The following is a 72089-nucleotide window of genomic DNA, read 5'->3' on the forward strand; positions in this document are numbered from 1 at the left end:
AACATGTGTGAAATTACATCAAAAAATGAACAAAAACAAAACAAAAATTTAAATTTGAGGAGCAGCTTATTTCATCAAGTAGCAATTAAAGACCCTGGTGAACTGTTTAGAGCGGGGGTCGGCAACCCTGGGCACAGTGCAACAGCTGGCACATGAAGAGTTAACTGATGGCATGACCATAGCTGGACTGGCCATCGGGCATACAGGGCATGTACCCAATGGCCGATGGTGATTTTTCGTTTTTATGGGCTGATGATTTTTTCTTTTCTTTTTAGTAACAGTATAAACAATGAAAGCTGGTGGATTGGCCAGGTGCTGGCAGATGTGTAAAAATAACTCTGGCGGTGGCTATGGCGGAGTTTCCACAGAGTGGATGAGGGAAAGGGGAGGCAGGAGGAGGAGAGACCTGAGGCGGCCGTGGGTCCGAGTATCAAGTGAACTGAACTTCAGGTGAGAAGTTATGACCTGCAGTCTATCTGGGTCAGATATAAACCAAGTTTAGGTGGAGTTTATTTTCGTTGTGCTGACTTTTTACAGTCAGTTACAATAACTCATACCGCCTACTAGCTAGCATGACAAAGTTTCTGCTGGGTGGGTGATATGATGTTACTGATAGTGAACTTTATTTTATTCATAAGGTTAGTTAGTAGAGAACCTTAGTTCTCTTAGTGAGGAGAACCTTAGTTAGTCATAAGCTCTCCTCAAGGGTGCGTCCTATCGCCCTTATTATTCACTCTCTATACAAATATGTGTCAGGGCAGACATGAAAACAGGGTCATTATTAAATATGCAGATGACTCTGTTATTGTCAGCTTACTGAAAGAGGGTGAAATTAACCACGGTCCAGTCATTGATGACTTTGTTCAGTGGTGTGAGGAGTCTTATCTCCAGCTGAACATATCTAAAACAAAAGATATGGTTGTTGATTTTAGGAAACAACAAAATGGGCACGGAGTCACTTTAATTAAAGGTCAGAAAATAGAGCAAGTACAATCATATAAATATCTTGGGACCATAATAAATGAAAAACTGAACTTTGATCAAAATTGCAAATCAGTTTGTAAAAAGGGTCACCAGCACCTTTATTGCCTTAGGAAACTTGTTCATTTCCACATTGACCAAAAATTTTTAACTTTGTTTTATCGTTCTTTTATTGAGTCTGTTTTATCCTTTTGTTTGGTGGCATGGTTTGGTCAGACCTCTGTCACAGATAAAAACTCTCTAAATCAGATAGTGAGATGGTCCAGTCGTCTGATAGGTGAGCCACAGTCTTGTTTAGCCTCCCTGTACTCTAAGCAGGTACAGAGGATGGCTTTATCAATCCTTAAAAATGGTTCCCATCCTCTAAGGGGTAAATTTCAGCTTCTTCCCTCAGGACGGAGGTTTCTATTTCCGAGATGCAGGACAAAGCGTTATAAAAATAGCTTTGTCCCCGTTGCTGTCACTGAATTAAATAAGAACTGTTTTTGATTCGAAATATTAAAATCACTATATATGTGCCACAGTGAGCTTTATATATTTACTAGGTATGTGTGTTTTTAAAGGGATGGCAAATGCTGTCATTTTTCTGTAAAGCAAATTTACCTTGCCCTTGGGTATAAATAAAGTTACCTTGACCTTGACCTTGAGAGTTGCCGACCGTCCCGTAAAAAACAGAATCATCAGAGAAAATATTACACATTTTGTATTGAGCTGAAAAGGAACAGTTTGTCCCGTACTTCAGCTACAATGAAAAAGACACAAAGCTGGAGTTATTCTGCATCTTTAACCTGCAGCTGCTTCTTCTTCTCTCATTCTCTCCCTCTCCTGTTTTTACTTCAATTATGAAACTGATCAATGATAAGCTAATCAACTTTTCTGTCGCAAGTCCCATCTCTCTTGTTTATCTCCCACAAGAAGAAACCAGCGGATGTCGTGCTAAACAACAGCAGCACGTTTAAGCTTGATCAGCTGTTGTTAGAATTTATTTAATATTAATTTCTAGTATCAGCTGATGTTTGCTGGAGCCACAGCTGTAGAAGCTGCTGGTCATGATATTGGTTTGGTTATCTGGTGAGAGGGAAACATGAAGATGAAACCAGGAGATGTCCTTACTGAATCATCAGAGCTGAACAGGTGATGGAGAAACAGGTTTACTTTTTAGGTGACATGAATGAGTTGAAGGGAAGTTATGAACTATTTCTGAGAGACAAATAACACCAGGATCCTTTCCTAAGTAGCTGACAGTTGGTAACTGTCAGATCTTCAATTCAATTCAATTCAATTCAATTCAATTCAATTTTATTTATATAGCGCCAAATCACAACAAAAGTCGCCTCAAGGTGCTTCATAGATACAGAGAAAAACCCAACAATCATATGACCCCCTATGAGCAAGCACTTTGGCGACAGTGGGAAGGAAAAACTCCCTTTTAACAAGAAGAAACCTCCGGCAGAAGCAGGCTCAGGGAGGGGCGGCCATCTGCTGCGACCGGTTGGGGTGAGAGAAGGAAGACAGGATGAAAGACATGCTGTGGAAGAGAGACAGAGGTTAATAACAGATATGATTCAATGCACAGAGGTCTGTTAATACATAGTGAGTGAGAAAGGTGACTGGAAAGGAAAAACTCAATGCATCATGGGAATCCCCCGGCAGCCTATGTCTATTGCAGCATAACTAAGGGAGGATTCAGGGTCACCTGGTCCAGCCCTAACTATATGCTTTAGCAAAAAGGAAAGTTTTAAGCCTAATCTTAAAAGTAGAGATAGTGTCTGTCTCCAAACTGGAAGCTGGTTCCACAGAAGAGGGGCCTGAAAACTGAAGGCTCTCCCTCCCATACTACTTTTAAATACTCTAGGAACAACAAGTAGGCCTGCAGAGCGAGAGCGAAGTGCTCTAATAGGGTGATATGGTACTACAAGGTCATTAAGATAAGATGGGACCTGATTATTTAAGACCTTGTATGTGAGGAGCATGATTTTGAATTCAATTCTGGATTTAACAGGAAGACAATGAAGGGAAGCCAAAACAGGAGAAATATGCTCTCTCTTTCTAGTCCCTGTCAGTACTCTTGCTGCAGCATTTTGGATTAGCTGAAGGCTTTTCAGTGAGTTTTTTGGACATCCTGATAATAATGAATTACAGTAGTCCAGCCTGGAAGTAATAAATGCATGAACTAGTTTTTCAGCGTCACTCTGAGACAGGATATTTCTAATTTTAGAGATGTTGCGCAAATGGAAGAACGCAGTCTTACATATTTGTTTAATATGTGCGTTGAAGGACATATCCTGGTCAAAAATTACTCCAAGGTTCCTCACAGCGTTACTGGAGGCCAAGGTAATGCCATCCAGAGTAAGAATCTGGTTAGATACCATATTTCTAAGATTTTCAGGGCCGAGTACAATAACCTCAGTTTTATCTGAATTAAGAAGCAGAAAGTTAGCGGCCATCCAGGTCTTTATGTCTTTAAGACATCCCTGCAGTTTAACTAATTGGTGTGTGTTATCTGGCTTCATGGACAGATAGAGCTGGGTGTCATCTGCATAGCAGTGAAAATGTATGCTATGTCTTCTAATGATGCTGCCTAAGGGAAGCATGTATAATGTAAGCAGAATTGGTCCTAGCACTGAACCCTGTGGAACACCATAATTGACCTTAGTGTGTGAAGAGGACTCTCCATTTACATGCACAAATTGGAGTCTATTAGATAGATATGATACAAACCACTGCAGCACAGTACCTGTAATACCTACAGCATGTTCTAATCGCTCTAATAGGATATTATGGTCGACAGTATCAAACACTGCACTGAGGTCTAGCAGGACAAGCACAGAGATGAGTCCACTGTCAGAGGCCATAAGAAGATCATTTGTAACCTTCACTAAAGCTGTTTCTGTGCTGTGATGAACTCTGCAACCTGACTGAAACTCTTCAAATAAACCATTCCTCTGCAGATGATCAGTTAGCTGTTTGACAACTACTCTTTCAAGGATTTTTGATATGAAAGGAAGGTTGGAGATTGGCCTATAATTAGCTAAGACTGCTGGGTCTAGAGATGGCTTTTTGAGTAAAGGTTTAACTACAGCCAGCTTGAAGGCCTGTGGTACATAGCCGATTATTAGAGATAGGTTGATCATATTTAAGATCGAAGAATTAATTAATGGCAGGACTTCTTTGAGCAGTTTTGTAGGAATGGGGTCTAAAAGACACGTTGATGGTTTTGGAGGAAGTAATTATTGAAGTTAACTCAGAAATTTCAATTGGAGAAAAAGAGTCTAACTTAACATCACAATGAACAATGAAAGACGCCTTAACGCCCACTCACATCCTGGGCCAGCTGACCTCAGGAATTCGCATGATAAGGTGGGGCCAGGTTTCACAATGAACACACCCGAAACTCTGGCTGATTGGGACCCACGCCCAGTTTCACACCTTGGCTCAGGCGATTAGAGGATCATCAGGGGGTCCTTTTGTCCCTCTGTGGGGGGTCACTCCCACTAGGTTTATATCTGGGACTCTCCACCATTTGACCTTAGAACTGAAGAAGCTTCTCGGATGAGAGGTGAAACGTCTTCAAGCAACTTAAAGAAGTCCAGACGCTTTTCTTTGCAAGCTCCTTTGACTTTTCTTTCTTATTCTCATTTAAAATGTCTAGCTTTTAATAGATAATTATCTGAATCTTACAGCCAAAGTTTTTATCTGATGTAAAATGTATAGAAATTATACATATACCAACAAGACATGCATTTTCTGTTGTACAGTTCATTTGCTGTTATGGAGTTCTTGTTATGGAAAAAAAGTGTCTTTTTTTGTTTCAAAATAGCTGATAACTGTTCGCTGATAGCTGCCAACATCTGCGAACAAATATAATTCTATAAAGTTGTTCTATATAGTGTGTAACTGTTGATATAGAGGGTTATTATATTTATTGCTAATGCAATTATATGGCACATTGACTTCTGAGGAAATTTTAGATGGCACTCATCATCAAAAAGGTTGCCTACCACTGGTTTAGAGTCTACTGCTGAAAATTTAATAATGATTAAATGATGAACACAACATGCTCAGATCCCATGACTGTCATCTTTTGATATTTGTTCTTTTCTGCAAAGGCATTTTGCTACTTCTCCTCCTCCTTTTGACTAATAAAGTAGTAGCAGAAAATACAGATGGAAAAAAGTAGACATTTGGTTGATAGTAAGAAGTTCCATTAGTCTAGTCATTCTGTTTCTTGGTTCAAGCAACTCTCTTCCCCTAAGTGTCCTAGAAGAGTCATTGCATGTCTGACAGCTGCCACATCATCCTACCACTGATACTTGCTCTCCTTTGTGGTCCCAGAAATAGGTGATCCATTTACCCCCAAGAAAATAAAATCAGTATGATTTGCAAAAATCTGACATTTATGAGTTCAGTGGTACATAAATAAAAGTGAATTCAAGACAATAGCGCTCCCCGATTCCCAGTTCAAAATATTCATTTTTCAATAGTAGGCTTTAGTACTTCACTAGGCTTTAGATCATCACTTCATTTACTGTCTAACTCATGTGTTTTTAGCTCCTATCCCACCCTGAGGAGTTTACAGCCCTTTCTACCTGCACAGTCATTCCTTTGTGCCTGGGGATATTAGGCATAACCCTGGTCTATGAAATTATATAGAGTCAGGGCTGACGTTTTTTTTTTTCACATACACTGGAATCAGGCAGGAGATGGGCTAGTCCATATTAAAAAAAAAAAGAAAGAAAAAAAGGTGGTGAAAAAAACCTCTTGTGTTTTATTTTGAAAGTCGTGAACGGAACTTGAGTTGGCTGAACGCGCTTGTTAAAGCTGGGCTGCTTCCCTGACTTAAAGCTGCTGCTCGGCAGTGGAGCTTCAGAGCGCCTTTGCAGCTCAGGAAAGTGGAAGCAGCTTCACGGGAATTTTTCTGTTTACAGCCCCAGCAGCCGAGCGGTTTCTTTTCTAACACTGAAATTGAAACGTGGGACCGTGGGAAATACACTGACTTCGGAATGACTGATGACTGATGATCAAAGAGTGAGTAAAAAGCCAACCCTTTAACACCGTTTTTCTGTTAAACGCACGTGCTTCATGTAAAGCATGTTTTCTGAAAAGGATTTTTTTTACTTTACTAATTTTTATTTTTCTATCATTCGTTTTAGTCACAGGGAATTCCCAGGATGAAATAAATAAATAAAAATAAAAAAATCTAATATTAATAACAAATGCATAAAGCTTTAAAGTCTCAGTTAAAAATGTTTTAGAACTTAAAAAAAGCATTTTACAAATCATTTTAAATGAATATTCCTGTAATTACAGCAATTCTTTTTCTCATTCATTTAAAAAAAAGTTTTATTTATTTCTCTTTTTTTATTTTTTTATTTTAGGCCTCCACAAATAAGTAGGTAAGTACATATCTGCAATCAGCTGGGTCTATTTTACTATTTTTTTTCTTGCCTTAGTTTTTACCTTTTAAAACAAGACACCACTAGACACCTTTCTGAATAATTTTGTTACATTTATTTTTTAAATGAACAACAGCTCTTTTGTTAATTGCTTTTGTTTCTTTCTCTTTATTTGCTCATCATTGAGTCTGGGACCACAGGTTCCACCCCCTTAAAGACACAGGTTTTTCTTGTCACTTGGCATGACCACTACATACAGTGGTGGAGCGGGGAGGGGGGCTTACTGGGCTTAAGCCCGGGGTCTTTTGGAGTGTAATTTTTTCATAGTTAGATGCCTGGCTGACAACTGTATAAAGAAAAAAACTACACACAATATTCGAAGCACATAGTGCACACTGTGGGAATTTACGACTGTGCGTAAATCCCCCCTAATATTGGTATGATCCGAGCTCAGGCACTAAGCGGGGCGGGGCAGCTGCTGCCTGCGAGTCCGCTGTTGGAGAAACGGAGCTAGGCAGACAGAGGAGAACTGAAGTTTGACCAGGTACCAAAGCAAAGCATTCGTACTGTACAAATAATGTAAATATGACGGTGTATCACGAAAGATTGATATCAAACTGATCACTTGACCCATATTATGTTACTCGCTCTTCAAGTGAATCAACAAATGGCGAAATGAAAAGCCGAACAACAACAATGCTGTTTCTTTAGAGAGTCTCAGCTTACATGTGTGTTTATTTCATATTTTCAGTTGTTACCCTCCACGGCTAAATAAATCAGTTTCAGTAATGTACTGATATACAAGAATGGACATAAGGAGCGTCTTTCAAAGAAAAAACTCTGGTAGTATTTTATATATTATGCTTTGAATGTTGTTCAGTATATTTCTATGCAAAACATGAGGAACTTCATTACACAGCAGTATATTCACAGTTTAAACCAGATACTTACCTACACTTTATGGAAAACACAAGAACATTTTTTTACTGTACAACATTAATTTAGAGTAAACTTGTTTTGTTTTGGATAAATAAATATTGAAATATCTTTTGAATTAGTTAAATGTCAGAATAAAGAGAGACAGAGCTGTCTATTTTTATCACTTTCATCAAATTTAGCAGTACATGTACACTAAGTTTGTTAATTAATAAGAAAACTCCAGACGATTCCATTCTGAGCTGAAGAAGCTTCTGATAAGTTAGTAGAGTCCATGTGAGTAAATTGGTGGCACACCTGTGGATGCATATAAGGCAAAACACAGAGCCTGTTTCTTTGAAATGGGAAAATCAAGAGATGTCAACCAAACACCAGAAACAGAACTGTGGAGCTCCATAAGTGTGGCTCAATTTTGAATACAATTTGGTGCCATTTACAATTAAGAAATACAGATAGTTTCTCTCTTTACTCTTAAAGTTAACAAATATGTTTTTTATATTTATCAATCTAAAAAAATAAACATTTAGTCCAATTTGATGTTAAAATTAAAATTTGATCTGAAGAGTGTGTAAATATCTGGTTTCAACTGTATATTTGATTATTGTAAGCACAAAGAGGAACAGAGAGGGAGAGAGAGGGGAGATGGAGAATGAGGACAGAACAGAGATGGAACAAGAGCAGGTGAGACACACATGTTAGTCAAATGGTTGTTTACCAAAAGTATCACCGTATCATAGGTCCTCATGTATCTCGTACCTAGTGTTTCTTTTTAGGTTTGCAATTTTTCAAATTCTACATTTATTAAGTTATGCAGGCTTGTTTGCACAACAAGGCTAAATAATTATATAAACTTTTCTCAATCTAAATAGTGTACTTTGGTAGAATTAAAAAGTGCAGGTCTACGATGATTTTCAGTGCTACTATCATCTAGTTCTAGTTCTGATTCTGTCTTGGTTAAATCCCAAGTAGTCCTGATTTTGAACTGTTGTAGTCCTGTTTTAATTCCGGATCAGTTCAGGGTCTGGTTGAATTGGGGTTTAGTCCTCGTGTCTTGATACAGCCCCGACTTTGTTCTGCCTTGCTGCTTAATTAAAAAACTAGTTTAAGGTGTCCTGCATATGTGATATATTTTTTTCCCTATATGAAGTCATCTTTGAACAAAACTCAAAACTACCCTTTAGGGCTAAGCCCCAGGTGTTTCAAATGTCTGGCTCCGCCTCTGACTACAGACATAGTAAAATGTTCAAAATAAAGTCATCCACAGGCAAAATTAATATAATAATTCCTTAGTGATGTTGGTCAGCTACTGTAGACCCCAGAGAGGTCTGTCTCCTTGTTAAACATAAACAGATGGTCATGCAACTCTAGTAATATTCTCATCTGGGATTTGGTGGAAGTGGTGCATCACAGTCACTGAGCAGATGAAAATCCGTTCACTATAGCTGTGTGTTACAGCTGGGATCATTACATTGCAAAATTAAGTTCTTTCCCCCATAACTTAATTTTTTTAGAATAATAAAATATTAAGTGATTGTATTAAAATGAGCAGAAGTGTGGTATAGCCTAGGTGTCTGTGAAGGTTCTCAGTCATCCAGGTCATCGTAGTCAAAGGAGCTTGCAAAGAATATAGCCTAGGGTTTAAGGTGGGATTTGGCAGGTGTAGGAGATGTGCAGTGGAGCATGGGAAAAGGAATCTCTTACAAATGACAGATGTAAAAATGTATGTTTTTAGTTCCAGTAGATTTTTCTTTGTGCGCAGGCTGTGATCAGCTGATCTGTGTCACAAAGAGCCATTATTTCCTTTGATAATAATGTCTTATCTTCCTCTCCCGTCCTCTCATTCTTACATTTTTTTTTTTCATTTTTGGGTGTCACACTTTAATGTTTTTTTTCCTTTCCCTGATATGTACAGCATTTTTACACAGCAAAATTTCGCTTTTAAGACATCATGTGTGGCATATTGCACAGAACTAGAGATACACTGATTTAATTTCTCTGAAAGTGTGACCCACTGATACGTATTTTTGCTAATTTTCTATCTAACAATTATAACTGACAACCTATAGAAGCACAAATAAACTTGTTTTCATAATAACATAAATGATTAAACTACAATACAAAACAAAAACCAGTATGTTACTTGAAAGAAATATAGAAAATTTACTGAAAATTAGTTGCTTGGGCGATATGACCCGAAATTCATATGTCGATATTTTTTAGCTGGATGGCGATATACGATATATATCTCGACATTTTGTTTTTAAGCCATAAGTTAAGAACAAAAAGAGTTCTTAGTCAAAACTGTGTCCCAGATGTCACACAGGCACTTTTATTAACATACAGCTCGGGGCGGTCTGCCTCTCCCCACCGCAGGGAAAAGGGTAACACCACCTGGGTCTGGGTGCAGTTCCCCCCTCCAGGGGCAAGGGTACCTAGACCCGGTTCGTAGAGTATGCTTGGGGAGTGTGATCGTGTGTACAGCGTCTCTTTATGTCTGTCTCCATGTTGGTTGAGTGTGGAGTAAGTGCATATGAGAGCATAAGGGTGGGGATGGATGTTTGTGTCTGTGTGTGCCTGTATGTCTGTGTCTATATGTCAGGTTGGGTATCAGACGTCACCTCTCTGGGGACATCTCAGGCCCTCCAAGGTTTGGAGGCCTATCTCCACCCACCACTTCCCCTGCCGGTGGCGGACTCCCTCAGACATCGGTGCGTTGGTGGTTCTTTGTGTCTGGGGGTGGGCGTCCGGGTACACACCGGCTCACTCCTTGGCGGCCGCTTATCGGGGCCTGGAGCCTGGGGCTCGCTCGGGCCACTTCGGAGGTGGGGTGCCCCCGGCCTCTCGGCCTGGGGCTCGGTCAGTCGGGCACAGCTGGCTGCCGGCGGAGCTCACGGGCGCGTCACTGCAACTCCCCCTGGCTTCTGCTCCGCGGCTGCTGAGTGAGCCCTCATCTGGGACTCTCCTCAGCTCTTACTGGGACAGTGGCGCGGCTGCCCCTCTGTTGGTCTTCCTTGGTCTCTTGTGTTCTGGGGGCCTCTGGATGTCTGGAGTTTTGATCTCCTCCATACCTGCTTCATACCCTGGAGGACGGGGCTGTGGCCCCCCACACTCCCTAGCAGATCGTTACATGGAGAAACCTTTGGAATGCAAGCATGCTGATCCACACAGGTATGCACACAGGTGTACACACGGGTATTCACAGACGCGGACTACAGCTTTCTTGGCTGCTGCCTCAAAGCACATTGTACGCTGTCTATCTTGCGTGCTGCACAATATCGTTTATTATTTAGTATCTACTGATATCTACTGCTAGCTAGTTTGTGATGGTGCCCTTTTTTTTATTATGTTGCTCTTTGTTGTTTGCTTTCTCTTCTGTTTTTTTTCTCCATACAGGTGACCCAGGTGTTTTTTTTGTTTGTTTTTCTTTCTTTCTTCTCCCCCTTCTCACCGTCTCTTCTCCCCTTTGGTTTTCTTTCTCTCCCTCTCTTTCTTTCATTCTCTCTCCCTGTCCTATCCCCCAGTCATGTCTGTCCCGTTTGTAGCAACTGAATAATAAAATAAATTCATAATTATAATAAAGGTCAATCAAATGGACCAATATGGCAAGGCCATGATGATCCACTTGGTAAAATAAATCCGCTTGGCATCTTTCTTGGCCTTAAGACAACAATTCTGATGGCTAAAGATCCAAACGGGACACAAAAAACAAAAAAAACCCAAAAAAAACATACAGCGTAGATGTACATGAAGAAATTACTCAAAAATAAATTATCAGCATTTATTAAATAATAATGCTCCATAAATAAAAGAAAACAATGTTGTCTTTGTGCATAAAAAAAAAAAAGCTCACAATTGTGCAGTCAAAATGTAAACTAAAAGACGCTGAGCATAATAACAAAGACAGATTTCACAGCTGCTCTATTCCCAAGTTCTACTGCGTGACTGACAGGCTGGAGTTTGAAATCTGCTTCATAACCGTGTCTCTTAACAGGTGCCATTTATGGTCCTTATACACACAATACGGTAATATTACGTTGAAGCACAGTACGTATTACTCCGCGAGGCTCCTGACTATGGTAGCCATAATGCTTCAACAATGCATTAAGCAGTGCGACTTCGTAGCTTACCAAAGTCGAACTAAAGCATTTATTGACAGATTGCTGAGCGCTGTGTACCACATAAAATCGGTTCGCGGTCAGTAAGCACAACCAGAATTCATACATAAGGCACACTGTCGATTTTTGAGAAAATGAAAGGATTTTAGGCCATGCATGTCGTTAGCGCGGTTAGCTCGCTAACACGTCGACGCTGAACAGCCGCACGCACGGGGCGGTCCGCGGTAAGTCGTTAATGGAGATTTGCTGTGTCCATCTTGTCGTTGCCTGCAGGTGAAGCAATAGGGGAGGGGGAGTTGTGTTCAGTGAAGGAGAGGCGAGGCCCAGTAACGTTGCATAGTGACAAAAGTGGATGAAAGAGAGGCAAACTTGCGGCTCCACAAGTATAATTATAACGTAACATATACTATATCGATATAAACGATATTGTCACATCTTATATCTCGTATGAAAATATATCGATATTTTTAAAAAACTCGATATATCGCCCAGTCCTACTTTACCCCCATATGACATATTTTACCTCGCTAAACTTAAGCAGGTGCAGGAGATTTCTATAACAAAACAAGTATCAGTTACATCATTTTTCAGTAGGTTTATAACTTCACCAGATAAGAGGATTTGTCTCTATGTCTCCATAATTGTTCTCATAACTGCTTTGAACATTTGCTTATACCAAGGCTGTTGGCTTGTAGGTTGTTTGCTGATTTTGGATAGCTTTACCTTTAGCTACTTTCCTTTTTTTTTTAGCTTCTTTAAAGTGTCAATGTTCATGTGGGTGAGGTCAATTTAAAAGTCTGGTTAGATTTGTTGTAGGGCTGCTCAATTAATCGAATTTTAATCACGATTACGATCTGGGCTTTCAACGATCATTAAAAATGACTGAGCCGATTATTAGCCCCTCCCTCGTTTATCCGCGACACCTTAAAGGCCGGTCCAAACCGGTCGTGGCGCAAAAAAGGTTGGAGACCGCTGATTAAGAGGACCCGAGGGAAGCTCGGAAAGCTAAGCAGGAGTTATTTGGAGAGGAGAGTGACTGCTGTAACAGCCACTATGGTGTGGTGTCCCTTTAAGACACCCAAGTCGAGGGTTGGTGTCATCAGTGTGTGCCACTGGTCTCTCTGCTCTCTCTCTCTGTGATGGTGTGGACATGTGCTTGCACGCTAGTACATGAGGAGGGACGGATTTTATGTTTTACCTCTCCAGACACCTTTGTTTGCAACGTTATGGGTTGTACGAACACTGTGCGCTATGTTTGTTAAGCTGCAGCCGTTCAACCGGGCTTATATGGTTGATGAAGAGAAGGTATATTAAAGAACACACTGTGGAATCCCCAACGCCAGCGTGAGTGTGTATTCTTTTGGCTACCCTGCTAGGTGTTTTGCCGCCTCCTCTCAACCACTAAACGCAACCCGACGTTACAAAATGGCGCCCGAACATCTTCTCTTGGACCTCAGTATGCAGTATCTTCGAGCAGTTGATGATTGGTACATAAAAAGGTACGACGCGGCAAAGTGGCTGTCCGCCATGTTTCGCGGGAACGGACCAGGCTGGCCTGGACGAGGACGTCGGGAGGATCAAAGGGTCGCGGCGGTGCATTTCCATGGCAGCGGCTGGAGCTGCCCCAGCGTGGTTTGTGGACTGTGGCGCCGTTCTCTGTTTGGCCTCTTCGTCGTGGCTCCATTGGATGCGCGTGGACCTGCGTTTCCTGGGCGTGGGTTCGATGCAGCTTTGCCATAGTTCCTGAATTTGAATTTTTTTTCTTATGTATTTCGTATTGGTTACTGTTGTAACATGACTGTTGTTTGGGTTTTCTACAGTACTTTCTGGTACTGTTTTCACATATTATGCTGTCTGTTGCAAGTTTGTGAAGTAGAAGAAACGCAATGAAAGAAAAAGGGAATTTCATTCTGCAATTGTCCTGGCTATCCTAAGTTTATTTTCTTTCTTTAACATTTGTTTAAATGGACATTCACCATGTGGGACACTGTCATGTATGCCAGTTTGTCAATATTGCACTGTACATTTCCCTGTTTTGGTTTTAACTTCTTATCCTGCTGACCATGTATGGAGGCTGGTTAAGTCTGGACTGTACCAATGCTGTACAGGTGTGTAACAATTCCTCCACGACCTGCTTACTACCTAAAGTAGCTATGTGTGGTGAAAGGGGGTAGCGGGAGGAGGGTCACCTGGGTCCGGCTGAGGGCAGCCTTTGTTTAACCCGGGGGGAATATGTAACAGCCACTATGGTGTGGTGTCCCTTTAAGACACCCAAGTCGAGGGTTGGTGTCATCAGTGTGTGCCACTGGTCTCTCTGCTCTCTCTCTCTGTGATGGTGTGGACATGTGCTTGCACGCTAGTACATGAGGAGGGACGGATTTTATGTTTTACCTCTCCAGACACCTTTGTTTGCAACGTTATGGGTTGTACGAACACTGTGCGCTATGTTTGTTAAGCTGCAGCCGTTCAACCGGGCTTATATGGTTGATGAAGAGAAGGTATATTAAAGAACACACTGTGGAATCCCCAACGCCAGCGTGAGTGTGTATTCTTTTGGCTACCCTGCTAGGTGTTTTGCCGCCTCCTCTCAACCACTAAACGCAACCCGACGTTACACTGCGTTGGTTGAAAAGAGAGGTAAAAAAAAAAAAACTTCAGTGGTGTTGCACACTATTTTATATTATTTTTTAAAGTCATTGTTAACCCTTTAAAGCCGGTCAGAGCAGCACGCTCCGTTTTGTGTAACTATTTTTAAATCCCTGTAGAACCGGAACCGCGTAAGCTAGCGCAATAATTTGTTTTGCATATGAAACCGGAGGAGTTGTACTTACATCTGATGCCATCAGCTTGTCCTCGGTCATGGTTTCCTTCCACATATAGCTTTGCAAAAATTGCATAAAAAGCGCTTGCAGGAACAAAAGCATAATATTCCAGAAACACGCTTCGCCGATCAGCTGTTCTTAACACTTCCCACCGTGAAACAGACGTCAGCGCGAACTATCACATGTCCGCCATTTCCTGGCCGAAACCGGAAGTGACGTCATTTTCGCGGAAATGTAGTTTTTTACTTGTAGGCCTTAAAAGCCTATACTGGTCATGTTTGACTTTTCTGAATAGTTGCTGGGATGCTTAGAACTCGAATTGCACTGCTGGAAATAGTTTATTTTGATGCACATGCTGTTTTCTTTGCAAATTTGCATCATAGGATTGTTTTTTGTTTTTCCTGCAGTATATAAAAATTGGTGTATCTCCAAAATAAAACTATGAACACACTCAAAATAAATTTCCTGTTGTAAACTATTTTTTGCAACTTTTTTGTATTTAAAGTTTTGAGGGATAAACCTCTTAAATTTCTCCAAGTAATATATGTAAAAAAACAAACAAAAACGATTAAAAATTTTTTTTTGTAGTTTATTGCACTTTTTTGCAATTAATGTAGTTACTATGGACTTAATGCATACATATTATTAAAATATGGGCTATAACAGTTGTATAGCAACTTGAAATGCTCCCATAAATGGCACTACAACATGTAAAAAAATAATATAAGCTCTGGCGGACTTGGTTCTATAGTAGGTCTTAAAGGGTTAAATAAATATCGTCAAATAATCGAGATCTCAATTTCAGTGAAAATAATCATGATTATCATTTTTGCCATAATCGAGCAGCCCTAATTTGTTGTTATGAATACTTTTGTGGCATTCCCCATATGGTTTAATTAGGAAAAGTTTGTATTTTCTCACAGTAATGGTGTGTGCACACCGAACGCGATTGACGCGAACAAAAACGTGCCAGACGCCCCTAATTTGACGCGTGCACATTCGCACCTTAACGCGTGTCCAACACAAATCAATCGCGCGTCAAAATTGCATATTTTGACGCGCGTGAACCGGAAATGTCGGAGGAATGTGGGAGGAAGTTGTGCCATCGAGTAAAACGTTATCAGTGCTTGCTGTACATACAGTGGGGCAAAAAAGTATTTAGTCAGCCACCGATTGTGCAAGTTCCCCCACTTAAAATGATGACAGAGGTCAGTAATTTGCACCAGAGGTACACTTCAACTGTGAGAGACAGAATGTGAAAAAAAAATCCATGAATTCACATGGTAGGATTTGTAAAGAATTTATTCGTAAATTAGGGTGGAAAATAAGTATTTGGTCACCTCAAACAAGGAAAATCTCTGGCTCTCACAGACCTGTAACGTCTTCTGTAAGAAGCTTTTCTGTCCCCCACTCGTTACCTGTATGAATGGCACCTGTTTGAACTCATCATCTGTATAAAAGACACCTGTCCACAGCCGCAAACAGACTCCAAACTCCGCCATGGCCAAGACCAAAGAGCTTTCGAAGGACACCAGGAAAAGTATTGTAGACCTGCACCAGACTGGGAAGAGTGAATCTACAATAGGCAAACAGCTTGGTGTGAAAAAATCAACTGTGGGAGCAATCATCAGAAAATGGAAGACATACAAGACCACTGATAATCTCCCTCGATCTGGGGCTCCACGCAAGATCTCATCCCGTGGGGTCAAAATGATCATGAGAACGGTGAGCAAAGATCCCAGAACCAGGTGAATGACCTGCAGAGAGCTGGGACCAAAGTAACAAAGGTCACCATCAGTAACACACTACAACGGCAGGGAATCAAATCCCGCAGTGCCAGACGTGTTCCGCTGCTGAAGCCAGTGCATGTCCAGGCCCGTCTGAAGTTTGCCAGAGAGCACATGGATGATACAGCAGAGGATTGGGAGAATGTCATGTGGTCAGATGAAACCAAAGTAGAACTTTTTGGTATAAACTCAACTCGTCGTGTTTGGAGGAAGAAGAATACTGAGTTGCATCCCAAGAACACCATACCTACTGTGAAGCATGGGGGTGGAAACATCATGCTATGGGGCTGTTTTTCTGCCAAGGGGACAGGACGACTGATCCGTGTTAAGGACAGAATGAATGGGGCCATGTATCGTGAGATTTTGAGCCAAAACCTCCTTCCATCAGTGAGAACTTTGAAGATGAAACGAGGCTGGGTCTTCCAACATGACAATGATCCAAAACACACCGCCCGGGCAACAAAGGAGTGGCTCCGTAAGAAGCATTTGAAAGTCCTGGAGTGGCCTAGCCAGTCTCCAGACCTCAACCCCATAGAAAATCTGTGGCGGGAGTTGAAAGTCCGTGTTGCTCGGCGACAGCCCCGAAACATCACTGCTCTCGAGAAGATCTGCATGGAGGAATGGGCCAAAATACCAGCTACTGTGTGTGCAAACCTGGTAAAGACCTATAGTAAACGTTTGACCTCTGTTATTGCCAACAAAGGTTATGTTACAAAGTATTGAGTTGTATTTTTGTTATTGACCAAATACTTATTTTCCACCCTGATTTACGAATAAATTCTTTACAAATCCTACCATGGGGATTCATGGATTTTTTTTTTTTTCACATTCTGTCTCTCACAGTTGAAGTGTACCTCTGGTGCAAATTACTGACCTCTGTCATCATTTTAGGTGGGGGAACTTGCACAATCGGTGGCTGACTAAATACTTTTTTGCCCCACTGTACCTGTGGGTGCAGCAGCAGGAGCTCAGGGAGCCAGGAGAAGCAATTGGGGATGGCTCTGCTGCAGAATAAGTTGGTTCTATCAAGAAAATATTAAATGTTAACAGGTTGAATACAATAATCATAGAGAAAGTATATACAGTGGTCCCTCATTTATTGCAGCAGGGGTTCTCAGAATAACTAGCCCCTCGCCACACACTTTATACACTGTTTTCCCCACACACGAACATTAGTCACAGTTCTCACAAGTTGTTTGTCAAAGTACAAACCTTTGTAGATTGCAAAATGTTAAAGTATTATTATGTCACGTTTTGCGACGAAATGATCACCAAATTCATTGCGACTTGCTCACAAAATTCATAATAATGTTGTTTATTTATAATAACAATTCTGTTATAAGTTAATATTGTAATTAGAGTTGATATCAGCTATTTGCTAATAGGTCAGTATTGGACTGTATAACAGCCGAAATATGAAAATTTAAAACAGTAGTGTTCTGAGTTTTGAGCTTTTCCACTAGAGAGCAGTGTGCAACTTTCCAGTTGACAACACTTATTCGGAATTACCAAAAACAGAACAGCTAGCTAATCTGATTCGAATCGTGCAGAGTGTAAGCAAGTAATCTATGAACTGTTCTGATAATCAAACAAGATTATTTTTAAATTGAATTGTGTTAGTAAAGACTCATAAATAACTACATGTAACAAATGTTGGGCAAATCTGTTTATGGTTCGTGTGTCTAAAAGAAAAAAAAATTGCCTGACATATTGGATTTTTGATATCACCAAGTATCAGTGTTGGGATTGGTTTTAAATCTCATACATCAGTCATGTTCTAATTGGTATTAAGTCCAGTCCATTCCCAGTGATCACGAGAGGAAACACGAGACTGAGAATATTTGGGAAATTAATTTATCTAATTTGTCAGAAAATAAATTATCTATCTATCTAAATGTCTATATTACAAGTTACACTGAAATGCTTTTTGAAATAGAAGAACTAAGGGCAAGGAAAATGTAATTATTTTTACATTTTTAAATTTTTTGCTTTAGAAAGACTTATCTGTAGACAGTGCTGCACCAGAAGGAAGAAGAATTGAACTTTGTTTTAGAAAGTACTTGAAAAGAGGGAGCATGCAATGGACACGTGATGAACTATTTTTTATCTCATAAGAAGCCTGTTTGTGTGCTCTGCAGTTGATTTTATTTTAGGCAAAGATTTTGCAAACAAATGTCAGTTAAATGTAATAACTGGGTAGTGTAAGTTGCACAAACCCCTAGTACTCAGTTACAGTAAATGTAGTTCGCAGCTGTGTTTAAATACATAAGTACTTGTGTAAATATATTGTAGTTAGTTACAAGTAGTTGTTTACCTTTTCAAACGTATGTATGGAAACTTAAATTGTTGTTGCTAGCCTCCTGAACTCATCTAAAGTGTACGGGTCTAAAATTAAGTGTGAGGCATGAGTTCTTTGGTACTTTTTTTCACCGGAAATGACCCTAAATATCAGTTTTCTGAGAAAAGGAGTCTTTCAAAGAATTTCAGAGAAGATTTGATGTCACACAGTGCTACTGAAGTTACTGTCGCCGATGAAAATTATGACGCCATTATGATCAGTTGGGCATTCACAAAGATTCCTTGTATGAAGAATTGCTCCTAGAGCTGAAATTCTTAGAAATTCTTGGAGTTATAAGATTTTCTAAGAATTTGACCTTAAAGCTGAGACTGTTTCTTGTAGCAGAAATTATTTGCAAACCATCTTAGCCCTTGGGAGAAACCGTTTGGTGAGAAAATGATGACTTGTTGGAGGCTTAGGATTTTGTTTTAAACATTTTAGAGGACTATTTTTTTATTTTTATTTTTTTGCTTGTTTGTTAAGCCACTTAACACTGACCTATGAATTATTCAGGTGTAAAAGCTATCAAACTCAAGGGATCAACTAGTTTTGTGTCTACACAAAACAAAACGTAGTAGAGATTTTTATTTTAAATTGTATTTTTAGACACGTTGTTACTAGTCTTGAGAGCATTTCTTTAGTTAAATCTACAAAAAATGCCCTCAAAGTAACACCGTTTGACAGGCATAAAAAATTATTATTTTTGTACCAGCAAGGTGATTCCCAAAGAGCTGTTAGCCAAAAACATGGCATATGTCAGCATGGTGTGCAGTGCAAAATGGAAAAATTGAAAAATCCTAACAAATGACATGGGACCTGGGAGATGTATCTTGCCCTTCAGTTGAGGCTGTAGTTTTAGAAATGGTCTCAATGGGAGGTTTGCTGCCAAGAAGCCAATCTGAGGTAATCTGAGACCAAATTACTCACCAACTGGACTTGAAATCAATGGTAACAGCTTTTATGGGGTTATGAATCCAAATTTGGAATTTTTCGTTCAAGTCGTCATTATGTATGGAAGATGTCAGGAGAGAGGTACAACAGTGAGTATCTACGCCCATCTGTAAAGCATGGGTGTAGCAGCTAGAACCCTATATCACACAAGAATGACACAATGTTCCTCTCCCAAAAGTCAAACTTTTTCTCAGTTTAAACATTTGATATGTTTTCTATGTTCTATTTTGAATGAAAAATGGCTTTATGAGATTTGCAAATCATGGCATTCGGTTTTGTTTTTACATGTTACACAGCGTCTCAACGTTTTCCAAATTGGGTTTGTAGATAGCTAATGACGTTAACATTAAGTTGTTTAACAGTTGTGACTTGTGTCTAAAAAAACATCCTAAAAATACATCATGTGCAGATGTTTTGACCCAGCGGGGGTCATTTTAGGTCAGGAATAATTTAATAATAATAATTCAACTCTGCTCCAGGGAGAGGGATTTATACTATGAGCTGTATTAGGAAATACTTGAGATTTTAGTAAGGAGACACTGACTAAATAGATTGTGCAGAAGCCTTAAGGAAAAACAGTAGTCTTAATCATGCCATCAGGTACCTGCACTGTGTGAAGCTTTTTTTTTTTTTTTAAACTTATATGCCCCACTGTGAATAGTAGTTGATATGCTCCCTTCCAAATGTCTGCTCTCTTTGCTGCAATTCAGTCTATTTCTAGGCTTTTGTTTTTTCAGATTTGCTAATTTCTTCTAATCTAATGCATCTAACAAATCTAATCTACCACATCATGTTTTGTCATTATACTCCTATAGATATATGGAGGGTCGATTAATCTTTGTTCCCAGTTCAGGTAGAAGATCAAATACCCAAACTGGCAGTGGAAAATTAAAAATGAGTTAAACCTTATTAAATTTGGGCTTAATTATCTGGAAAGCTATTTCAGCAGTATTTCCGTATTTCAGCAGCTAGCATGCACCAAACAAAGGATGTGGGTTTTAAGAAAGTATTATTTTCTAAGTGACAGAAAAATGCTAACGTTCTAACAGCTCAAAGAACACATAAGCTGTTATTGTGTAGTTTCCCTTGGAGAGAAAACTTCTTCACTAAGAGATGGAAAAAAGACATAATGTAAAGTAACAAAAGGACTGACCAACTGTAAATTTAATGCTTAGATGTAAGGTCCTTGTTCATTTTAACATCTTGCAGTACAAGTTGAAGTATAAGAATATTTTGTTGTTCACATGTTCACTGAAAGAAATTTGGTGAAATTTGCAATGAAGCCCTGTGTTTGACTGGAGCAGAGCAGCTGTGATGTTCATGATCAATATTAGGGTATAAATGTAAGGTAATGAAGCTGTATAGAAAGTAGACCTACTTTTTAGATTCCCTTTGGTTTTTCTGGTTTTTGTAACAGATATTTAAGCATTATTATGGCATAATATGAGGTTCATTTAGCTTGACAAAAAAAATTACCTGGTATAAATGTCCTCCAAAGACCTACTTTTATCTTTTACTTCAGCATTTACCAGAAAATGTTTTAACATTAGTATCTATACTTAGGCTTAAGTGACTAATGTGTATACTTATGCTTACTTTTCTTTGGTTATAATGTGAAACAGTGAAACAAAGAACAGTTCTGACTGCTCTGCTTGTGTTTTGCCAGTTTGATTTTTGTCAGAAAAAAATAACCCTAGGATTTTTTCAGCATTATTATATAAAACATTCTTAACATAGAAGCCATATCCCAACATTTGAGACTGGAAAAAACAAAGCAGATGCACCATAAAAGACAAATATTCGCATCACACTAAAAGACCCTTTATAGCAGGCACGTGCGGGGGGGGGGCTTGAGCACCCGCCCCTTTCCTGATGGGTGCCCAAAGTGCCCTTTTGTTGAGGCAACTTATAAAATTTTTTTTTTTTTTTATGTGTGTGTGCGTGCGTGCGGAGTCCTGTCTGTGCCCCTCAGCAATAATATTTAACTATTAATCACAGTTTTGCTAAATAAAAGGATCTGGCTTGCATCAGCCACATGATCACATTTAACCAATGATCGCCCTTGACGGCAGAACGCGCTGGTTACGAGCCGGGAACGAGCTCACAAAAAGCACGCGCATTTTTAGCGGTCCGGAGCTGTAGGAGAAGCTAACACAGCAGAGTGAAGCTGACCCCCCACCCACTTGAAACGTAAAGGCAAATAGGCGGAGCGGTTAGTGCTACGTTTGTGCAGATTTGTGCAGGTAAAATTAGCGTTTGTGCTGCTACGGTTTCCGAGATATTAAACTTTATTTTATAGGTCATTCAAAGGTCACCATCCCCCCAGACTGCTCCAAAACAAACCAAAATGGTCTACTTTTTTAGTGCTACGTTTGTGCTGATTTGTGCAGGTAAAATTAGCGTTTGTGCTGCTACGGTTTCCGAGATATTAAACTTTATTTTATAGGTCATTCAAAGGTCACCATCCCCCCAGACTGCTCCAAAACGGGCCAAAATGGTCTACTTTTTTAGTGCTACGTTTGTGCTGATTTGTGCAGGTAAAATTAGCGTTTGTGCTGCTTCTGTTTTAAAGATATTAATGAAAATGTAAAGGTCAACCAGCCCCCCCACATTACCCAAATCCAACAAAAGTGGTATCAAACGTTTGTGCTACGTTTGTGCTGGTTTGTGCTGCAAAGATTTTCGTTTGTGCTGCTATCATTTTAAAGATATTAATAACAATTTCTAGAGGTCATCAGAGGTCAACCAGCCCCCCCACATTAATTAAATCAAACAAAATGGGTGTCAATCAACTGTGCTACGTTTGTGCTGGTTTGTGCTGCTAAAATTTTCGTTTGTGCTGCTTCTGTTTTAAAGATATTAATGAAAATGTAAAGGTCAAAAGGTCAACCAGCCCCCCCACATTACCCAAATCCAACAAAAGTGGTATCAAACGTTTGTGCTACGTTTGTGCTGGTTTGTGCTGCAGAAATTTTTGTTTGTGCCGTTATTATTTTAAAGATATTAACAAAAATTTTTAGAGGTCAACCAGCCCCCCCCATATTAATGGAATCAAACAAAATGGATGTCAAACGTTTGTGCTGGTTTGTGCTGCAAAAATGTTTGTTTGTGCTGCTAACATTTTAAAATGTTTAATAAAATAACGTCTTGATGCGTGCTTAATCATCCAGGTAAGTAAATCCCAAAAGGTTGATTCTGTTCATCTGGACATTTTCAGTTGGAGAAACGTTTCGTCACTCATCCAAGTGACTTCTTCAGTCTCAGCTGACTGCAGGTTTCCCCAACCTTATAAACAGTACATTTGCATAGTGAAGGAAACTAGCGCCACTGAATGAACAATGTGCCGGGGGGTTAATTCCATGATTGTTAGTATGCAAATTCTTAGGACCATTGATCAATGACAACTAATCAAAGCCTATTGATCAATGGCAGTGAGTACCATTCACAGAAAGTGGGGAATGGCTACAATCACAGCATTGTAGGATGGCGAAAGATGTACCCTTGGGCCCCCCTTCTCGATCCAGAGATGGTCAGCATCCTGACAGCCCGATGTACGAAGCTGTCTCTCAGTCTGCTGGTTCTGCCCCGGAGGCTCTTCAGTATCCTTCCTGATGGCAGCAAACTGAAGACGCTGTTGAAGGGATGAGTGGAGTCACCTGTAATGGAGACGACCTTCCAGATGAGGCAGGTGCAGTAGATCTCCTGGGGAGGGAGGCAAGAGAGGTCCCCACAATGCTCTCGGCTGCTCTCACTACCCGTTGTCATTTTTTCCTGCAGAACCCAATGCAGGAGTCATACCACACAGTGATGCAGCTGGTGAGGATACTCTCAACTGTGCCTCTGTAAAAGGTGCTCATAATGGGGGTTGAATCTCTTGTGCTTCTCAGTTTGCAGAGGAAGTAGAGTCACTGTTGGTCTTCTCCACATTCAGGGACAGGTTGTTGTTGCTGTACCACTCTGGCAGATGGTTAACTTCACCCCTGTAGTAGATCTCGTCGTGGGTCAACAGAGTGAAGAGAAGGGAGCTCAACACACATCCTTGGGGAGCCCCCGTATTCCGTGTTCTTGGGCTGGAGGTGTTGCTGTTGACCCATACTGTCTGCTGTCTTCCTGTCAAGAAATCTAGCAGCCCGTTATACAGCAAGGTGCTGATCCCCAGCAGATCCAGTTTGTGAATGAGTTGCTGGGGAATGATGGTGTTGAATGCTGAACTGAAGTCTATGAACAGCACTCTGACATATGAGTCTCTAGTGTTCAGATGTGTGAGGGCTGAGTGAGGGGCAGTTGAAATTCCATCATCGGTTGAGCGTTTTGACCGGTATGCGAACTGAAATGGATCCAGGTTGGGGGGAAAGCAATAATTTGATTTGATGCATGACTAACCGTTCAAAGCACTTAACTTAATAATGATGGAGGTGAGTTTGACAGGACGGTAGTCCTTAAAGCAGGAGATAGATGACTTCTTGGGTTCAGTAATGATGGTGGAGAGATCTCCACACACTGTCTGGGGATTGTGTCACCACGGTCTGTAGAGTGGGCTTGTAGTCTGTGATGGTTTGTATTCCTTGCCACTGCCTCCAAGTATCTCTGCTGTCGCTGAAGCTTTGCTGTAGCTGATGCCACGTGACAGGTTTGCCCTTGCTGTTCTTAGACTCACCTAATTCCCGGCTCTGAAGGCTTGCATTTTTCAACTTTAGGAGCATTTAAACCTGACCTGTGAGCCATGGTTTCTGATTGGCCCAGACAGTGATAGTCCTGGTCTCTGTGACATCATCGATGCATTTTGGGATGTAGGCAGTGACAGTTTCTGTATATTCCTGAAAGTCTGTGGTGTTGTCGTGTGTGGCGGCCTGTGGTGGAAAAGCAGTGCCTCTGAGGACCCTTCTGGCCACACCTGTACCTGCTTACGAACTGGTTTGGTGACTTTGACCAGGGGCCTGTGGGAACCCATGGCACACCTAGATTTCTGCCTGTACTGACCCTTATGCAAAATAGGTGGAATTAAGACAGTTCCAAAAGCAAACACAACTGATCAGTGCTGAGAGTGGTCCTGTTGCTGAGGTTGGGATGATCCTGTAATCTCTTATGAACGACCTCCAACGCTTCTATGACTGGGATGCAAGTGAAGACAGATGTAACATCTCTCTCTCACTGTACATGTACTGTTTATAAAATTAGGGAAACATAACCTGCACAAACAAAATAATTTGCAGGACAAATGTTTGACATCAATTTTGTTCGATTTGAAGAAGGTAGGGGGGGCAACTTCACTCACGGGTGTTTATAAGGTTGGGGAAACCTGCAGTCAGCTGAGACTGAAGAAGTCACTTGGATGAGTGACGAAACGTTTCTCCAACTGAAAATGTCCAGATGAACAGAATCAACCTTTTGGGATTTACTTACCTGGATGATTAAGCACGCATCAAGACGTTATTTTATTAAACATTTTAAAATGTTAGCAGCACAAACAAACATTTTTGCAGCACAAACCAGCACAAACGTTTGACATCCATTTTGTTTGATTCCATTAATATGGGGGGGCTGGTTGACCTCTAAAAATTTTTGTTAATATCTTTAAAATAATAACGGCACAAGCAAAAATTTCTGCAGCACAAACCAGCACAAACGTAGCACAAACGTTTGATACCACTTTTGTTGGATTTGGGTAATGTGGGGGGGCTGGTTGACCTTTTGACCTTTACATTTTCATTAATATCTTTAAAACAGAAGCAGCACAAACGAAAATTTTAGCAGCACAAACCAGCACAAACGTAGCACAGTTGATTGACACCCATTTTGTTTGATTTAATTAATGTGGGGGGGCTGGTTGACCTCTGATGACCTCTAGAAATTGTTATTAATATCTTTAAAATGATAGCAGCACAAACGAAAATCTTTGCAGCACAAACCAGCACAAACGTAGCACAAACGTTTGATACCACTTTTGTTGGATTTGGGTAATGTGGGGGGGCTGGTTGACCTTTACATTTTCATTAATATCTTTAAAACAGAAGCAGCACAAACGCTAATTTTACCTGCACAAACCAGCACAAACGTAGCACTAAAAAAGTAGACCATTTTGGCCCGTTTTGGAGCAGTCTGGGGGGATGGTGACCTTTGAATGACCTATAAAATAAAGTTTAATATCTCGGAAACCGTAGCAGCACAAACGCTAATTTTACCTGCACAAATCAGCACAAACGTAGCACTAAAAAAGTAGACCATTTTGGTTTGTTTTGGAGCAGTCTGGGGGGATGGTGATGTCATCAGCAAAAAATATAACTTTTAATATCTCAGATACTGTAGCAGCACAAACGCTAATTTTACCTGCACAAATCAGCACAAACGTAGCACTAAAAAAGTAGACCATTTTGGCCTGTTTTGGAGCAGTCTGGGGGGATGGTGACCTTTGAATGACCTATAAAATAAAGTTTAATATCTCGGAAACCGTAGCAGCACAAACGCTAATTTTACCTGCACAAATCTGCACAAACGTAGCACTAACCGCTCCGCCTATTTGCCTTTACGTTTCAAGTGGGTGGGGGGTCAGCTTCACTCTGCTATAAAAGCATTAGGGTTAGGGTTACCCACTGTGGTTTATGCCACAGGTGGCCTGAATTAACAGCATTATACCAAAATCATTTTTATATGTCTGTAATGGGTTAATTTATTAGTATATTTAAGCTCTTTAAGCAAAATAATATTTAACTGCTTAAATGTAATTGTTGTCATAAAAATAGAAGAAAATAGCAGAGCACATTATTATTTTTTTGATGAAGATGAACCATTATTTACTTGCATTCCAGAACAGAAACATTTAGAGGTTGAATGTTATGCTTGAGTCGTTTCTGATTCACAGAGAAGACCCATGTATCTGCTGAAATTTAGGTATAAAAACATTAATTAATTATGTTATTTGCCTAATAAATAACAATACATTTTTTGTTTTAAACAAGTTTTATATTTCTATTATTATATTTCTATTTTTTCCTCTATGTTCTTATGGTAGGTGCTGTAAAAAAATTGTTAAGCACTGTACAGTACTTGTATGTAACACATAAAACTTAACATTTTTCATTTCATTTAGCTTACAAATCGATACACTTATGCATTTTTCTGATGACTGTCCTCCTATAGATGATTGAACAGTATCTAAAGCTCATAGAGGCCCCCAAAACGCACTTAATTAATTTCAGTCATGCTTCATACAGCAACAGGTTACACTAAAAAGCGTAACACTTTTAGCTTCAGCTTTTGAATTAATACTGCACATAACAGTTTGAGTCAGAGCTTGGTCACCTGGAGACGGTCAGAAACAGCCAAAGTCAGGCTGTATAGATAATGAAACTGGACTGAGTAAAAACATAACCAAGAGATTAAAAGAAGCTTGCAATTTTAGCATAGTAGTATTTGTTCACAGTGTTTTTTTTTAAACACTATGTTTTAAGGCAAATGCATTTTATAATAGTGTTGTTTGAATGAAATAAAATTGGGTCTTGATTCAGATCAGTTCAAATTAATTTTGGGCTATATAACAAAACTTGAACTGTATTATAGCCCTAATATGCGTATCTATGAAGCTTTGTGCTTATAACAACATGACTTTCAGGTTTGTATATTTTTTTTTAAGGCAACAAAAACTATGACCTCCAGTCAAGACTTTTCCATCAGTGGCATTGTCTAAAATGCTTCCTTTTATTACATCTCTCATGGTATTGTCATTGTACTTGAATGGCCGTTAAGACTTTTGACTGACAAACATGCTCATATCTTTGGCTACGTTCACACTGCATCAAATCCGATTTTTTTTGACCCTATGCGATTCATATCCGATCATGGTATGACAGTGTGAATGGCACAAATCCAATATTTTCAAATCCGATCTGGGTCACTTTCGTATGTGGTACTGAATCTGATACATATCTGATGTTTTAGAAAGCGACTGCTGTTTGAACGGTCATGTCGCATTAAATCCGTCTTTTACGTCACTGACACAAGACAGACACCAATTATCAGCTCCGGAGAAGCGCCCGAGAAGACATCGCGAACGCTTCTTGGCCATCCAGCGTAGATGTCAGTGAAACTGTTGGGAAGACAACGTTGGAGAAACGTGAACATTGTATTTATACTGTATAATCTGCAGATTCTGGCAGAAATCTGCAACTATCCTTTGAAGCACCGCTCCTCTAAAACAGCAATAAGGATAATTATTAGGTTATCTACATTATTATGTAAATAACAAAATAACTTAAAGCAAAAATTGGGAAACGTAAAGTCGAAGTCTTTATATTAAGGTCCATCAGTCAAACAATATTGTTTGCTCTGGGTCTAAACAGAGCGCGTTGTGTGTGACATCTTCTTTTGCGAATGCGGGCCGCTTTAAGCGTTCACACTAGAGAGCGTTTGCATATCGCATTTTATTTGTAGTGTGAACAAGCAGACAAGAAAATCGGATTTGATCAAAAAATCGGAATTGAGCATTAACACCTGCAGTGTGAACGTAGCCTAAGTAGATGTTCATGAGACATGAACCTCAGCATTCCCATGTCATGGTCCGTGGGGGTACCTGGAGGGTGTCTCCTTCTGTGGCTGATGTACCATCCCTTTGGGGCGGGGACTTCGGTGCTTCAACTGAGCCTAGTAAATGACGTTTCCCTTTGTGGTTTTCCTTGTGTGACTTAGCTCTCGGAGTAATTTCTGTCTTCCCTTCGTACAGCGGAGTTCCTATCCTGGTTTTCACCTTACGGGGACAGTCCCCGCCTCCCAGCCAACCCCCACGCTTCTGCTTGGGACCCTCCAGACGCTTTCCACGGACCTCTCCCCTCCCCTCAGTGATTCCAACCCGGACTGGCACAGTAAGGCGAACAATTCTCCAGTTCCTAGTTATCTATGCTCCAGTTTTCCCTTCAGATTATAACTACCTCCTCCTCTGTTACAGAATATTTCCGCGGCTTACTGACCTCCTCCCCGTCCCTACAACTAGCCTGATTGGCCCCCCCCTTGTCGCGTTAGGTCGCTTTTACGATTAAAATTCATTGTAAGCATTCCTCGCCCGTGTTTGTCTGCATTTTTGGGTCCACTTTCCTGATCGAACCTGATGGTTCATGACATCCCACTTAATCTCAGAGGCTTATTGGCAACCCACACATACTGAACATTATTGGCTGATTTAAGAAAGAGTTTTTTTTTAACCATCGGTTGTACCAAGGTCGATGTTGTTATTTGCTAAGACAGCATAACATTTTTCATTTTTACATTATAGCTGTAATGAATATTTGACAGTAAGGTATTAAATTTTACAAATTCAAGTTTTCAAGTAGTGCCTACACAACCTATTCTACCTCCAAAAGTGCAAGTGTATAATCTAATGTAACTTTTGGAATTAAGTGAGCTATTTTGCATGTCTTTTTGCCATTTGGTTTATTGGTTTCCCAACTGCTATAGTAATTTTGGCTTACTTGGCTGCTTCCCATTGCCATTGGTTAACAACATTAAGGGAGTTCTTCTCTGTAACTGCTATATTTCATTTTTGGATTGCTGATATCATGTCTTACTTCGGGATAAATAGAATGGGCTTCCATGAAGGTTGTGCCAGCCATAAGCATATGACGGGAAAGCCTAATTAATTAAAATTTTTTGTCAGCTGATTATATTTTTCAATTTTTTATTATTATTTTTTTTAACAAAAGAAGCTTTTGCTATCAAGCTTCCCCGCAGAATGGCTTTCATTGAATCCTTTCTTTAATGAATGTATCTATTTCTTGTTTAATATGTTCATTTGTAATAGATTCATTCAGATTTGGTTTATATTGTTTTTCATGCAGCCACACGATGAGGTTCCGTGCAGGTCATGTTCGTGTCTGTTTTCGTCACGCCATTTGGTTCACAGTTTCCATGCATCTGCACAGCACTCTGTTCATAGTTATTCCTTTCAGTCAGGTTAGTGTTTTTCCAGTTTAGGTTTTTTGTTAGTTGCAGTCTCTGTCCCTGTTATGTTTTGTCTACTCCCTTTTGCATCAGCCCAAATAAAGGCTCACTTTCAGTTTAAGTTCACTCCCGTCTCTTCGCCTGTGTTCGCGCCTGGGTCCACCACACACACTCTCCACACGCTGGCCGTGACAGAAGCCCTACATTAAGGCGCCAAACAGTTTTCCTTGGAAGTGAGTCCAACTGAATTGTCAGAAAAATCGTGTTATGATCTGAGACATCCGCTACCCCAATTCTACAGTCTAACACTCTATGACATTCTTCCTTTTGCATTCTTGTTTAATTTTTGCTAATACTCTGGCTCTTTTGATTGGATTTCCCAGGCCGTTAAGCAACATCAATTCCAGACACTGTGACATAGTATACTGTTGTGGAAATAAAATGATCCTCCACCACTGACCTCAAAAACAAACAAAACCTAAACCAAAACATGGTAGAACAAATAGATGAACAATTAAAGAGAACTGTAGAATTCAAAACTCGAACAACATTGCAATATGACTCCCAATATGAGGTAAATGACACACCCCCACACAATGATGAGAGGGAGAGCCTCACTGGAAGTGAGGGCCCTCTCTTAGAATCCGTGAGAACCCCGATCTGAGTCACACTCATCCTATCTTAAGTTGTTGGCTACCTCAAGGTATAGCAATTATACACAACTTGAACTATGAAGAACATATTAATTATTCAAGAGAGCCAGATACATATTTGGAGTGATTACGTTATCTGCCCCTACACTGAAATAGTTTCTATAAAGTCAAACCCTTCTCTGTTTCCTTGTAGTTTGTCGCGCACTCTCTGAATGGCTCCGTTGTTGCTTCTCCGGGTCGCGGGTTGCCATGGTGACGCTTGCTCCAGTAGAGACATAGGGTCAAATCCTCCTCTTTCGTGTGGCTCCTCCACCGTAAATCCTCTCCGCTGCATCTCTCGTACCGCCTCCGCCGGACTGTGGTACACCTGAGGGCCTGTGTCCCAGTGGTTCCAGAGTTTTGTAAATGGAGATTGCCCTTTTGTTTAAGTGTGCTTTTCACTTCTCTATGTGCACGGCGCTGTTGTACTACCGTAGCAGTAAAGTCATGGTCGAAACCAATGGGTTTGTCTTTGACAAGGATCTTCTTCTGCCATGCGTTTCTGAGGACAGTTTCCTTTGTTTTGAACTGAAGAAAACAGACGACAATGGAACGGGGAGCAGCATCAGCACCTGGCTTAGGACCAAGGGATCGGTGAGCCTGTTGTATTTGTAGGTCAGTGCCATCAGCCATTAGCCTCTTTCTTCTGATCACATTTTCAACAAAGCTTATTACCGAGCTGCCCTCTTCTCCTTTGGGGACTCTGTAGATTCGCAGGTTATTTCTTCTCGATCTAGACTAAAGGTTTTCTAGCCTTTCGGTTAGTTTCCTCTGCCCCATTAGCGATTGTCTCAGCGCGTTGTAGGCCACCGCTGACCAGCTTTCAAGCCCCGCCACTCGTGTTTCAGCTTCCTCAAGCTTCTCGTCGTATTCTTGGACTGCTAGCTTATCAGCCGTTAGCTGTTAGTTCATATCTTCTTTGAATTTCTTCAGGTTGTCTTTCAACTCACGCCTGAAGACTTCTTTGAATGCGTTGAAGTCAGCTTTCATCTCCGTCCGGAGGTCAAAGATTTGTTGGCTAATATTTTATATGACCTCTTGCAAAGAATTGAGATTGGTCCCCTCGCCATTTTCTTCATCGGAGTTTGCCATATCAGCGTGCGTGTCCTCTCGTTCTTCTGGAAAATACTGTTCAGTTGGTTCATGTATCTTCTTGTTCTTTTTCTTTGCCTCCCCCCCGGCATTGTTTTAAACATAGAAGTAGTCAGAAAACTTGAAATTAAGGGAGAATTCGCTCGACCCTGAGGAGCTCAGAAATTACGCCGCCATTCTGCTCGCTGCCAGCCGGAAGTCCGCTATTTTTATTACTTTGAATTATCCAAATTAATCAGGGAGTGGACTGTGGACAACTTTCATGTTGGCAACCACAGCAAACACCAGAGCACTCAAAAACGAAAAACTCTGAATTTTCAGCATGTTGTCACAATGCTTTATCAAGGTTCTTGCCCTGTTTGTAACCCATGCGAGCACACTACAACTGTTATCGATTTTTCCCCTATTTTTTTTTTAAATTTGATTTCTTTTGGTAGGCACTAGAACTGATTTAATGGAAGTTGATGTTTTCTTCTTCTTTGTGGGAGAGTTTTAATTTTGTTCTTTCTCTGGAAGTCAGGAAAAATGTGCAGTGAGTTTTCCTTGACTGCTACATTAATGTCGAACAGAAATGTTGACACTTGTGACATTGTGCAGCTGACTTAGGCGCATATGGAGCATTCAGGTTTGCATAATGCAGTACGGAAATGTAGATTATGTGTCCTTACCTGATGTCTACATGTTTGCTTGTGAACAATTTTCAACTTAAGGAAACAGCTCCATTGTTTTAGCCTTTTCCTGTATTTCACAGGACATTCTCTGCTGATGGCAGTGATGGAGAACGCAACGTGGCCACATCCCTCATACCTCCCACATTATCTCCTCCGTGGTGACCCTTTCGCCTCAAGACTCTCCAGGGAGGCGGACGTTGTTGCAGCCCTTTACGTCTGTATCATAGGTGAGTCTTTTGTTAAGAAGAATCATCATGTTTGCATAAATGTCTGATTTTCTACCATTTAGCTCTATGTCCTACTTCTATTGGACGAGAAAACAGACTCAAGTTTGCTTTAACTAACTTTAACAAACGTAAAAAGATGCAACATACAGTTTGATTTTCTTGTCCTGTACAACAAAATGTGGTCCAAAAGGTTAGGGTTTACTTTAACTGACTCATATGGAGGTGTACAATGGTCCCGTAGGGAAAATGGGAAATTCCATAACACTTGGACATGGTGTCAGTGTGACGTATATGATGAAAAATATTATGCTCTGCTGAACATAGTGTTGTAACTGAGATTACACAATGAAAACAATAAATAAAAACTCTGAGGTCTGAGGCATGATCGTGATGACCTAAATCCTAACCCTAACTCAAACCCTCTACCTAAAAATCAGAAGTTTTTGGTTTTATGAAATTGGTCACATTTATACACATACAGGGAGTACAAAAGCCTTTGAGTGTCTCTACTTAAACCTACGGATGCTCCTTTTTGAGTTTGTTAGATTGCATGAGTCATTATTGTAATGAAATGGTTGCCTCTGTGTCTATAAATTTGTGTCATGTGAGTGGACCATTGGCACTCTTATATGTGCTTGATTGCAGTATAACGATGAGTCGTCCCAGCTAGTAAATCTGCACTGTGTATTTTCTCCAGGTACACATACCGTATGAGAAACGAGTAGCACAGCAATTGGAAAGTATGCAGACTGTAAATTGTATCATTTCCGTGTAATGTTAAAGGCTGGTCTCCTGGTCTTTTTTTCCCCAAAGAATGTTTTCTTAATGTGAAGATGAGTGACTGCAATTTCTTAAGCCCAACAGAATATCAGATTCCTGACTTTTTTCTGAGAAAATCAAAGACCTTCTGGAGACGCTTCAAGCAGGCAGAAGTACAAAAAGTCATTGTTAAGATCACACTTGGTCACGGTAAAAGTTGTGAACTGACATACTGTTTGTCCCTTCGTTTTTTTTAATTATGTAACCATGTTTTCGCAGAAGTACAAATTCAGGTTTGTAATGGAGGCCATTTGTGCTAAATAGGGTTCATTGTAAGCAGCAAACTAAAAGAATACATTTCAGACTTTGAGGTAAATGACGCAAGCAAATGAATTTTCTGAGAAAGCTGCTGCCCTTTGATTACCTTCAACATGTGATCCATTACCATGGAATCCTAACTTTTGAATTATCTTCTCTTTTCTTTCCTATTTCCATCCTTATGGACTGGTGTAGACAGTATGAAAAACAAAAACGTAACATTTTACGGGGCGATCGTGGGTCAAGAGTTGGGAGTTCGCCTTGTAATCGGAAGGTTGCCGGTTCGAGCCCCGGCTCGGACAGTCTCGGTCGTTGTGTCCTTGGGCAAGACACTTCACCTACCGCCTACTGGTGTTGGCCAGACGGGCCGATGGCGCGATATGCCAGCCTCGCTTCTGTCAGTCTGCCCCAGGGCAGCTGTGGCTACAACTGTAGCTCGCTTCAACCAGTGTGTGAATGTGTGTGTGAATGGGTGGATGACTGGATGTGTAAAGCGCTTTGGGGTCCCTAGGGAGGACTTTTTCAAATCTCTGCTATAATTTTTGCTGCAGTATTCCCTAAATAAGAATTGGTATGTTTCAATTAGTTTTCTAGAAACTACAATACATAACATAAGTCAGACGTTCCCAGTTACAAGGATAGTGTAAGGTAGGAAGACTTTAGGACTAACGTGTGGCCCTGATGCTTAGTACTTTGCATTTGTTAAATGACCCATGTGTAGCTATTATGTTATTACCTTTTTACTGCTTTTTAAAAAAAACAAACTTGCTCAGCTTCTATTAGAGGCCTGAGAGTTTGAGAGTTCTGTGCAGTATCCTAGCTGTTCGAAGCACTGTTTTGGAGAACTTTGCGTTGCAGGGGGGCTTGCTGGTCACACAAAATGAGTTTAGTTGAAAATAACAAGAACACTACAACACTATTGTTTGTAGTGAAAACCATTTCACTAAAATTCACATTTTGAGTGAAATGAATGTTGTTGTAATGTCAAATTTTGCAATGGGAGTAAATTGGATATGATCTAATTAACAGGCCACCAAATTAAAATGTCAGCAGAAGACTAGTTTAGTTGCTGATACACATTTTACACAATCTTACATATCACACACACTGACTCATTTAATGACATGTCATTAAGTCACATGTCTGACAAAAAAAAAATGTAGTCAGCTTATTAGTGTGTGTTAAAATGGGTTGTCTGTAAACCTGAATATCACTGACAGACAGGGTCTGCTCTCTGTGAAAAATGTATACGGCAGGCATCCATGAAAGGGTCTCCTGCATGAAGGATTGGGCAGCACCAGGCCCCGACACGGCTACTGGTTGAAGACGCTCACTGCATCCCATGAGCGTCTGGCAGCACAAACGAACCTACCAGCCAATAACCTGGCTCAGTACCGCATGGAAGCTTAGAGCAGCTAAGATGAACAGGCACATGGCTCAATACATGAATCAGAATCAGAATCAGAATACTTTATTGATCCCTGGGGGAAATTATTTTTTGTTACAGTGCTCCATTTTAAACCAACATTAAGACAAGACAGACAATACGCTAACTAAGAATAGTACAATATATACATATATATACATACATACATACATAAGTCACTTATAAATAAATATTTGGAAAAGAAACATGTGTAGTTGTAGCAGCAAACAGTGTGTTAAGTGGGGGCACAGAAAGAAATAGCCCATAGCACAAGTCACCATCAAGTGTGGGATCTACCAAGGAGATGCGCGGTCCCCACTGATGTTTTGCATAATTATTGACAAGACTTACTACAGATACCGACTACAGAATGGAGCAGTTGTCAGCCACCTCCAATACATAGATAACATTAAGCTGTATGTCAAGAGTGAATGACACATCGATTCACTGATCCACAGCACCACTCTATATACACTACACTTGGAATGTCATTTGGATGTTTGGATTGGAGAAGTGTAGTGGGTTGGTAACAGAGAGGGAAGTTAGTCACAACTGAGGGGATCGAAGGGCGGCTACAAGTACCTGGGGATCCTGCAGGCAAATGGGAACAACGAAGAGGCTGCTAGAAAAGCTGCAACCACTAAGTACACCGAAATTTCTCATCCGTGGGATAATGAGGGTTTATTCTATTCAGTCCCGAGGAGTCCAGCTTGAACGGTAAGAACCAGATCCAGGCTATCAAACCTATGCCCTGCCCTGATCAGTTACGCTGCTGGGATAATAAGCTGGCCAAAGGAGGTGAAAGAAGCCACTGACATCAAGACCGGGAAGCTCCTGATACCACATGGAGGGTTTCACCCCAAGTCAAGCACCCAGATGCTGTATGCTAAGCGGAAGGAAGGGGGCATGGACTAGTGAGTGTCAGAACCATGGTCCAGGATGAGACACAGGATGAGAAACGAACATTGATGAGTACATCAGGAAAATAGCTCCATCGTACGTCGTGCTCAGTGAATACCTCAGGCAGCAGAAACCCAAGAAAGAAGAGCAAGAGGAGGAACTATCATGGAAGGATAGGCCCCTGCACGGTATGTACCACTGGGAGATAGAGGAAGTGGCTGACATCCAGAAATCCTGCCAGTGGCTGGACAGAATACTAACAAACTTCTATCGATGCACCATTGAGAGTATTCTTACTGGCTGCATCACCACCTGGTATGGCAGCTGTAATGCTCTGGACCGCAAAGCTCTAGAGAGGGTGGTGAGATCTGCCAGCCATGCAGGATCTCTATAGACGGTGCTGCATGAGGAAGACGCAGTGGATCCTCTCTGATTCCAGCCACAGACTTTTCACACTCCTACTGTTCGGCAGGCGGTTCAGGAGTATTCAGACCCGCACTAGCAGACACAGAGACATTTTTTACCCACAAGCCGTCAGGCTTTTGAACTGCTGACATTCTATACACACGATTACACACTCACTACAATTACAGGACTACACACTATCACTTAAACAAATGCCAATTAAATGCTCATTGCACAAGTTATGCACAACCTGTAAATACTCTTGCACAAACTGTAAATACCAACTTGTCTTAAATTCTCTAAATATTAAATTTTTCTTCTCTCTGTTTCTCTTTTATCATTGTTATTATTATTACTGCTATTTTCTGTTATTTTCTTCTTAATATAACTGCACACTTTCTATATGCTTATGTAAAGCTGAGGAGCACGAGCCAAAGAATTTCATTATGGGTAAATGTGGCTACACTGTTTATCTGTACATGACAATGAAACTTGAAACTTGAAACAATGATGCAACATGTGAAATAACACAAGAAAGTGTTTTCTGTGGCACCCTGTCGATGAAGCAAGCAGCTGTTATATGTGATATTGTGATCTGGTACCTGGAAGTTTTGAAACAGTCTTGCTTTGCATTATTATTTTTATTTTCTTGCTACATATTCCAAATATTAGTAATAACAACTCATATTTTATTTTTGCTTTGAGATTGACTCATCTCACTTCAACATGTAACATGTGGTAGGTTTTGTGAAAGGGATTATTTGTACATTAGAAAAGTCCTTTTCTTAATCTGTCATGTACTACTCATTAGTGTAGTGAATATAAAAAGTACTGCAGACTTGTTCTTGTTTCTACTTTTTCTTGTTGTACTGTACCATACATTTTTGTTCAGTGTCTAGTGGGATGGGCAGGCACTTTATATTAGACATATTAGAAGTACATGTTTGGGGGATGTTTTTGAACCATATTATGGGCGGTATGATTACACTTCAAGTGTTTGTTTGTTTGTTTTTCTTATCAGATTTCACTGGCAATTCTACATTGCACTGATCATTAGATTTGAATTTGTAGCTCTCTCCTGATTGATGTAGATTGGGGGGATTCAAAGTAACCACCCAGATTTGTTATGAGGTCACGAGGCTTGCTTCTAGAAGTCTTTGCCTAAATCTAGCCAAACAGCAAGGGAAATTCGTAAGTGAAACTCGGCCTGACAACTACAGAACAAACCACAGTCTCCTCAGTAAAATTCCTGTCATCGTCTACATGCTGTGAGTGCATATTGTCACCCGGGGGAAAGTGTCAAAAAAATGTTAAAGAAATAGAATATTGGCAACTGTTGTTGCTCTTTTAGCTTAATCCCTACTTTGGAAAATGCAGACATTAGAGACATTTGAGCCGCATAATATTTGAGCCGCATAATGAAGATGCACAGTCTATTAAGTATTAATGGGCATATCAAAAGCACTAATAGCTGTAATTAAATTCTTGTACTACACATAATTACTTCTTTCTTTAACGTTACATTTTTATTATATGAAAAAAAGTTTTAATTGCAGGTATTAAATGAAAGAACTGGAATAAAATGGAACAAATAGCAAGTGAAGAACAAAAGTATGCCCTAGACGTTTTTGCCTAAACAGTCTAGCCAAGCAGCAAGTGAGAGTAACAGTAAGGTTGTAATTAGTCCCCAGAGGGTTACACACAAAATTGTCAGACTAAAGTGTATGAGACTTAATTAGAAATTTAACATCTTCTAGTTTTGATGGAAAAATGCCTATTTAGCATGTGCCTTTAAGTCCAGCTCTAACTTGAGATGTTAAAGAGAAAACATGGGACTACAGAATATAAGTGAAATAAACTTCTCACTGTCTGTTTTCTTTCTCATCCCCCACTGTGTATTTAGAGATGCACAATTAGTCCATCTGTGGTTTCCTATTAGCAATGTAATTACTTGAGTGTGAATTTAAATCTTTCAGCCACCCACATCTTCCCTGTCCTGTTCTAAGCTACAAGGGTTAATGAGGAAGAAACCTTGTGTTTGTCATTAACAGAGACAAATCTCATAATTCGGATAACATGTTTCAATGCTTCAAAGACCCACTTATAGTCAAAGAAGTTTTAATACACAGAAAAGAGTTGTCCTTGCTTTGCAGCAGTGACAGCAGCTCAAACTGATGATTTCTTCAAACAATGACAGACTTACACACATGCTGCCCTATAACAAGGATGGGAAACTAATTTTCCAAAGAGGCCATATTAGAAACTAGGACTGGGGATGTTGTGGAGGGCTGCACGAGGAAGCTCGCAATTCACTTCATCTTATGCCGTGGCCCTCCACAACAGTCCCAGTTTCTCATGTGGCCCCTTGGGAAAATTAACTGCTTACTCTTGTTCTTGTGAGATTTTCATTGTTTACAAGCTGAAAATAGCAAAAGGGTAATGTGCACAGAAGCAGTTTGCACAGCCAGTGCCTGGAACTCCCCACAAAAGCAAAATGTGTTCTGATAACATCAGCTGGAAGTCACATGAGACCTTCAGGCTCACATATTTTCAATCACACCAGTGTCTGTAGATTTCACTGTACTCTTAATCTGCAAAACACATGCACATGATAAAAACATCTTCACCAAATTTACAACACACGTGTAGGATTTTAAAGGACATGGAAAGATGGAAAACAACCAAGCACAGAATGCCCTAATACATAGTGGAAACAAATAATGACATCAGTGCCAGCACAGAACACAGTTGCTAACACAAACCACAACCCAAATCTAAAACGCATGGCAAATATAGCCTGTTATCGGACAAAGAGAAGATAAAAACAGAGTGTAATAAGTTAATGTCTGTTTGCTCTCCCTTTGGCTCATTTCCATGAAGTAGGAGATTTGATTTCCCCAAACCATTTACTAGAGGTAAATCTGTCTGCCTGAATCCAACAGTAAATTCAGAACTGTAAGACCAAAATATATGTGTGAAACCTTAACTGAAAAGTAACCACTTGTAGTTTCTAAAAATGTTCCTGTTGAGCCTGTGGCTGAAACACAGCCAGACTCTGATGTTTCTGTAATTAATTTCAGGTTGCTGTGCTCTTTGATTTCAGGAATGTGCAGTTTTTTTCTGTATTTTGTTGTTTTTACACTTTTCAGCTTATGTGTTGCCAGCTTGATGGTTTTCCCCCATCTTTATCTATTTAGAGGTATTTTCTTAAGTTGGACTCTGTTGAACTGTCAGGGTTCAGGTACTGCTGTCAGCTTGTCATGATATGATTTCATTAAGGAAAAAGTAAAAAAAAAAAAAAAAAAAAAAAAACAGCTGCAAAGTGAAACCAAATGAGTAACGCATGTTTAGATACATTTTTGGAAATGTAAACATTTCTTGTTCTTTATATGTCAGGCCCATGCTGATAGTGTTCACTTTGAGTTCTGCAGTGTTTGTAATTATACGTTAATGACATTAACATACATTACCCGAGTTTGTGGCTGTCTGTGGCTGTTAATTTTTTTTAATTGCTAGCTAATTTCTCTTGACAGCCTCTGTCATTAAATGATAACAACTCACACAAACATAACTCTTCGTGAATAGAAGGAGCATTAAGCACAAGGATGGCAACTAATAACAGAATTAAAGTTTATGTTGGCATTTATGTACTCCAAGTGACTTGAGGACCAAAGAGGTCTGGAGACTCTCTGACAGATTCTTCCAGGTATGTAACTTCAGCACCTTTAAAGGCTTTCTCGAACTGCATGTGCATGTGCACTGCCATTGCCAGTAGAAATACAATTAGCAAACTGGCTGCAACAAGAAGGAGGAAATTGTTATTGGAGCTGTGTGATTGTTGTGTGTTACTGTTTTTTATAATGACAGAGTAGCAAGAAATGTTGTTTACCCTCTGAGGTCTAAGTCATCATCAGTGATGACCCCAACCCTTAGCTCTGAACCCTAACTTCTTGTTAAGTAGATTTCTTTTTAATGTAAATAGGTTTTTCACATTACTGTGAAGGCCCTGGAGAATAATGTAAAAACGGTAATCAGAATGGGAGGAGGAAGATCGGGTTGCGTGTAGAACACTTGATGGACACTGGAGCAGCTCTTTGCACTCACAGTCAGAGTGAACTTGTACTTTCTTGCAACCCTATTTCTGTTTATTCTTTTTCTATTAATTCTTTGCTCTGTGTCAATGCCTCAATAGCAGTTTGAAATAGCGCAGTGAAAATGTTGCTGTATTTCTTCAATAACATAATCAAGTCTGAATGTCACTGTTGCTCCATTAACTTGCTTAGACACCAACATCCACACTGATCTAGATCAGTCACTGTACAATTAAGTCACTCAGAGGTTCCTCTTACAGTGGAGGTAGTACTACAGCAGTACTACAAATTACCCAAAAACTGGTTTTAAAACCGCCCTGCGACAGACTGGCGACCTGTCCAGGGTGTACCCTGCCTCTCGCCCTATGACAGCTGGGATAGGCTCCAGCGCCCCCCGCGACCCTGAAAAGGAGAAGCAGAAGCGAATGGATGGATGGATGGTTTTAAAACCTTTGATATTTCATAGTTCAGTGCTAAAACACAAAATAAGGAGAAAATCCCTCCTTACAGGAATTTATAGGGTTATAGAAGCTGTGAGTTTGATATGTCGTCCATGTACCATATTCAGGAAATATAATTTTCCATTGGTTTTAAATTTGCCTTTAATGTGGGATGTCAAGTGTTGGCTGTGTGACAGGCAGGTCGTGGACCCAAATGCACCACTTGGGAAACCGGTATGACTCAAAATATCAGTTTAAGTGCCATCATTCACAATAATACAGGAAAACCAGATTATACACAGGGCAGGGACTCAGAATATCAGTAGATTGTGGGAACAGTGAACAAGGAAACACAACCACGAGGGATGACATGACAAAAGACAATAGTATACTATCAATAGTAATTATGAATGGAAGAAAGGAGGAAGTGAGAACTAGAAAGATAATCTGGAGTCAACAAAATATTTGACTTAACAAGTAGGGTCCCCGTTTAACCAATGATAATTAGATAACCTTAACCACATGATTATTATTGCAACTTTGAATACGAAGGTCCTCTTTTCATACACATATTTCTTCTCACAGATGCTGTCTGCCTTGTCTTTGTATTCTGCAGCTTATAATAGTAGATACTCATTTGTTTTTGTAGACTTTAATCTAGTTTGTGTAACAGACACGGCCACTACTTCATCTTGGAGATAAATTTTTTAAACACGAGAAGTAGATAATCTTTTTTACCTGGCACTGATGAGTTACTGTATATGCTTGTAAATTCAGTAAGACAGGTGGCCTAATTTGATTTTCATCTATCTTACAATGTGACTGAGATACCGGAGAATAGAGCGGCTTAATGTATGATGACAGAAACAGATGTACAGAGCAAAAGGCAGCGTGGGGGATTCATGTTCTGTTTGTTGTGGTTTTCCATTGTTCCTTTTATTCTTGTGGGAATCCTCTTACAGCCCCTTCTTGGCACTGTGTCTTTGCTATTATATTTTTTCCTGGTGCTGTGCATCAAATGAGTACATGGAAATGTGGACTCATTGTGCTATTAGTTAAATTATTTTTCCTTCAAGTGCCCTTATAAATAAACCCTCATAAATGAATCTGGTTTATTCAGCAGTGAACAGAATGTGTGTGCAAAACAAACATGCTGAATAGGAAGCAGCTGACGGGGTGGCCGCTTTATCCCACACAATCTCTGCCATTTCAGTGGGGAGATGGAGTGTTACTAAACTGTGGTTTCTGCATGTCTTTGACACTTCTTCTGATTCACTATTTTCATTAATTATAAAATTAATGAAAATAGTTAATGTCTGTTTGTGAATCTTTTTCATTTGATTAAAATGGTGGAGCTTTTAAGTGGAGGAGTAGATTTGCATTATCACATTGTATTCAGGCCTGGTTAATATTAAGAAAATGACAGTTTTCTTCGTCTTTTTTTTGTTTTACTTTTTTTTTTTTTAATTAGATTTTCATAAACAAAACACACACACACACACACACACACACACACACACACACACACACACACACACACACACACACACACACACACACACACACACACTTTCACACAAACAAACCCATAAATCTTCTTGCTATCAGATTCTATGTAACATACTGAACTGCATTCCCTCTCAGGAGAGATCTCGCTATGTCTCCATCAATACATAGGCATTCCAGAGAGTGAATAAAGCTGCATTTGGCTTATCTTATTTAACCTTATCTACATGTTCCTGTTTCATCTTGTGATATCATCCATATCATTGGGAAAATGTTGTACAAGACATGGATAGGGAAGAAAGTACCGAGTGTCTCTGTCAAAGACAGAGAGTGTGAGAGAGTAATGTGTTCTGAATTCCCAACTCATTTCCTGTAGCTGTATCATGCACTGGTCAATTTGACACACAGCAGATTAAAATGACCCTCAGACCACTGGGAAATACCCCAATGCCTTTGAGACGCTGTTTTATTTTGAAATAAACCTGCATGCAAATAACCTATGCATGCAAACAGCTTCTACAAACATTTGAGAAAGAATCGGTGGCTCTCAGGAGCTCAGTGAATTCCAGCGCAGTACCGTAATAGGATGGCGCCTAAAAATTTCTTTGCTGCTAAAAATTGAAAATTCAGCTGTTAGTTCTATAACTCTAAGCTTCATGTGGCCTTCAGATTAACTCAAGGACAGTGTGCTTATGGCTGAGTTTACTGCTGTAGTATTTCACCATCGTCTGAGATCAGTTGTAATGCTGTTATTTCAGGGGGAATTGAATGTTACATTGTGACATAGTTTGTGAGGAATAAAAAATGGGTTATTATGCCTTCTATTAATAGACAAACATATGTCTTTACGCTTAGCATCCAAACCCACGAATAAAATGGAACTGAAATTATGTAACATTATATAAAATATTTGATATTAACCATAAAGAGTGCTGGTGGTGCCGGATCCAATTTTAAAGCACATGTCAATGTAGATATGTTTAGTAGATGCATTTAAGTCTAAATGAGTCCATAATTCTTCAATATTTAAATCCAAACAGTGAGCCACCTCTTTGGACTTTTTCAGTTTCATATTAAAGAAAATCCAAAATTTAAGCAAGAGGGAATAACATTTCTCAGGAGAGAACTTAGCCTGTCCTGCTGCTCTGAACATGTTGAAATAATGAACATCAACACTCTGTTTTAGGTCTAATTTTGGGCTCTAAAACTAGGAACAACAAACTCATTGTTTGAGTCTCAGTGTTCCTGTTGAAAATCATACTCACAAACTAACTTGTGGGGTAACTAACAAGCTAGATTAGTTAGCCGTTTGTGAAACACAGAGGCTCTGTCAAGATTTGGGCCTGCAGTTTAAATAGTGGTATTGAGCATCTGGTCAAAACTGATGGAAAGTACTAAAAAATACTCTCTTGATTTTGATCTACCATGAAGAATGATGGGAAAGAATCTGAACTAATGGATAATTGGTATGATCGCAGTCTTTCTTTCTCTTTTTCAGGAATCATGTCTGCAGCAGGGAATGGATATGTCATTTATATGACCATGAAACGGAAGACCAAGTTAAAGCCTCCTGAGCTCATGACTGTTAACCTAGCCATCTTTGATTTTGGCATATCAGGTACTACATCTCTCAACGCAGCTATATTTGTCTACAGGAGATATAGACTGTGTGGTAGCTATTAGTATCACATATTATTTTTCAACTAGGAGAACTACTGTTCATTACTTGATTATAAACTGTTTGCATCAAGTCAACTCATGTGTCTTTACTCCTTAATTTGTACTTATTGTCATTATACAATGCATGTAATTTCATTGAGTAATAAATACAATTATTATATTGCTTTCAAGTAACAGTACTACAAAAACTGTGATTGTGCTTGACACTGTTTAGGAATTTAAAATCTTCAGTATTAATTATGCAATATCATTTGCTACTTATAATTTGAGTCCAAAGCAAAAAGGTAACTTGTATTTAATACAAGCGTTAAAAGCAGCATCTAAACTTGGTGAAGCATATAAGTCACTGCTCTCTCATCTACACAGATCGTACAGTGGTTGATTGATTAGGAGCTGCTGTGTTCCTGTGTCTTTAAGGTGGCAGATATTTAACACTTTAAATTGCAATTGCTCTAGAAAGTTGCTTTAACCTGTGTTAATGCACTTAAAATGAAAAGAAAACTATATTTTTTAACAATATGCAGTATTCCAGTTAAGTTTTGTCCTACATGTTTTTAGTGTCTACTGTAAGTTATATTGTAGTTACACTGAGTGAGCCAGATCAGTCTGGAGATAAGCAGTAGTGTGTCATGTGACTTATTACATTTTGACATGTGTTTCCAAACAGACATGTTTCGTACTTAAAGAGTTTTGATAGCTTTGAAACGTGTCCTATCATTTCAGGCTTTCCATATGGAAAAGAAATAGTAAAAACTTATATGTGATTACTCATGAAAATGGCCACTTTCTCATTACTTTCATACATTGCTTTAGTAAGTATCCAAAACATACAAGTTTCATTACATAATTTTTCAAGGGATCTTATATCTGTTTTCACTCTTATATGCTTTTCATACAAGTTTCACACAAGACAGATACAGACTTTATAAAATTTATATATATCTTTTCCATATGGGTTACCTCGTGCCTAACTAAGTTGACTGTCAGGTCTGTGTTGCACTGCAGTTCATTCATGGCTACCATCATCAGGCGAAAGGCTCTGCAAGAGACCTGAAGGCAGAAATGAGATTCAAGTCCTACTCCCCACTTGTTACATGCTGTAATTCTATTTGTTAAAAAAAGACTAAAAGAGAAGAGCTGAATAAATCAAAGCATAAACATGATAGAATAAGAATCTTATATCTAAAATGATTACAGACACCACATTCAGCTGCCAAAAGAGTAAGGAAAGACACCAATAGATATGATAAAATACAACATTTAGTATTTTTTCATATACAGATTAGTCCAGTAGAGTCTAACATGACTTTTTCAATGTCCATTTCACACATAATGAGACTGTAGTCAAAAGTGCTCCGCTGTTAACCCTTTTAAATGTGATGAAGAGGGTGATGGATGTACTGAATGCAGTTCCTTGTTTTGCAGGAACCTTGTATGCTGAGGCTTTTCGTAGTGAGCAGCATTGTTCCTAATCTCAGTTTTATGATGAACGCTTTTACACTCTTAAATGCCACATTGACTTGTTTGTTTGAACCCCGCATGTTCTAAATGAACATGTCACACCTCTGTATAGTGTCAACTAAAAAAAGATTTTGACCCACTTTGATTCAGTGAGTTGTGAAACATGTGTCCTCCTACATGAAAGCTTTGATTTCCTCTCTCAAGCGCTGCCCCTGCTCAGCCAGCTCAGTGAAGAACAGGACATCCCTTTATGCTGCTTCAATTTCCTGACAAGAGGGCAGGAAAAAAACAACACTTCATGACTCCTGACCTGATGTCGCACATCCATTTCACTGTCTGCTAGGGCTATAGTTGGTGTATTCTGGTCCTAATCAGTGGATGAGTTTGTAAACATATAGCTTTTCCCTGTGGTTGAGTTTGTTTTCATGCTGCCAAATTATATTTGTGGTGTTAATTTCTTTATTAGAGTTATTTTTACCCTACAGTTAAAGGTTTAATTAATTAAAAAGAGAAGATATAAAAACCCCATCTCCCTGATGAAGTCAATGGAACCACATCATCTGCAAAAAGCAGAGATGAGATCCTGAGACCACTTAAGCCTTCAGCCACTTGCCACCAAAATATCCTGTCCATAAACATTATGAAATTTTTTGTCTGCAGTGCGATTCCCCCCCCACTTCTTTAAGTTGGCAAAATACATAATACTAAATACAAATAGACTGGTTGGGCAAAGTCCCACACATACTCAGATATCCTGGAGAGAAAAAGGAGGCGGACCAACGAGTGGAATGAAAACCACATTATTCCTCCTAAATCTGACATTTGACTAGCAGACTCTGTTCTGGAATTTCTTCTCGAGTACTGTGATGAAGAACTTTCCAGTCACTGGGATTGAAATGCTTGATCCTTCCTTCCACAACCCGACTATATCCTCAGTTGAAGCCAGCAGCACCACAAAACCACTATAAAGTGTGAGCAGGACAGTGTTTACACCCCTGAGTTGCCAGATAAAAGGGTGATGGAAAGTCTTGTTCCATGGTTAAAAAAATATAAAGCAATATTGAAGTATCAGATACGCACAATAGATTTCAGCCTTAACTATTCGAGGGAAAAAATGACAGCATATTACTGTGAAAATGTTAGGAAATGTTGAGAACTGGTATAACTAACTGATGAGAACTAACAAACAACAAGCAACCTTGAAAACCATTAGAAAGTCAATCAGCTATCTTCAGTGGAAAGGAAGGTGATCCTAGTGTGTTACAAAATGTAACTGGTCCTTAATGTCAATGTATTTCTCATGCTCCTCCTCTCTACAACATTCCTTGTAATTTGGGCTGGCCAGAGTAATGATATTAAATATTAGGTGTGGACGTGTATCTAATGTCCAACAACCCCTTAAGCAAGAAGTAAGGTGGAATTTTTATCGTGTTTCTTACTGCTTCCCTAACCCGATCTGAATATAAATTGCCCAGCATCAGTCAGCTCCTTTCCCCACCTCACTCAGGCCACCTTCACTAAAGCTGTATTAGCTCACCCTTAGCATTTTCATTGATTCATTTATTCACAGACACAGGATAAATTAAATAATTTCCATCCCAATAGCTCTTTCCTCTCCTGGTGAGATTGGGCTGTCTGTCTGTTTCCTGGCTTTACATTTCATTTTAAGATTTTAGGCCTTTTTGTTGCACTGCATCCCATATGTTGTTGTCCAGACTGAAATAGTTTCAGATCAGGTTTAGTTTAAATCCCTTCAGAACATTTAGGAACTAGTGTTTTTTCTTTCCAGATGAGTGACTTGTTTTCCAATGAAAACTGATGTGAGATGCCAGACGAATATGTCTGACATTTAGAATTTTATTAGGGGTCTTCTAAACATTGGGGACCGTCACATTATGTTGCAGATTAACACTTGTTGGGCTGGTAGAAGGTGATGGAAAGGTCATGTGTCTTGAGGAATACTTGTCAGAATTTGAAAACAATTGGGAGCGGAGTGGGGGGGGGGGGGGGTGCATCGTTAAACTCATCTTATCGCTTTCCCTGCCAGATGCCAGTCACTGGCAGCATTTTTAATGATATTCTCTAAAGTTTCGATACTGCCTATTTTGGAATATGAAGACAGTTATTCTCTGTCAGAAGACAGAGAATAACTTCTACTTTCAAAAACAATTTATTCTATATTCATTCTTTCATTTCTTTTCTTTCTTTTGAATCATTTTCATTTTTAATGAAAAAAAGATTTTGGACCAAAACGTAATTAATTTGAACATAAAACTAAAATTAAAACATATTTACATGTTTGTTTGTTTGTTTTGTCTAGTGTCCATAGAGTAATTTCAGTTGTCTAGCAAACAACCCTAAACAAATAATAATAATAATAATAATGATAATAATAATAATAATAATAATAATAATAATACTAGCAGTACAGGGTGCGCCATTTATATGGATACACCGTAATAACATGGGAATGGTTGGTGATATTAAAGTCCTGTTTGTGGCACATTAGTATATGTGAGGGGGCAAACTCCTCAAGATGGGTGGTGACCATGGTGGCCATTTAGAAGTCGGCCATCTTGGATACAACTTTTTTTTTCCAATAGGAAGAGTGCCATGTGACACATCAAACTTATTGGTAATGTCACAAGAAAAACAATGGTGCGCTTGCTTTCAATGTAACTTTATTCTTTCATGAGTTATTTACAAGTTTCTCTTTGTTCACAGCCATTGACATGTCGAAGAGTTTAACATGTGAGGAGCAGATCGAAATTGTGTTGATATCTGGTGAACGCAGTAACGGGGTCATTGCAGCAGATTTCAATGCAAGACACCCTGCGAGACCACCCATCTCCCATGCTACAGTTCAGTGTTGAATTTGCCAAAATGTGGACGCAAGAAAACTGTCACTAATGAAGAAACATCAGTGGCTGTCCTAGCTTCATTCAGCAAAAGCCCACAGCGTAGCACTCGGCACATGTCACTGGAGAGTGGCATTAGCCGAACATCCCTTCGGCGGATATTAGCTACTCACAAATGGCACCCTTACAAACTCCAGCTACTGCAGCATCTCAACGAGGATGACCCAGATCGGTGCACAGAATTTGCAGAATAAGCAAAACAAAAATTGGAACAGGGCTGTCAGTTCACGAAGGTTTCAAATAATTGCTCTGTCTGAAACATGGTTAGATGAGAATAGGGGTTGTAATTTCTGTATTGAAGGGTACGATTTATACTTTGTAAATAGAACTAAGAAGAAGGCAGGAGGGGTGGCACTTTTTGTTAATTGCGATTTGAAATGTAAAAAAGTTGAATGTGTGTCTGTGGCTATAGACGATTTAATGGAGTCTGTGACAGTGGAATTGGATATAGAAAGAAGAAGTAATATAATTGTAACGTGCATATATAGGAAACCGGGGTCACAGATTGAGTTATTTACAGAAGCAGTAGAAGACTTATTGAGTAAGGCTAAGGGAAATAAGACTGTATGTTTATGTGGTGATTACAACATTGATCTTTGTAAAGAGGCAAATGATAAGGCTTCGTCAGATTTTTTTGAATTATTATTTGGTAAAGGATTTTATCCTTTAATCATAAAGCCGAGTAGAATAACGGATAAATCAGAAACACTAATTGATCATATTTTAATTAATAGTTTGGAGAGTAATATTATGAGTGGCCTCATCATGAATGATATAAGCGATCATCTACCAGTCTTTTTTACTTTTGATTTAAATATGAAAAGAAAGGAAGAAGTTGGTTTCATGAGTCATAGAAGGGTAAGAAATAACGAGGCAATTAACAAGTTTAGACAAGATCTCATGGAAGTGGACTGGAAGGAGGTTTATGTTAATGAGGTCGACGTTGCATACGGAGCATTTTTAAATACATATTTGGCCTTGTATGATAAACATTGTCCATTGGGATCATTTAAGTATAAGAAAAAGAATAAGAATATGAACCCTTGGATAACTAAGGGTCTTGCAAATGCGTGTAAAAAGAAAAATAATTTATATAGGGATTATATAACAGAGAACTAAGAATGCGGAAATGAAATACAAAGTTTATAAAAATAAGTTGGTATTAATATTGAGGAAAGCCAAGAAAGACTACTATAATAAACTTTTTCAGGAAAACAAGAATATAATTAAGGGCATTTGGAATATTTTTAGGGAGGTATTGGGTAACAAGAACACACCCTTAGATCGGCCTAATTATTTTATTAAGAATAATCAAGTTGTCGAAGACAAGACTGAAGTAGTAAACGAATTCAATTCCTTTTTTGTAAATGTTGGACCTACTTTAGCAAATTTAATTAGGAAAAATGACGATCCAGAATATGAGGAAGCCTGGAAAGGAGATAATAGAATGGTTAATTCCACATTCTTGGCCGATATTACCATAAAAGAAATAGTAGCAATTGTAGAAAATTTTAAAAATAAAAAATCTACTGACTGTGATGGTATAGACATGGTTATAATTAAAAAGACTTTAGATTGTATAAGTATTCCTCTTTGCTATATTTTTAATCTTTCGCTACAATCAGGAGTATTTCCTGATCGAATGAAAGTGGCAAAAGTGATACCCTTATATAAATCAGGAGATAAGCATAGTTTTAACAATTATAGGCCAGTGTCTCTTTTGTCACAGTTTTCAAAAGTGCTTGAAAAACTCTTTGCGCAAAGACTTGATAGTTTTATTGAAAAATATCAACTAATAAATGAAAATCAATTTGGATTTCGTAAAAATAGATCAATGGCATTAGCATTGTTGACTTTCATTGACGATATTTCATCTGCAACCCATAATAATAAATATACAGTGGGGGTATTTGTTGATTTAAAAAAAGCTTTTGATACGTTACAACATTCTATTTTGATTTCTAAATTGTATAACTATGGTGTGAGAGGAGTGGCATTGAATTGGTTAAGGAGTTATTTAGAAAATAGGTTGCAATATGTACATTATCTCGGCAATACTTCTGAAAGATTGAAGATTGTATGTGGCGTTCCTCAAGGTTCTATTTTGGGACCTAAACTTTTTAATTTATATATTAATGATATCTGTGATATATCAAAAAGTTTAAATTATATTTTATTTGCAGATGACACAAATTTTTATTGCTCTGGAGAGAATTTGGAAGATTTGGTTGAAATTATGACTTCTGAGATGTTAAGATTAAAAAAATGGTTAGATGTAAATAAATTATCTTTGAAACTGACAAAAACTAAATTCATGATATTTGGCAATCGTGTAAAGGAGGATGAAGTCATTATGTCCATTGATGGAGAAGTGATTGAAAGAGTTACTGAATTTCGTTTTTTGGGTGTAATAGTAGATGAAAATTTGACGTGGAAATCTCATATTGAGTATATTAGAAAGAAGATGGTTAAAAGCATTTATATTTTGGGAAATGTAAGAGATTTATTAGATTATAAAACAATGCGCATTTTATATTTTTCATTGTTTTTCGCATACTTTAGTTACTGTGTTGAAGTTTGGGGGAATACATATGAGAATACTATAAAACCTCTAAACTTATTACAGAAGAAAGTGATACGAATGATTCATAACGTTACATATAGAGAACATACAAATAAATTATTTATAAAATCAAAATTATTAAAATTAGGAGATTTAGTGAAATTACGGACACTATTAATTATGTTTAAGGCTAAAAATAATATTTTGCCCTTTAAGTTACAAAGAGTATTTTTAATGTGTTCAGGGGGAGAAGATAGTAGAAGGAAATTTTATTTTAAGCATCAGTTAGCTAGGACAACACAAAGATTAATGAGTACAACGGTTAGGGGTATACGACTGTGGAACTCTCTTCATTATAATTTAAAGAATTGTATAAGTTTACATTGTTTTAAAAAGTGTTACATGCTTAAAACGATAACTCAATATGAAGAATGCGAATGAAATTGGAGTTCATTGAAAAAGGATCCTTTATAATTTTTTGTTTTATTTATTTTAATTTTATTTTTCTCCTTGTTACTATGTGGAGTGGTATATTCTGATTGTAAATTTGTTTGGTTTGGGTTAGGACCGGAGAGAAATGTTAATATTAGTTTGTTCCCTGATTTTTGGTGCCCACTTGTAATATAAGTTGGATTGTAGATAGGGGGCAGGGTTTAATAAGAATATTTTCTTCTTCCTGCTCCTTTTCACACATGGTTGTAGTGCTTTATTGATAGAAAGTGTGGTTGGTTTGTTTGATCTGTTGTACCAAGTGTGAAATAAATAAATAAATGAAAATGAAATGAAAGAAGATCTTGTTCAGCGATGAGGCAAACTTTTATGTGAATGGTGAAGTTAAACAAACAAAACCGCCGCTATTGGTCTGACACTAACCCACATTGGATGGATCCCTCCAAGACTGTTGGAACAACAAAAGTGATGGTTTGGTGTGGTATATGGGGTACAACGATAGTGGGTCCATTCTTCATCAATGGAAACCTCAAGGCCACTGGATATTTGAAATTGCTACATGATGATGCGTTTCCCTCTTTATGCACTGAAGCTGGCACGTTCCCTGAGTTTCTCCAGCAAGATGGTGCACCACCACATTATGGGTGCCAGGTCCGAGCATTCCTAGATGAACAGTTTCCTGGAAAGTGAATTGGTCGTCGTGGGCCAGTTGAATGGCCCCCAAGGTCTCCCGATCTGACCCCCTTTGGGGTCATCTGAAGGCAATTGTCTATGGTGTGAAGATACGAGATGTGCAGCACCTGAAACTACGGATACTGGATGCCTGTGCTGGCATTTCTCCTGCGATGTTGCTATCAGTGTGTGAAGAGTGGGAGAAGAGGGTTGCATTGACAATCCAACACAATGGGCAGCACATTGAACACATTTTATAAGTGGTCAGAAACTTGTAAATAACTCATGAAAGAATAAAGTTACGTTGAAACCAAACACATCATTGTTTTTCTTGTGTCATTACCAATAAGTTTGATGTGTCACATTGTATCCAAGATGGCCGACTTCTAAATGGCCACCATGGTCACCACCCATCTTGAGGAGTTTGCCCCCTCACATATACTAATGTGCCACAAATAGGTCTTTAATATCACCAACCATTCCCATGTTATTACGGTGTATCCATATAAATGGCCCACCCTGTAGTTTTGTACAGTAAAAATGTAAAATGTTATGGGAAACCCCAGCCTTTAGAACACTAAAACAATTGCCTTCTTGCAAACTTTACTTATAGCTGTATGTTTATATATTGTTTTGCTTGTTTGGAGTTAGAGGGATCCATACATTGAGATTTCAAGCTATTCTCTTTAATTCAAACACTTAAAAATTTGTCATTTTGAATGAAAACTTGAGATAAGTGCATGTTTGATTTTTATCTTCACACATGATTTCTTCAACAACTAGACGTAGACTGTATAAACTGCAACGAATAAATAAAAGAACAAAACAAAAAAGTTATATCTTTGAGTGGTGCATTGGGTAGCATTCCCCAAAATGCAAGGGGACACTAGATGCTTTACAGTAGTAAGATGTTTCTTTCTATACCCTCTTTCTAGCACAAACCATCCATCTGCAGCTTGGGTCTTGCTTTTTGGGTGTTAGCAGGATTGGCGTAAGTGCTACAAAATTTGCATCGAGGTTGGTAGACTGATTCGCCCAGCTACTCCAGCTTGCATGCCAAATTATCCTTGGACAATATACTGAACCCTGACATGCTCCGCGCGCGCGTGTTTGTGTGTGTGTGTGAATATTGCACAAGTGCATCAAAGGTGCTTAGAAAGAAGCTCTTGTATGAATGTGCGTGAAACTGGATGAATGATTCTTGTAGTCAAAAGCTTATTGAGTGCTTATTTAGAGTAGAAGAGCACTATATAAGTACCAGCCCATTACCATCCAGTTGTGATTGTAGAATGCCTGTAAAGTACTGACATTGATGAAATGGCATACACCTTCAGTGTGCTTTTTATATGATGAATTTTGATCATCATCTGCCTGCTGTGCATGGATTCTGTTTGCACATATTAGCGTGGGATGCTGACCTGTGTGCCCCACGCTGTGCAGACAGTCTGTAGTTAAACCAAAAAAGACCATGTGCACACCGAAAGTGAACAGAGCCAGCTTATCAACCCATGTGTTTCCCCTCTAGCTACTTGTGCAGTTGTCCTGCCTCACAGTAAGTGTTTTTCAAACCATCCTGCTGTCCTCTGCTGCCTTGTGATATGAATGATGACATCACTCTATTGAGAAAAACTTAAGACTTTTATTCAAAATTGGGTCAGTTGAGTACTCGCTTAAAGGTCAGAATGTCTTGCTACACTTATGAACCATATCAGCCAAGAATTCTGAATCATGCTGCAGTGATTCGCAGTGTTTTGGAAGACTTAATATTACATCTTTATTAGGTGTACATTTAATTAAATTTGATTATTCCTGAAAGTGTGTTTGCCAAAAGCCACAACACTGGGGACTAAAAGAATGAAGTCAAATTCACCTGTTATTTTACTGACTGGTTGAGGCTAGCTTCTCTTTGACTAAGAGGGCAATATGAAGCTTTATTCCATTATAGAAATGTAATTGATAGCTGTCTGCAAGGCCTCAACTCCACTAACTGGACCTCTCAACTGTGTTTGTGCTGTTGTTGCCTTTAGAAGATTTCAGTGGAGATACCTGACAAATAAGCTGCTTTGTAAATGGTAAATGGAGTAGTTCTTATATAGCGCTTCCCTACTTTATCTGAGCACTCAAGGCGCTTTACACATCTTGCCACATTCGCCAAAGCACTCTGTTCTAACATTCACACGCCAATGGATGCATCGCTAGTATCTTGGATATTTGGCATGCAGACTATAGCAGACAGGGATCAAATAAAAACCACCGGCCTTCTAGTTGGTAGGTGACATCCTCTATCACCCAACTTAGCCCCAGTGAGGACTGATCTCACAACCCCTGGTTTAGAAAACCAGTGTTCTAACCACTGAGCTATGGAGGTTTTTCAGTTCAGTCTATAAGTTTAGTACTTAGAAGTGTGTCTATGTACTGCAGCTTTTATGAAGTAAGCTAGCTGGCATTAGCCAATAGCATCACAGTCTAGTTCAAATATCTATATCCAAAAAGCTAACACAGTTTTCAAAGTACTAACTCTGAAAAGTTCAGAAATCAATGGCTGATGCCACGGTGGTTAAAACATCAATTTAAAAATATGTATATTTTTTGTAGGTATTAATTTTTGAAATTTTTAAACTATGGTCAATTTAAAGGCCACTATTTTTACTGCTGCAACTACTACAAGGATAATTTACAGTATGTGCTTTGCAGATCAGGGTTGTGTCCCTCACCTCAGGCATCGATTATTATGATATCTTGCTAATTGAGATAATATTATGCATATATTATATAGTATATAGTTTCACTGCATCTTTGTAGATAGCTAAGATGTAAGTGTGTGTTTATGGTGATCAGTTTTTTTCTTTTTGCAGCGACTGAAGTTAATCTCAAGTTGTTTAATCGTGTGTGTGTGTGAAAGTGTGTATAGTGGAGGGCATGCTCAAGAGTGGAGAAGAGACTTATGAAAACAGCCTTAACTAGCTTATTAGTTGAACTATAGGTCCACAAAAAAGAACCAGGCAGATTTTATGACATTATAAAGTTTAGCTGTTAAGACCTGTCACCGTATGGTCACTACTTAAATTTGTTCATTGCTGTAGGTGCACGCTAACCCTACTTTCGAACATACTTAATTGCAGCTATATTGGCTAATCTAACAATCTAACAGCGAGTTGATAGGTGGTGTCCAAAACAGTACAGGTGGATGTTCAGTTCAATTCATTTTTATTTCAAACATATACATTCACCAACATTCCATAATATCATTCCATTCAGTTGTTTGAAAAGGAGTAGGCAGAAGTATCTACTTTTGTTAGGATGCCTGGGTCGTTGACCCAGGGTTTTGAGTTTATATATTATTTATCATTTCTATGCTTTGGTTTCTTTGTTAGAGTTATGTCTTATGGTTTGTCTCTGTGTAATCCTTAGTTGCTGTCTCCCCTGTCCGCTATATCCCCGTGTCCAGTCAGTGTCTGTGTCTGCCCTGGTCCCACGTCTCTGTTCCCTCTGTTGTAGTGCCTGCATGTGAGTCTGTGTCTTTGGTTCAGTCTGTGTTATGTGTTTCCTGTTTTACTTTGAAAGTCCATGTCTGATGTTAATGTATCTGGTTTCGCTTCCCCTTGTCTCGTTAGGCCTGATTTGCCCCAGCTGTGTTTCCCTCCTGTTACCCATTCCCTGATTGCTCCCTCTGTGTATTTAAGCCCTGTGTTTCTCTGTGTTTGTGTCGCGATCTACCGTTTATTTAGCTGTGTGTTCTGTCAGGCCTCTGGTTTAAGTTTAGTTTGATTTTTCCCCCCCAGTTATGTTATATTTTGAGTTTTACATTAAAGCTGTTTTGAGTTCACGACTGTCTCCGGAGTCTGCACCTTGGGTCCTATTCCTGTCTGCACGCAGCCACACGTAACAACTTTATTTACCCCCTTATTTCTTTTTTTGAGTTTTATTTTAAACTGGTTTAAACTGTTTATGCTTCTGCCGTTAAGAATATCCATTAAAAAGTCAATCTATAATATGAAGTCTTATTTTTGCCACTGTCAATTGAGCTTTTTTTTAAATTTCAGTCACAGTGGTTGATAACCAATAAGTACCTAAACCGTTACACATGAATGGGAACAAAATGGGGGTCTTTGGGAACTTCTCAACTGATTTTGATTCTAATTCCAATATGTATATTCAAAACCATCTATTCATTGATGCAGTAAATAGAAAGGGGCTTCGGTTTGCTTTGAGAGTCTCTTGCACCAGTGAAATGCTAAATGAAGCATTATTTATAGATTTAATTTTGAGGGTGACTTCAGATTGATTCCAGAAAGACCTGAAAATAAGCAATCTTTTAGATGCAAGGGAAGTGTTAGGGCAGTATGACAAGACAAAATATGTGTAACTGAGTTTGGACATTAATTCAACTTAGTTAACCCTAACTGAACAATGGTTTTACAGTTTAGAAAAGACAGGCATCCTTGACGTGACCCAAACAGTGAAGGTTGCCTCATACGACACGAGTGCATACGCCCTGAGCGGCTCTTCCACGGTGTGACTCCTGGACCTTTTGCTTCATGTCAGTCCTCTTTTTCTGTGCTTCTCGTGATTCTTTCAATTTTGAGTCAGATGTCAAGATTCAAGATCCTTTTATTTGTCACGTACATGTCAATATTTTAAATTATGATTTTAGTCTCAAGCCACATTCTTAAGTATTTTTGTAACAAAGAAATATGGCAAAATGGAAACTTTAATAGCAGGATGGTTGGGTGAGTGAGAATTGCATAGTTTAAAAGTGATTAGAAGGAAACCTGGGGCCAAAAAAATAACTTGTTCAGCTTTATTTCTGCCACCAGCAGCTGTTATCATTGAATCAGCTCTGATAAACTCACTGTAATGTTACTACATATGTATTGGATCTGGGAAAGAATGCATCAGTGAAAATTAACAACATTTAATATTTAGATGGAACAGTTGAGATCATCGCTAAGATAACATGGATAGATGTGTTAATTGTTGGTTTTTTGGTCTACAACTGCAACTATATCTTTTCTTATTTCAGGAGCTGCTTCAGATGCTTTCACATCTTCACGTTATTTCGTTTTGCATGTGGAATCATTCAGTTGATTGCAGTGAGGTGCCTTTTATAAAAAGCCCCTTTTATTCAGTAGTGAGTTCACGATGTTTGTTGGTCTGAGGGTGTCTTTTTAATGTAATTGATGAAAATTGTCTCAGAAAAGGCACAGAATACATTTTCACTAGACAAGATCTACATTTTTGTTTGTAAAACACTCCCCTATCGAGGCAATTTTACTTGAATCACTGAAAAAATGGTTATTAATATGTGTAAGTGTAGAGATAGAGTTTTAGACTCAAGATCGATAGTGTTAGTTTAGTCAGGCCAGAAAGTCAGGCTTGGATGTAGTCACAGCAGGTCATCATCATCAGCTGATAGCTTAATTAATCGCCTGCTACACATTTTGTTGACTGCTACATATAGTGCATCTTAAATCAGCTACTTTAGCTTGCCTACAATTCCTGCACAGCTGCAAGCCACTTTGCAACCCACCTCTATCTCAGCTGTAAGCTCATGAGACATTATAATGTTTAAATTTACACTGTGCAAATTTCAGTGTTAAGCATAAATTTAATCTAATTTGTTCATCAGTATTTATTTTTTCCTGATAGTTATCAAGTGATTTTTGTACTGTTACCTAAGATAGGGTGACCATATTTTGATTTCCAAAAAAGAGGACACTTGGCCCAGTCATGAAGAACTTTAATAATACTGTTTGCCTAAAGAAAATTTTAACATATTTAAGCTATGCCGTCTCTGTGCAGTTAATGAATGGTGAAATAAAAAAATGTGATATAGGCTGTTACAAGTCAACAAGGGCAAAAAAAATAACTTAAAAACTTCTGGAATTAAATAATGGTACAGAAATAAGGCCTCATCTCTATAAGAGAAATTACCAGTACCGGGATGGTACAAGGGAAATGTTTTTTGCAGTTCATCTGAAAAGCTGCAGTTGTGCTTTGACATCTTTTAAACATCACTAGGCGCTGCTGCACACTGTCTGTCCCGTCTGTGAGCACAGAACAGCCACTCACAAAGCAGCTGCTCGGAGATGACGTCACACATATGGGTCCTCTGTAGGAAAATCTGGACATTTTCATTAATCTCGAAAATCCCCCCCGGACGCCCCGGACAGAACGTGAAAAGTGGATGGTTGGTCACCCTACCTAAGAATGTAAATAAGAAACTGACAAAGCTTCTGAGTCTGCTAGTGAAAACAATGCTTAAGTGTCTTAAACCTATTCTGTCTAATGGCCATTAGGGGGAGACTCTTCTGGTTGCAAGAACACACACAATTCTATAAAAGTCTATGAAAAATGGCCTTTAAATTCAATATAATATTGATTTTCTAAATTATGGTAAAAAAAAAAATGATATGAAAGGTGTGCCTTAGGGTGGGCCTACTATTTCATTAACAAATCAGTACTGTAGGGCTGGGCCTATCATACCGTTCACGGTAATACCGGTATAATGTTGGGCAACGATAAGAAAAGGAAATATCGCGATAGAATATGGGTAAAATGCGCATGCGCAGTGCCTTTGTTTTCATACGCACATGGCGGAAAAAGCATGGAACGACGGAGAATGAGAAGGGCGATCGTTGAATGAAACAGATGAACCAGAATTGGTTTGTAAGAATGCTGCAACTTCAGTGGTATTCAACTGATTTGGCTTTCGTCCGTCAGATACACAACAAAACACTATTTTTGGTAGAGCATGCTAGCGAGCCGTCGTTATTACCGTGTTTTTTGGAAAATACAGCGCACTTAAAATCAATCCTTTGATTTTTCTGAAAATTGACAGTGCCCCTTATAATCCCGTGTGCCTTTTGTATGAATTCTGGTTGTGTTTACTGACCTTGAAACGATTTTATGTGGTACACGGTGCTCGAAAATCTGTCAAATGTTTTAGTACGACTTTGCTAAGCTACAAACCCGCACCGCTTGATGGATTGTCGGAGCATTACGGCTATCGTAGGCAGGAGCCTCGCGGAGTGATACGTACTGTGCTTCAACATAATATTACCGTATTGTGTGTGTATAACCTCTTTTTAAGTTTTGTGGATATGTTACGTGGTTATGCTGAGGATATGTCGGCCAATTTCCACTAGAAATGCCTTTTGGTTAAACTGTCAGCAAGGAATTTGCATTTGCACTGTTAAATTTTTATATAACTTTAATGCACATAAAAAACAGCTGCTTGTTTAAGTGAAAATACATTGATTTTTTTTTGCACTAATAAAGTTGTGGAGTTGTAAAGTATTTTGTCTAGTGTCAATTATATCGTCAGTTATATCGTTATCGCAAATTTTCAAATGTATATCGTGATAAATATTTTTGGTCATATCGCCCTGCTCTACAGTACTGTATAAGCAGGAAGGTCCCTCACTGATCACATCCAGTTTCCAAACATCATGACAGTGCAACTACTCAGCTTAAAACCTCACAACTAGGGCTGTTCGATATAACCATATATATCGGATGACGATCTGCAAACGTCTATTGTTTCATATTACGCTATCGTTTGTTTCGCGGTTTCGCAAAATAAACGACAAGAATTTTTCATCATTTTTATGGTCACTGTAGTATTAATTTCTAAAAGTTCTCTCTTTCTCTTATATTTAATATATACACTACGGACGGACAAGTGACTGCTTTTATCCCCTATCATTAGCAACAACGACGGTAAAACCATCGCATGGCTCCGTTGTCCACTTGTTTATTTTCCACATAAACCTTTCACAATAAAGCTGAAGATCCTGTTGAGATTTTTCAAAATAAACTGAATCACGTGAAAGAGTGTGCAGAGTGTTTACAGATCAGAAGCAAAAAAGAGCCGTCAGGTGCTAAAAAAATAAACCTTAGACTCAAACATTAGAACAGGCTTTTTCCCGCAGCACGCCATGTAATACATACTCACAAAGAAAATGGCGGGCGTTTCAACTGTCTAAAAATGTATAGCTTTGTGCATCAGTCAAAACACTTGACTCCAGGTACATGATGCCCAGCTGAAAACACTTCACACAAACCGAGTTGCCCGAGATTCACAGAAGTTACAGAAAATGTAAAATTTTTGTGACATATATCATTGTCGGGACGATAAATGTCTTATATCGGGATATGAGATTTTGGTCATATTGCACAGCCCTACTCATAACTATTGTGCAAAGTCACTGTGGCTAAGTATATACTTTAGTATATACAGTATATGTACAACCAAAATGCAGAAGCCCTTTTGTTCTAAACTAATTAACCATTACCTCCCAATATATTCCCCGCTCCTTTGTGCATTTTTAATTCATCTTAAAAGGAACTTTCTGTCAGTATATATACTATTTAAATATACTATCAGCAGAAGACCTCAGTGCCCTCAGAGTGTTTTTTGTTTTTGATTTGACTGTTGGCTTTTAATTACTTTCCTGTCAGCTTACACAACTATGGATCAATACATGCATAATTATTAAAATTTGGAAAATGAGTGAAAATAATTCATTATCAGACACCATTTGTGGTGATGGAGGTGATATAATTTTATTACATCACCTCCATCACCATCATATACATTCATTTAAACATCGTTACATATTTATACCTTCCATAATGCTCCATCCTCTGTGTTGTAATCTTGACTATTCCTCTTTGGTTTACTGGCTTTCTCACTAAGCCTTTTTCACTGGGCCTTACAAGGACATGCTGTGGTCTCCCTGATCATTGTAAAAACAATACACCATAAACAAAAGCTAGTACAGTTATGCTTTTGGCATTTGAAAGATAACACAATGGTCAGTATAAATATAAAACAGAAAGCTTTACATTTAGTCATATTCATAACGGAAGAAGAGTCCAGGACCAGTTTCTCTAGATTAGAGGACACATACATTAACATTATGAATAATCTCCATTATTGAAATTATTTTTTTTGCAGTGCAAGAAATAAAGATTATGAGGTCATTTAGACGTGCTTGTAATCTAGGATGGATAGTAACATCAAAAACTGGTTGCCGTAATGAATTACAATTAAAAGATATTCAGTATATTCATGAGCAACACTTAGACCTCCCATTAATTTAATAAAGGAAAAATCATGTTATCTGGTAGTTGCCACGAGGAGTGTGATCAGAACCAGTGCACAGGGGTTTTGGGATGTCTGCTCCGAAGTCCAAGTGCAACGTCAGAGTTTTATCCCTGTCTTCACCCTGACTGTTGAGAGCCTGGCCTGAAATAATTTTGGTCTTCACTCTGCTCTGATGTAAGAGAGCAACTTTTAAATGAGCTGACCTTAATGTGGAGTGCTGGAGGGAGGACAAGAATCCTATGGATTGCATACAAAACATGAATCTTGAATTGGTTATCCCGGGTGGCTGAGTATGGGAGAGCTCTGTAAAGTTTGCGATTTCCAGTTTGCATCACATTTTTTCCAAGTTTCATACAGCTTGGAGAGTAAATGGTGAGTGAAGACACTGACTTGCTACGGGGGAGTCAGTGTCTTCCATGCAAACTGAATGTGGCAGTCTGCTAAAGACTTAACCAATCACAGATTTTCACCTAATGACAGCCAGCAGCCTCCAAATACCACTCACCACCACTCACACCACCAGAATGAAAATCCCCCATTAGATACTAGAGGTTGACTGGAGGTTGTTAACCAGCTTCTAGGCTTATTTGACTGAGGTCTTAATAAATCTGGCCCTTAATCAACCGATTGTTTCATTTCAGCAGAATTTTAGAATGTAAAGCTTTGAGAGATAACTTTTGTTATTGTCCTTATGCTGTCTTACCATGCCACAGCCTTGCTGCTATATCTCTGAATAGAATAACAATTTACATATTAATCCTTTCCTTGTGACCTAGGACAGCAATGGTCAACATTACACAAACCAAAGAGCAAACAAAAATGTTATTTGTTTATGGGGGTAGAAATCATGTCATGACTGAGAAATATATGTAAGTCTTGTTAAGGCTAGAAGCAAGTGAACAGGGGTGTGGAAGTGTGTGTATAACCCCTGCTGGTTTTCAGTGATTCCAAGAGAATATTTGGGTTATCATGTCTGGAATCCCGACTAGAGATTCTTGGAACGCTGTGGCTTTTTGCCCATCCAGCTATCTAGGAAGAGGGCCCAAATCTGACACAACAGTCAGGAAGTCAGTGTGGTGTGAGCGATACAGTGGATCTTTGTGTTGAGCTCTGTAGCCCTTGTGGTGTGTGAAGGATATTTTGATCTCAAATCCCAAGACAATTATCTGTCCACCATAACCTTCACATAAACTGTCTGCATTTTACGGAAGATTCATTACAAGAATTACTCCTAATGCTAAAGTCAGTATTATCATATTTTCCTTATTGCTGTTCAGTAATGAGAAACTAAAGTGAGTTGTTACAAGAACTGTCTCATGTGTGATACAGGACATGGAGGGAAAAGTCACGTTTAACTTTTATCTCCTGTTGCTTAAACATGCAGCACTCATAACTGTTGTTAAGGCTGCAATCAAAATTATTTTCCCTTGCTGGGTATATGATGAAAAAAATATAATGGCTTTCTTTTTTTAGTAGTATGTTAGATTGCTGTATTATAATTAAAACCCATATTAGGATGTGAGGTTAGCATATGTGGAAAAATTCAATTATCCTTCTGGGAACTTTATAATGACTGTATCTAAGCAATATTAATGCAAATATTGCTTAGGTTTGTGCTAGCCGTAAAGAGAAAAACTCACAGTCACAGCATAAAGAAAGTATGAGGCTTTATGCATTAGGACATAATGAGAAAATCATCAACTTTTAGCAGGTCTCAAAATTAGGTAAATACAACCTCAGATGAACAACAATACATGATATGTACTGGGCCATAGCAACACATCCTGTTGTGTCAATGTGCTGACACAACAACAGCACGTCGTTATTTATTTGACAGAAATTGAACCAAAATACAGAAACAGTGAGTGAAAGTCCCCCCTTACTGCTTCCATAAGAATTAAGAGAGTAAGTAGAAGCCAGATGCTGCTAATCAAATGCACTTGATTAGATCATTACATCAGTGACTGTGAGCACCTCTGTAAAAGCAAAGCAGACAGTTTGGCAGTTTGTTGGTCTAGGGTTTTTAGATGTGGAAGACACGAAGAACGACACGAGCGGTGTTCCTAAAGAAGCCAATAGAAAAAGCCATCAATCTCTGAAGGATTATAAGGCCAGCTCCAAACTATTTGAAGTCCATCTTTATAGAGCTGAAAAGATTATTCACAGATGATTGCCAGTGTTTCCAGAAGTGGAAATCCCAGGAAATTCACCACAAGGGCAGACTGTTGACACAATTAAAACACACACACAAAACAAAAACAAGATCCATGTCTGTCAGCTTCAGTTAGTGCTTAACATTTAACATGCTATTAGAATAATACTGAACAAATATGGCTTATTTTCATGCAGCCATGCTGTTCTCTCTAACAAGGACAGCATGGCTGCATGACTTAGATTTGTAAAGTTAGATTTGTAAAGTTAGATTTGTAAAGTTGCATTTGACCTCTTTTTACCAAAATATTCTTAAGTCAAATGTGAGACTATCTATACAACAGCTAGTGCTTTGGCCAAATTGGACCATGCAACAGGACAGTGATCCCAACCAGAGCAGCAATCTGCAACAGAATTACTGAAAAACAAATGAATCAGCGTGGTGCAGTGGCCCAGTCAAAGTCCATATCTCAATCCAACTTGGACCTTAAATAGAAGCCTCAATGTAGCAACGTTGTAAAAAAGAGTTAGCTAAAAGTCATACAGGAATCTATTACTTCAAGTCATTGATGCTAAAGTTGCACTGCCCAATTAACCATGGGGTGTACTTAGTTTTTCACACACTGCTTCTGGCTTAGTTTTTGTCAAATAAATAATTCCATGGTGTCATGTGCTGTTGCTCATTTCTGGTTGTATTGACTTAATTGTAAGACCCGGTAAGGACTAGATATTTTTTATTATGCCCTGATACATAAAAGCTTAGAACTAACAGACGGTGTACTTTCTTTTTTTTTTACCATGACCAGTGTTAGGAAGGTTACTTTCAAAATGTATTCCACTACAGATTACAGAATACATGCCGCAAAATGTATTACGTTACTCAATGACAGTAACGTATTCTGAATACATAATATATTATCAAGCTTTTTATAAAATACATAATAATAATAATGGATTGCATTTATATAGTGCTTTTCTAGACACTCAAAGCACTTTACAATTCCACTATTCATTCACTCTCACACTCTCAAATCTTAATATAAAATGAGTAACAGTAGGGTGGAGATTGAGTAAGGCTGCACTTTTTATAGCGATCTCGTATAGAAAACTATTCCGCGCTTTTATAAATGGCTCTGAACCGTAGTAAAGGGAAGTCTGGCTAATATGTCGGGTTCCGTGTCGTGCTCATAACCAAGCTCATAAACTAGCATTACTTTGTTGTCTGGGTTAACTTTGCTAGTGAGAGACAGAGAGAGGCATTGAAAGGCCGCTCCAACAGAACTTATTGTTTCGGGGAGAACTCGAACACAGTGCAGTCGAGACTTAATAGCTTACTTACAACTGGGCTATGCACAGGGCTATGCCTGTCACACCCTGCCTATTAAATTAAAAAAATTTAATAATTATTTGAACAATAATTTTAAAAAATATTTTGTCACATCATTATGCGGGCTGAAAGTAGAGGTGACATGGACCGCAAGATTGAGACACAGCCTCTTAATGCATGCTTTCTTTGGGTTTCCACCAGTGTGGAATTACCAAAAATTCCACGCCTAACATATGAAACAGGAAAAACTGCCATGTAATCCATTTATTTCAACAAAGTACTGTATTCTGAATACCACCTTTTTAAATGGTAACGGAATACAGTTACTCATGTTTTGTATTTTAAATACGTAACGCCGGTACATTTATGCCGTTACTCCCTAACACTGACCGTGACTGTATCTTAATGGTAAGGCTCTGTTAAAAAAAGATTACAAAGACAGTTACAATTATTAAATTATGTAAATAAAGAATAACATATTGAATTTTAGGTTTAGGAATTGAGTCATTTAACTTTTGAGCATTTAAGCATTGCAGAAGGAATAGAGTGTCGAACATAAAGGGTTTGCCAACCTTTAGCTACAGTTCAACACCAACAAACACAGCAATGTTAAATGCATTACTTCAGAATCAGAATCAGAATCGTGTTTATTGGCCAAGTATATGTGCAGACACATACAGGGAATTTGGTTCCGGTAGATGGTGGCTCTCAAGCACAGCAATGTAAATCACACACACACACACACACACACACACACACACACACACACACACACACACACACACACACACACACACACACACACACACACACACACACACGTGTCTATATATACACATTACACATACATACACAAAGCTATGTAAACCAACTATAAATAACAAATCTAACTTATATACATAAAATACAGAAATGAATGAGGTGGAATGAATACTACAAAATGTACATAAGCTGCAGTTGCAGTCTGGCAGTGGGAGCAGTGTGACAGGTCAACTGTTAAGAAGGGAGATGGCGAGGGGAAAGAAACTGTTCCTGTGTCGGGTGGTCCTGCAGGCTTCTGTACCGTCTGCCAGAGGGCAGCAGATCAAAAAGTCTGTGTGCAGGGTGTGAGGGGTCTGTGATGATTTTCCCTGCCCGTTTCCTGGTTCTTGAGAGGTACAGATCCTGGATGGAGGGCAGGGGGGTGCCGCTGATCCTTTCTGCTGCCCTTACAGTCCGCTGCAGTCTGCTCCTGTCCTGTTTAGTGGCTGCTCCATACCAGACTGTGATGGAGGAGCACAGGACAGACTCAATGACCGCAGTGTAGAACTGGATCAGCAGCTCCTGTGGAAGACTGTACTTCCCCAGTTGTCTCAGGAAGTACATCCTCTGCTGGGTCTTTTTGAGGATGGAGTTGATGTTGGTCTCCCACTTCAGGTCCTGGGAGATGGTTGTACCCAGGAACTTGAAGGTCTTCACAGTTGACACAGGGCTGTCTGATATGGTCAGGGGGAGCAGAGTTGAGGGATGTCTCCTGAAGTCCACTGTCATCTCTACAGTCTTAAGAGTGTTCAGCTCCAGATTGTGCTGACTGCACCAGAGTACCAGCCGCTCAACTTCTTGCCGGTATGCAGACTCATCACCATCTTGAATGAGGCCAATGACAGTGGTGTCATCTGCAAACTTTAGGAGTTTGACAGCCGAGTTCTTGGAGGTGCAGTCGTTAGTGTAGAGGGAGAACAGTAGTGGTGAGAGGACACATCCTTGAGGGGCACCAATACTACTTGCATTCAACATTGCTTCAAGCAGTTTCTTCTATCTTTTGCTCTCCTACATCCAGTCATGTTTCTGATCTGCAGCTATTTAGCTCTGTTGTGATATGTTCCACAAGGTTTTCTCCCTGAAAAAATAGAATGTATGTTTCAATATGCTACATGTTGTCTGTTTACCATTTTCAACCAAATATTTCTCTTTGTCCCATCCCACTCCAACACTACCTTCTTTTATGATCTTTGTCTTCATCCTTTTTCTCTGCCCACACACTCTCTTTTTCTGTTCCATTTCCCTTTCACTTCTCCTTCTACTCTGTCTCCTATTTTTTTTCCTCACAGTGACAGGAAAGCCCTTTTTCATTGTGTCTAGTTTATCCCACCGCTGGCTGTTTGGCTGGGAGGGATGTCGATTCTATGGCTGGGCAGGCTTCTTCTTTGGATGTGGGAGCCTCATCACAATGACTGTGGTCAGCCTGGACCGGTATCTCAAGATTTGCCATCTCCGATATGGTGCGTAACTAACAACTCAGCAAATTTTCATAAACATCAGATGTTCATATACACTTACATACTTTAAAGGGAACCAAAGTATTTTGCCAGTATCTCAGAATTAAAAATACCCTGACTGGGAGAGCAACATGGGGTTAGTATCTTGCCCAAGGATATTTGGCATGCAGACTAGGGGTAAGCCAGGAATCGAACCACCAAGCTTCCGAGCAGTGGGTGACCTGCTCTGCCGCCTGAGCTACAGCCACCCCTGTAAACATACAAAAAGACGTACAAAAAAAAAAATGAACAGAAAATGAGTGGCTGTTGCTTGAATCTTATTCGACAGATTTTACCTAACCAAACAAAAGCAGATGCAACCACCAGGTACTTACTTAATTTTCCAGTATGCTTATAAATTCACCAGTATGCTTATAAATTCACCACATAACAAGACATCCATCCTTTTTTCTCCGTTTTATCTCTGTAATTTTTTTTTAGAATTGATCTTTTTCTCATACTGAGGCTGCTGGCTTGTGACTAGCTCTGAGCTTTAGCCTCTTAAAATGTAAATTTTTAGATGGTTGAGGTAATATAAGTTTCTGATTAGGTTTATTGTTGAATGTGTTTATGATGGACCCCCTGCAAATAACTGTAATAAATGCTTTCAGTCACAGTTACAATGCTAATTTCATTTAACATGTACAGATGTTGCAAACCTGGAATATGTACAGTGGTCCCTCGCTATAACACGGTTCACCTTTCGCGGCCTCGTTGTTTCGCAGATTTTTTTTGTGCAATTATGCATGTTGTTTTTGTTTGTTTGTTTTACAGCGCATGGTGTTCTGGGTACTGATTGGCTGTAGACCATTGTCAATCAATCTCGTGCTGTGTCTCCTGTACAGTACAGAATGTGTTCAGCTTGTCAAATTTACATAAATATTTTGATCGCTAGCAGTGTGTTTCTGAAGTGCTGTACTGTATGTTTGTAAGTTTTATGTCCAACAAACACAACGTCAACGAAACGTTTTTCACCGTCAAAGGCACCTGGGGTGAAAAGTGTGAACATTTCCATGCCTGTCTGAGAAAAGTGTATAAAGTGTGTAGTGAGGAATTTTACAGCCTTAAAACATCTATAATAATTGTAAAAAAATGGCTCTACTTCGCGGATTTCACTTGTCGCGGGTTATTTTTTAGAACGTAACTCCTGTGATAAACAAGGGACCACTGAATTTGTTGATTTTCATGTAAAAAAGATATGAATAGGTCTGCAGTCTAGATCCAAACCTGTGACTATAACTACGTATTTAAATGATCACAATTTAATAAAAGGAGTTATTCCTGAATCACTGGCCATTTCTTGACAAGGTTTAGATTTACCTTCACATGAGTTATAGGCCATAAATGATGCTCTAACAAAACATCTGTAAGCCTGTATTGCACAAATATCTAGGTTCATGATCTACTGTAAGTGCTCCCGTTACTTTTTAATTTCCATTCAGTTCCCACACCATTATAGTGTACATTACTATAATGGTGTGGGAACCCCCCATCATAAACATCAGATTAAGGGGGGCTCCCCATCATCTGATCCCTGCAGTGTTTTGTGAAACAAAACAGTGCAGCACTCCACTGCACTGTTTTGTGAAGGGATGGGGCTTTTAGCCTCCAGAGTATAGTATTTGTTATTAGCCTATAACCACAGCTAAGCCGTTATAACACTGTATTGTAATTCTTTTAAATTAAATTCCTTTTCAGTCATTCATAGTCAAACACAATAATACAAATGTGTAAGATCCCAGAATTAAAATATTCCACTACAGTAGTTTAATACTTTTTTTTTGTTTACTGATGTCAACAACATACCTTTTGATGTGAAGAGTCATTGACTACAGATGATTATTTTTTTTAATACTCAGTATTTTTCTAGGAATTTTTGTAAGTCTCTTACTACATCTAATGCTCTGAATCCTTTTCACTTGTGGCATAGAAAATTAGTCTGGCAGTCAAAATGTACCATTTAACCAACATTAGTCTTGGGGTTTCTTTCTCCAATCCTAGGTGCATGGCTAAAACGCCACCACGCGTTCCTGTGCCTGGCCTTTGTATGGGTGTATGCAGCCTTCTGGGCCACAATGCCCCTGGTGGGCTGGGGAAATTATGCTCCAGAGCCCTTTGGGACCTCTTGTACCCTGGACTGGTGGTTGGCTCAAGCCTCAGTGTCTGGCCAGAGCTTCGTCATGGCCATTTTGTTCTTCTGTCTTATACTCCCTGCAGGGATGATTGTCTTCTCTTATGTTATGATCATCTTCAAGGTCAAGTCATCTGCTAAAGAAATTTCACATTATGATGCACGCATCAAAAACAGCCACACCCTTGAGATGAAACTCACAAAGGTAGGTCCAACATTAGTGATCATGGAAGTGGAACAAAGAGCAAAGATTTTTGAGTGCTACTCAGTCCAAATTTATGATCAGAATATAATTTTGTGTCCAGGTGGCAATGGTGATCTGCACAGGCTTCTTGATAGCCTGGATCCCTTATGCAGTGGTGTCAGTGGTGTCAGCATTTGGTGAGCCAGACTCAGTGCCCATCCCTGTGTCTGTTGTTCCTACGTTGCTGGCCAAATCCTCCGCAATGTACAATCCCATTATCTACCAGCTTGTGGACCTGAAAATCTCAGCCTCCTGTTTTAAGGTTATGAAGAAACAAAGGCATTTTAGAAAGTCAAGGTAAAACTAGCCTTTATACATACATAAAGACATTTTCTGAAATGTTTTAGCAGTGGGAAAATTTTTCCTTGATGCTTTCTGCTAGAAAACAATCTTTAGCCCAGAACAGATCATGGTTATAGGATTTCACCCTTTCAAAAACCTCTTTTGGAGTCGAACAAAGCCTTGGCAATCAGGATTCAAAGAAAATAATCTGTGCTCAAAACTATTTCCAGAAAAGTGTTTAGCACAAAATATAGGATTAATGCTGAGGCCTTGAGATTAGTCAGCAACCCTCTGGCAACCTCCGGTCACTGGGAGAGAATGTGTATTCATTGACTGGGAGAAATCCCAGATCCCAAATCAAAGAGTATGGTGCACCTGAAATCTCCTTGCAATTGCTTTGGTGACTAGCGGATTGCTGTCAATGATAGTTTGCATGGCACATACCAGCCTGTCTGCCATGCCATGCCAGCCTGTCTGTCTGTAAAACTTAGTAACTAATCAGCAAGCAGCAGCAAGAAACTTGGAAATATGTGATGAAAACTGGAAACAAAAGACCATGAAGACCATTTACCATGAAAGTCAATGTTGGACCTTATGAAATTTGTTGGTTACAGCGGTAAGGGTACAAGCAACTATGGGCAACCTCAGCAACCTACTACTAGTGATCAAAACAATCACAGGGAGATTTTTGCAATGTATTCTGTTTTTGACCAGTTTCACGTAGTGACAGTATGGAACCGCCCCCAGTCACCTGCCAGCTGGCCACATCTGGAATATTAGATTTTTCCCTAGTAATCAGTGCTTATTAGAGGGCCAGTGACTGGTTTCTAGGCCTGAGTGACTAGGTCATAGCAATCTATTTCACAGCACTACACAGAAAAGCAACCTTTAGCAACAACTTACAGTTGGTCAGGGAATACTCATTTTTCTCTTGTGACCTGTGGTTTCTAGGTGGTCTGGTTGCCCACTGACCTCTAGGTTTGTGTGATTGGGGCCTTAGGTTTTGGAGCAACCTCTATAAGGTTAGGAATGAGTTTTATTTTAGCCACATGCTAAATAGGTACATTTCATAAAGTAGAGACGCAAGCCTTTAGGGATTGCGTCAGGAAGGGCATCTGGTGTAAAAAATCAGATCATATATGTGGAACTACCTGTTTAGCTGCCCCCCTTATGTACTTGGGGGCAGCTAAAAGAAGCTAGTTAAACTTTCAGATAATATCCCAAATCTTTTGATTATAGTTTTTATTGTTGAAACCTTTTGCATTTGGGTGTTTCAAATTGACAGAAAAGTGGACATTAACCAAACCGAAGCCAACCCTACTGGTAAACAATGACCTTAGATAGTTTAAAAGTTTTATACTTAAAGGTTTGCTTCCCAATTTTTATTTTTTGCTTGTATATTGGTGAGCTTTTTTGGTCTGACTATTCTATCATATGTTCACATCTCTGCAGGTTCTATGCCATCTCTGGCTCATTAAAAGAAACACCACCAGCCAAAGAGGTCCACATTGAAGTGTGAGACAAATGTGAAGCTACATGACTTCTTTTTACCGCTTGTATTTTGGACAGTTGGACTTGTTCCCTGTCCTATGTGCTCTACCAATCACTCTCGACATTTTCTGTCACATTATGGACTGCATACATTTGTTCCCAAGTATCACAGCTTGGTTTTGCACCCACACCGGATATCCATGTAACCCTCAGCTCCCAACTTCTTACTTGGAAAACATCTTTCCTATGTGGTGTTCTTCCCATGTGGTCACTTGAATGGTGTTGTTTTACATTGGCAGTGTGCATGTGATAAACCCACTCTTTCAGCTCCCCCCCCCCCATTATTACAGACACATTGTTTGTCAATGTTATTAGCAAACAATGCACATCTTACTGACTTACCAGCATTTTTGCTACCAGCTCTTCGCCACTGTCAACCCAAAACATAAGATATACCTTTTTTGGTGGAGAAAAAAAAGGTAAAACTATTACAAATATTTCAAAGGTTTAATTTAAGCATATTTCAAATGCTCAACTGCAATTTAACACTGCAACAACCTTAGCACATGTAAGTCATGTGCCAGTGTGGCCTCAAGCTCAAAGTATCTTTACTGTTGTCCTTCGTACTCTTACACGTGTGGCTTCTATACTGTAAATATATATCAAAAGCAAAAGGTACTGGATCACCTTACTTTCTATGTTTTCTTCAGCTTTTTACTACACAGAACCGGTTATGTCACTTTGATTCATAAAAGTAGTTAAACTAACATTGTTACTTTTAAAACAAAGCCAATTTATCTAATTGTAGTGAATTTTTGCAGAAACCAATCATTTAAAGTGACAACACCTAAAGTTTTTTTAGTTCTATTTTTCAATATTGTGGTAATGGGCACAGAAATAATAATAGTTAAATCAGGGACCATTTTTATTGTGTTCATTGTTGGGTGTCTTTTTTGCTAATGCAAGAAATAACAGGATTCATTAAAGAGTAATGCTGAGAATCAGATTTTAAAAAAAATCTTGTACATGTGTAATAAGTATGAAATTATAGCTCAGAGGCAATGAGCTTTATCTTAGCAGAACAACAAGTAACACTACTACTACTTGTTTAATCCAGGTACCAGTTCATAAGTCAAAGGTGATAAATTATTGTTTCTTGGGTAGTTGTGTACTAAAACCAATTGTAACATTTGTTAAAGATGTAGTTTGAGATTTCAATTAGTCAGCTTTTGATTTCTCTGTAGACTAGATTTTCAACTTTTAGACTTTTCATCTAGCCTTTTCTCCTTGACTGCATTTTTTGTACATTTGTGTTAAGCTAATTTTGTTTCTCAATTGTAGCTTCATACTTATAGATAAACGAGAGTGACATCTCTCAGTTGACTGAGAAGACGTCTAATTTAAGCATCGTGTGAGACAGTGCTATTGCTGGCAGTTAATTGGCTAGCTAGCAATTGCTTGCTTGCCATTGCTACTTATATGCTAATAGAATTGCATCCAAGCATTGGGAAGTCATTTATATCTAACTCT

General features: G+C 39.1%; 1 protein-coding gene and 1 long non-coding RNA gene across 2 annotated transcripts; both read left to right on the top strand.

Annotated features, from left to right (window-relative positions):
- The first annotated feature begins 5851 nt into the window (after positions 1–5851).
- Positions 5852–43628, top strand: LOC146692672 (uncharacterized). Its single transcript, XR_014915267.1, has 4 exons — positions 5852–6009; positions 6360–6377; positions 31789–31935; positions 43279–43628. It is a non-coding gene; the product is annotated as an uncharacterized LOC146692672 (long non-coding RNA).
- Positions 43629–66210: 22582 nt separating this feature from the next.
- On the top strand, positions 66211–70891 carry opn5 (opsin 5). Its single transcript, XM_085432842.1, has 4 exons — positions 66211–66375; positions 68413–68747; positions 68848–69083; positions 70521–70891. Exons 1-4 carry the CDS (start codon positions 66324–66326, stop codon positions 70585–70587), a joined length of 690 nt encoding a protein of 229 aa, XP_085288968.1. The 5' UTR covers positions 66211–66323; the 3' UTR covers positions 70588–70891.
- The last annotated feature ends 1198 nt before the right edge of the window (positions 70892–72089 follow it).

This window comes from Copadichromis virginalis, linkage group LG15, assembly GCF_057382275.1.
Source record: "Copadichromis virginalis isolate Kocher_CV1m ecotype Utaka linkage group LG15, C_Virginalis_male_GT1.1, whole genome shotgun sequence".
Lineage (NCBI taxonomy): Eukaryota > Metazoa > Chordata > Actinopteri > Cichliformes > Cichlidae > Copadichromis > Copadichromis virginalis.

What these genes read in the sequence shown, in the direction of transcription:
- opn5 (XM_085432842.1), top strand. Translation starts at nt 66,324, where the DNA reads ATGACTGTGGTCAGCCTGGACCGGTATCTCAAGATTTGCCATCTCCGA. An exon ending in GATTTGCCATCTCCGATATG is followed by an intron (nt 66,376 to 68,412) that starts GTGCGTAACTAA and finishes CTCCAATCCTAG; the next exon opens with GTGCATGGCTAAAACGCCAC. An exon ending in TTGAGATGAAACTCACAAAG is followed by an intron (nt 68,748 to 68,847) that starts GTAGGTCCAACA and finishes TTTTGTGTCCAG; the next exon opens with GTGGCAATGGTGATCTGCAC.